We start from the raw sequence: 61,254 nt of genomic DNA, 5'->3' as shown, positions 1-61,254 counted from the left end.
TATGACACAAAAAGGAAATTATCCTAATTTTTATGAATATTTGAAGCAGGAAAAGCAAAAACATCAAAGCTTACAGGAGGACGGGAAAAGGCAAAACTTCGCTACAGAAATATCCTGTCCTTCCAAACATGTCCTTTGCAAAAATATTTTCACTCTCTGTTTCCGGAGGTGCCGCCCTTTGCAAAAGCACCCAGTTTCTGTCTCACAAAGACAGAAGCACATGAAACACCCACAATTCACAAAAGGTCAGAGCACGCACACTCTCGCAGACATGCCCTCACTCTGCATTTCAATCATCCCACTGTAATAAACTGTCCACACACACAGACACACAACACACCTTTTCCGTTGTCCTCCACTATGAAGAGCAGGTTGTGCTGTCACACGGTGAAGGTGAAGCGTATTTGAGCGAGTTGGAGCCGTCGTGGTTGTAGCTGATGCGGTTCTGGTCGATGTGTCCATGGTGAAGCTGCTTATCTGTCGGTAGTGTTGGCCGCTGATGGTGCGCTTGATGGTGCTGTGTCGAGGAGCCTGGATGACGCTGAAGACGATGGACTCCGCCTGGAGGAAGGTGTGTAATAGGAGGGAAAATGCAGGGAAAGAAGGACGGCTCAATGATATCGCTGCAATGTCTCCCTAGGATGAAGCTACATAAAGAAGCAGTGTTGGTTCTGCACAACCAACAAAATAGTGAGAACTCAAATTCAGGAATCAGCTTCAAAATATCTATAGTGGCGAACCTTAACATCACTTTTGGGTGTTACTCTCTAAAATTCTACAATAAGGCAGTAGAAAATAAATCTTCAAGTTTTACTGAGAATTACAGATTTATGGGATTAACAGTGTTGGATTATCCCTTAAACCGGCTGCTTAGTTTAGCCAGCTTAGGTAATCATCTCAAAATAAACATTCAGAGGTCCAGCTCTTTTCTAAACTGGTATCTGTACTGCTTGGGATGATTCCAAACATGATGCCAATTAGTTCACAAATCATACCAAGCTTCAAAGATATGATCTGTTTATATGTGCAGTCATAAAGAGAATTTGATGCCTAAAGAAGGAAAAAGGCAATAAGCTCATTTAAATTACTTCATACATATTATTAACTCTACAATATATGCAGCAGAGGATGGATAACATCCAACATTTGCTTTAGTTTCGCCTTAATTAAAGAAGTATGAGTGTGCATGATGAAGAAATCAGTCCTTCAATGCTGTATTTTGACCTCAGTTACACATTTGAAAAGTTTTTGTTTCGTTTTACTTTAAGACCTTCTGAAGTGCTCAAAGCGTCTCTGTTGTAGTTCCCGCCACAGAAGGTGACACCTGATTCTTGTCATGATGTCACGCATATACTGTAATTAAAGCTGTGAAAGATTTGCAGAAAACGTATGTAGCCAGTGTGTTACCTCTGTGTCTGCATCGGTGGCTTTCAGCTCAAACTCAGTGATGGTCTTCCTCACACCCTCCTGCACCCTCATGCCAGGGACCTGAAGAAGAGGCAGGGAGTCCTCCACAGGCTTGATAGTGATGTAGAAAGTCTGAGCAACCTGAAGACAAAGAACATAATAAGATGATGAAACAACTATGAGCGATACACATATGTGTAACCAAAACTACATCCTGCCATCAATTCCTACTTTTCACTGAGAACTTTCTCAACAATTCAGCAAATAGAAAAGTCTCATTGTGATGAAAAAGTTTAACCCCAAAGGGACACAGCTTCACCAAGCACCACAGTGGCCACAAAGCTTCCACACATTGCAGTCAGCCAGGCGTGAAGGTCAAATGACCTTTTTCACATGTTTACTCGAGTCCTTGTGATCCTCATTAGTTTGAATTAGCAAGGCAGATTTATGCATGAGGAGACCGGGACAGGAAGCTGCTACTTTCCCGCTGTTATAAAAGCTGTAGAGTTTGTTAGTTTTCACATTTCTTTCATATCTTTCATTTTAATGACATAGTTAAGGGTTTTTTTAATTTTATTTAAGCTAAGCGTTTAAGTGATCAGAAAACTTTTCTTTCTTAATTCCTGTTAACAGCTTGTTTTCTGCACCATTTAAGGTTGTTCCTGCACTTGGGATTAAGGTCCTCTTTGGACACACAAGGACTGTTGACTTATTTCTTGGCCAAATGGAAAAAGTTATTTTTAAAACCCAATTAGTCTTTAGGAAGAACAAATAATATTTCAGAGCTTCTGTTGTAGTCAGTAGATATCTGCATCTAGACCTCTTCATGATGAATTTTAAAACATGTTAACTACCAGGTATCGTAAAATCTTCTGCCATTCACCTCATTTGTCCCGTCGGACACGGTGAAGGAGAATGGTCGGCATGTTTCTTCTTCACTGGTGTGGACGTACTGGATGCTGCGTGATGCCAGTCAGCCTGCGTGAAGGTGCTGATCCTAGTGCCTAAAGAGATGAATTCTTCTGCGTTCTTTCCATTATATGTGTTGTCTTATCTTCATATTTTGTTGTGACATGTGTTTGTAAGACACCATGGATTTTCTGGCCACACTGAGTTTGTTTCCTCAATTTGGCTCTTATCAAATTTACAAGGGGATAAAACTAAACTGAGACTAAGTTAAACTGAAATACATGCTTCTCTTTACTCTGTGTTGCTCTGAAGATTAAACCCAGTGGGAAACATAATCAGGTTTGTCTGCACAATCCAGCATCACTCAGCGTGAAACTAAAGGTGACTGTCTTAAAAACAAGAACGATTTTTTTGCTTTCCAGGAGTTCTGTTATCCTCGCTTATTGTGGATCCAAAGACCTGATACAGCCGTTTGTAAGACAACACATTTATGGTTATTCTGACATACAAAGTGTGCAACAGACACATTACTGTTATCTATGATGTGCATTAATGAGGAAAAGACTTAGACTTAGAGCTTTTATTGTGATTGTGATGTTTCTTGCACAGCATTGGGGTAGCTTGACCACAAAGGTGCAAAGTAGAAGAGAAACCAATATACACAAGGGGAATAAAATAATAATACAATAAAAAAATAAAAAGCAATGTATATGTATACATTATGTGAGTGAACTATATACATGGTGTATGTGTAAGAATATTGAGAGAAACATTGTGGGTCTGTATACAGGGCAGTTATATAATGTAATAACAAATAAGGGTGGAGGGCTATGGTCATTTAGGGTGGAGATGGTAGTTCTTCTGAATTCCCACTTTCATTGATTTCCAGCTGTGATATTCATTTTCCAACATTTGCACATTGAAAAGTTTAACAACCATAATACTATCATATAAATTGCATATTAACAAAACAAGGAGTCAACAGAAAACAAACAAACTGATAGGTTCATAGCATAACCTATTTGCTGACGTTGAGACAATGTAATTAACAGCAAGCAAGACACAAGTAGGCAACGTTCTTTGTTTCCGTGCACGGGAGAGAACGGACAAGCGCCGTTCCTTCGCTTGACCCCAGTTGCTCTCGTCCACTCACCCGTAACTGCTCTTTAATTGAGGTTACATGAATATGCATAGGGTCATTAACATATGACGTATACATACACACAAAGAGTACCTTGCCTGTGCGTTGTGTAAGTGTGTGTGTGTGTGTGTGTGTACCTGTGAAGACTCCCCAACGCTGGTGCCAGGAGTCTACGGTCCATCTAACAAAAGGCTCTATACTTAACCGATACAGAGTAGGTGTCCTCCTATACCATAAATCAGTAAGAGTAGATATAACCTTTCTCCTGACTTAAGTTGTGTGTGCATGCAGAACACTTGGAATGCACACAAAGTTGCAGACTATTAAGGATCAAACCTCTATCAATCTACAACTAAGCATATATAAGTAGATTTCTAAGCATAAATGACAATCAACAATATAAATCTACACAACCAAAAATGGTTTTAATCCTGATTTGTATCAGCTACCAGTTAACCTATATTAGTTCCTTTGAATTAATCAAGTTTCCTTTAGTTGTTGTTCTAACTGTCTGATCATACAATCGATAGAACTCCACTCAGTTCTATCGATTTAATTTAGCCTCATTCAGTCCACCCAATGCTTTCACTCACTGTATGCACAAACTGGTTATGATACCAGTAACACTTCAACGAGTTACCAATACAACTCAAACAAAATGAATTTGTCTTGAAAGATGCTATATAAATAAAACTGTACTTTTCTTACTTTCTTTACTCACTTTTTTTTCTTTCTTTTTTTTTTTTTTACAAAGTAACAGGGATTGAAACTTTATTGGTAATTCCAAGCAAAAAATGTATCCTCATTCAAAAGTCATGTAAGAACCTCACTGGCTTACGGAATGTTGATGTTATTTAAAAAATTCATACAAAATATGACCTCATTCAAAAATGTCATGTGACAACCTCATGGCTTATGGATTCTGATGTCACGGGCTTCTAAGCTTTGATCCTTTGAAGCTTGATCCTCAAAATCCTTAAATAGGGGTGAGGATGTACAACTTTTAGTCCGTTACTTGCAGCACTTATGTCAGCAGCGTTCAAACATTCACCATAAGATTTCGAACCTTTGGATCCTTTTCGTAGTCACGGTAAACAACTCCAAATGTCTCCGAAAAAGCAAGAAAGACAAGAAGCTGACCCCAGCTCTATTCCATGGTATGAGTCCCTAGACCCTTATATGAGCTCTCTACCTTGGGATGAACAGGTAGAATTAGAGGACAGCGATTGGAAGAAATGCAGAATGAAATCTCATGACAGAGAGAAGATTAAGATCCTGACGGAAGAAATGAGAGAAAGAGCGCTGAATTAGAAAATTATCCTACCAGCTTCAAGAAAAAGAAGGTATTGAGGAGAAACAATGGGCTCTCAAGATAAGAAGAATCAGGTGCTCCAAGAAAAGATGGATGAAGCTCTGGAAAAATTAAAGATCTGCTCCAAAGGAGAAAAAGAGAGCATAAACAGGAAACCATGGTCAGGAAGAATCAGGAGCTCCAAGAAGAGCTTGATGAAGCTCTGGAGAACTTAGAGAAATCCACCAAGAAGAGAACAACAGGCCGAGCAGAGACATGCAGCGCAAACTCCAAGCCATGGAGGAAAAATACAAAGCGCTGCAGGTAAAGCATGACAAAACTCTGCACAAAATCAACAGTTGCTTCAAGACAGAAGCAAATGGAAATGAAACAGAAGGAAATGGACTCCAAGCATGACGAGATGGAGGAAAAACACAGACTGCTCCAATCAAGCTTGAGAAAACAGTGCACAGAAATAAAGAGTTCATTGAAGAGAGAGAGCAACAAGAATCCTCGAGAAAGAAACGGACTCCAAGTTTGAAGTCTTGGAAGAAAAACTGAAATGCTGCAAATAACTCTTGAGGAAACACTGCTCAAAATACAGAGATGCTTCACGAGAATGACCAACAAAAATACAAAAGGAAGAAATGGATTGCAAGCTGAGGAACATCGAGAAACAAAATGAAGGCTTGCAAGTTATGCTTGATGAAGCTCTGGAGAGAAATAAAGAGATTCTCCAAGACAAGAAACAAGAGCCCGAAGAGCAGAGAGACCTGCAGAGCAAACTCCAAGCCATGGAGGAAAAATGCAAAGCTCTGCAGGTGAAACATGATAAAACTCTGCACAAAAATCAACAGTTGCTTCAAGACAAGAAGCAAATGGAAATGAAGCAGAAGGAAATGGACTCCAAGCTTGACGAGATGGAGGAAAAACACAGACTGCTCCAAATCAAGCTTGAGAAACAGTGCACAGAAATAAGAGTTCATTGAAGAGAGAGAGCAACAAGAAATCCTCGAGAAAGAAACGGACTCCAAGTTTGAAGTCTTGGAAGAAAAACTGAAAATGCTGCAAGTAACTCTTGAGGAAACACTGCTCAAAATACAGAGATGCTTCACGAGAATGACCAACAAAAAATACAAAAGGAAGAAATGGATTGCAGGCTGAGGAACATCGAGAAACAAAATAGAGGCTTGCAAGTAATGCTTTATGAAGCTCTGGAAGGAATAAAAGTTCCTTTACGAGAAAGACCAATGGAAAATACATCAGCAAGAAATGGATTGCAAGCTGAGGCACATCGAGAAACAAATAGAGGCTTGCAAGTAATGCTTGATGAAGCTCTGGAAAGAAATAAGAGTTGCTTCACGACAAAGACCAACAGAAAATACATCAGCAAGAAATGGAGTGCAAGCTGAGGAACATCGAGAACAAAATGAAGGCTTGCAAGTTATGCTTGATGAAGCTCTGGAGAGAATAAAGATTCTCCAAGACAAGAACAAGAGCCCGAAGAGCAGAGAGACCTGCAGAGCAAACTCCAGCCATGGAGGAAAATGCAAAGCTCTGCAGGTGAAACATGATAAAACTCTGCACAAAATCGACAGTTGCTTCAAGACAAGAAGCAAATGGAAATGAAGCAGAAGGAAATGGACTCCAAGCTTGACGAGATGGAGGAAAAACACAGACTGCTCCAAATCAAGCTCGATAAAAAAGTGCACAGAAATAAGGAGTTCATTGAAGAGAGAGAGCAACAGAAATGCTCGAGAAAGAAACGGACCGCAAGTTAGAAGTCTTGGAGGAAAATGCAAAATGCTCCAAATAACTCTTGAGGAAACACTCCTGAAAAATAAAGAGCTGCTTCAAGAAAAGACCAACAGAAAATACAACAGGAAGAAGAAAATTTTATTCTCCTGAAGAAAATCTAACACTCCAAGAATTGTATAACGAAACGAGGTACAAAACATCTGTACTGGAAGGAGAAAAGAAAAAAATGGAAAAACAATGCTCAGCGATGCAGAGTAGCATCAATGAATGCTGAGAAAAAATACCGAACTTGAAGAACTTTCTAAGACCTTGAAGTCCAAAAACACTGAAATCCAGGCGCAAAAGCAAGAACAACAGAAAACACATAAGACCTGCAGTGTAGACTTCAAGAAATCCAGAGAGAAACCAGCAGCTGGAAGACATGCACACAGATGTGCACAAGGCAAAGCGAATAGAGGAGGCAACAGTTAAAGAACTGCAAGACAAGCTTAAAGAAAACAAGAACAATTAGAAGACATGGTGAAAAGATGCAGCAAACTTGAGAAAGAAAACACAGAAACAATGGATGAGCTGAAACCCTCATCCTTGAGAAAAAAGTGCTCGTGGAACATTGTCTGAAAAGAAGAGAAAACGTTTCCACTGGTTCTGGAGAAGGGACACTGCTGCTTCTCACCTGATGTAACCATGTCTTCCTCCGCCTCTATTCCAGCTTAATTTTCCCCCTTCCCTTCCCTCCCTCCTTTTTCTTTTTTCACCCTCACCCCCGACCAGTCCGGCAGTTGACTGCCCCTCCTGAGCCTGGTTCTGCCATAGGTTTCTCCTTTAAGTGTCTTTCACTTTAAAAGGAGTTTTTCCTATCCACTGTCGCCTGGTGCTTGCTCAGAGGGATTGTTGGGTTTTCTCTTCTCTCTCTTTCCTTCTTTCTATCCCCCCTTTCCCCCTTCCCCTTCCCTCCCTCCTTTTCTTTTTTCACCCTCACCCCCCGACCAGTCCCGGCAGTTGACTGCCCCCTCCTGAGCCTGGTTCTGCCATAGGTTTCTCCTTTAAGTGTCTTTCACTTTAAAAGGAGTTTTCCTATCCACTGTCGCCTGGTGCTTGCTCAGAGGGGATTGTTGGGGTTTTCTCTCTTCTCTCTCTTTCCTTCTTTTTATTCCTCTTTTTACCTCTTTTCCCCCCTTCTACCTTTTTTTTTTACCCAATAAACACAATTGGCAATTACATGTGTTTGAAAAATGTCTTCATTCAACAATAATTCATCTTAGGTATAAAAACAAGAAGTGGGTAATAGCTGCATGTGTGTTTGTGTGTGTGCATAATATACATACTTGTATCCCAGAAGGAATTAATACTAGATGGGTAGAGAGGTTTTAAAGACTAGAAATGTAAACATGTGAGTCCTGTCTTGAAATAAAAATCTATAATTCCATATATTCCTATCTATTCCAAACAACTGTAGTAAGTAACAAAGTTTCATATTTGTCTTTCACTTTGACTCTTAATTTATTAACCATGAACAAGAGGTCAGAGGTCAAATGTGGCATGATACCTTTAATCTTTATATGACACTTTCTGTATGTAGACCAGAGATGGGTGATAATGCATAATTTGATTACTTTTTTCAAGTAACGAGTAAAGTAAGGGATTACTATTGCAAAAAAGGTAATTAGATTACTGTTACTTTCCTGTAAGCATGCTGCGGTACTGCGTTACTAATTTGATGTGATTTCGTTTGCGCGAGTGTCTCATGACAATGACGTAAGCGAGTGCGGCATTCGTGGCAACAGCTGTGTGCAGATCAAAATAGATAATATAACGAGTGCGGGAGAGAGTATGACCGTGCAGCGTTTAAAGCTTGGAAGTACTGACCTTACTTTGAGTTTGATTCCGTAAAAGTGACAAACATTAGCGTCTGATGTTCACTGCGTGGGAAGAAAACGTCTTTTTACAGCGATAAAACCCCTTAACTTCAAAGCAAGCACCGAGCACGCTGCCATGGGAATGCGAAATTCACAGAGAAACTCCAAGATTCTTCCACTGACATGCGGCACACCTGCATCAGGGCAAACCTCCGCCTGCCCCACTCCTGCTAAGCAGGGGGAAATAGAGCAACAGGACCGCTGAGTCTTTGATTTGATTTATTTTCTGCTGTGTTTTACATGCATTTATTTGAAAGAGTGAGTGTAAACACAAAAAACTATTTTATTTTATGTGCTGGAATGTGCAGAAAATAGGTTCAAATGTTAAACAAATTTCAGTAAAGCAACAGGATTACTTTGGGGGGGGTAATCAGTAATTAGTTACTGATTACTTTTTTCAAGTAACTTGACCAACAGTGATTGTGATTGCTTTGGTTGCAATCAGATTGCCATGGTCACCTGCAGTTTGCATGTAGGATGCCAACTACTCACCAAGTGGTGGAAAAAGTTTGGTTTGGTTTGTCTTTCATCTTTACTTTTGCGCTCTCCTGTGTCTCATTGTCTAATCAGCCCCTTGTGCATTTGTAATCCCGCCCTTCCCTCTGCTTTGCCTCACAAACAGCATGCACGCCTGACTTGACTGCAGGATAAAATACATAAGGTCAGTGTAAAAAGAAAAGGAGCAGAGAGAAGAATACATTTAAAGTCCCCCATCAAACAAAGATTTATCAGTAAAACCTGGCTTTTGGCAGCGTTTGGGAGAACAATTCATCCCAAATTAAATCAAAGTATTAAAAATCAGATTCTTATCCTGGTAAAAGGGAGAAAGGATGGACTATAGCAGAGGAGCTGAAAAAAGCTGAGATTTATGTAGAATAAGAACAACACTGGAGTTTTATATCAGGAGGTGTGAAAAAGTGATATAGGTTTGAAAGATGTGAAGAAAGGATAGAAAAGATTGAGAGAACGCAAAGAAGTCATCAGAGGGCAGTACGGCAGGAAGAGATATGGACAGAGAGCTTCCCTGTAGTCACATCTGAGAGGGTGCAATAACCAGAAAAGTGAAAAAGGTGAGAAAATAAAAGGCTAAAAAAAGAGAGCTGCAAAAGATATGAGAGAGAAATGCTGTGAGCATGTCTCCAGGCTCTGAATTGAAGGATTTTAGCACACAATGTTATGTGTTTTCAAACTCACTAAATCATATCTTACAATCTTGTAGCAATAACCATGTGAGACTGAAGTTTAAATACTTTTCTTCCCCACATCCTGTGTGTAAGAGTCAATTATGGCATCATTTGGAGAGTTATATTTCATTTAGCATGTTATCCTTTTTGAACGCATATCTGAAGGGGACCTAAAATAAAGCACAGTTCAGTCAGATGGTCTCTTATTGATTGAAATCAACTTTTCCAGCTTTTAGGAGATAACTGAAAGTACACATGAAAGGTGGTCAGTAGGTTGTCAGCATTATTTTATTAGCAAATTTGACCATTAATCAGTGTTTCTTTTATCTTGTTACTGACGCTTGTCTTTGTTAATTACATCAATGTGAATTTTGTGGTTTGTTTTGTTCGACAAAGTATCGAGTCAGGTGTTGTACTTGGTTTTTCATAGGACAGCACAGAGTTCTGTGAAAAGTTTCTTTCTCACATGAGCTAGAGCTAAAGCAAAAAACTTCAGGCCCATAAATGTTTTAAAAAGTGAATAAATAATATTATACAATAGTCAAGATGAACTGTAGCACATAAACATTTGATGATAGACTTTAAATATTTGACTTTTATTTGACGTGCATTATGTTTATCCTATAGACCAGAAACACTTCATCATTTGAATGACAAACTAAGGAAAGATAAGAAAGAAGTACTGTGTCAGACTAAAAGAGTTGACTTTAGACTTAACTTGCTGTCTGATCTTCAAGCTTACTGTATACCCATAAGGGTGGTATTTATGTTTTTAATTACATTTTTGAAAAAACAAAAACAAAAATAAATAAATTTCCCTTAATGATATAAGCAGTAAATGACACTATAAATTTAACTGATCTTACTTACTGGATATTGTATGTTTCTGTCATGAGTCATGCTCTGAGTGGGTGCACCGTGACGGCTCCACTCCGTCAGTCATTAAGAGTGCAAGCCTGGGAATGCTGGGCACCCCGTGGCTGGAATAAGAGAGCTGCACACTGAAGTGGGAAATGGCAGATATAGGCTGGTGGTGAGGAAAGTCCAGGACTGCCAGTGTGTGTTCAGATACCTGTAAGTATATTGATTACTGCAGTGTGTGTTATTGATGGTAAGAGTTCTGGTGATGTTGATTATGAACACAACTGCATCTTGGATTTATTTAATCAGTGTTTTGCAGTTATCTTATAAATGTGAAAGCATTGTGACATGTACAGCATTTTGGATAAAGTCGCTGCTCTTTGGACGGCCTCAATGCTGCGTGTGTATAATGTAATTAGCACCATAGTGCTGTGTGCACCAGAATAGTTGCAGCTGTCAACCTTACGGTAAGTTGGTGGCAGAGCAGTGGAGAAGGCTAAAGTAACTGTGTGTGTGTGTAGATTATATAAATGAACATATAAATTATAGAAACTATATAATCTATTAACTTTTTTAAATTCCCCTGTCGCCCCTGCGGGCGGTCTATCCTTCAAGCTTGGGTCCTCCACCAGAGGCCTGGGATCTTGAGGGTCCTGCGCAGTATCTTAGCTGTTCCCAGGACTGTGCTCATCAGGACAGAGAACTCGGATGTTGTTCCAGGGATCTGCTGGAGCCACTCGCCTAGCTTGGGAGTCACTGCACCTAGTGCTCCGATTACCACTGCAACCAATGTTACCTTCACCCTCCACATCTTCTCGAGCTCTTCTCTGAGCACTTGGTACTTCTCAAGCTTCTGGTGTTCCTTCTTCCTGATGTTGCTGTCGTTTGGTATCGCTACGTGTATCACTACGGCCTTCTTCTTCTGCTTCTCTACCCCCACCATGTCCGGTTGGTTAGCTACCACCATTTTGTCCGTCTGTATCTGGAAGTCTCACAGGACCTTAGCTCGTCATTCTCGACCACCGTACAACTTCCAGGCCATACTCAGCGCAGATGTTCTTGTATATTATGCCGACCACTTGGTTATGGTGTTTCCTGCCTGCTAGCATCTTGCACCCAACCGTTCCTGGAGTTTCTCAGGGGCATCTTTACACAGCCTGCACCTGGGGTCTTGCCTGGTGTGGTAGACCCCAGCCTCGATGGATCTTGTGCTCACAGCGTTCCCCTGTGCTGCCATGATTAGTGCCTCTGTGCTGTCTTTCAGTCCAGCTTTGTCCAGATCCTGGTGGGATTTCTGGATGTCATCTGCCAGATTTGCAAGTTCTGCTGGTGATACAGACCGTGCAGGGCCCTGTCCTTAAATGATGGTTCTTCTCCTTGATCCTCCTCTTTCTCTGTTTCTCTGGTTTCTGCTGCCAGAGTTATTCACTAAGCATGCAGTCATTAGTGGCCACCTTCCTGATGTACTCATAGATGTCTGTTGTCTCATCCTCCACAGTGGTTCTGACACTCACTAGTCCTTGGCCTCCTTCCTTTTGCTTTGCGTACACTCTCAGGGTGTATCCCAGCAGGGTATCTAATCCCTGGCATCTGATCACAGGTACTGATCATAGGGACAAGCTCTGCAAAAGCTGTCCTATCGATACATCAATCAGCACAGCGTCTATGTCTTTTCCAGACTTTGATCCTACAATCCAGCTGCTAAAGGCAGAGTCTGCATTCATTGCTAAACATAACATTTCTCCTCACGTTCATGCTTACTGGACATGTCGCTGATGTCAGTGCTAATGGGCCTGATGCATCGTCTGGGCAGAGCACCACTGGTAAAATCATCCTGCAAACTTTGACTGCAAATCTTTAGCAGACTGTGTACGGTTTCTAAATGCAGACAGTGTGTGGAAACGGTCTTCTTGTGGTGTCATGTTCCTCTGGTGTCAAGTTTGAAGTTGCCCTATGGCACAGGCCCTATCCACATCAGTTAAATGTAGCATGCTTGGAGAATATGATCGCTGCACCAGGGTCCATGCTCACAGGAGATACTAAGTAGGCACCAATCAGGCACTGGATTGTCAGTACCTGGGGTACCTGAAGCTCAAAACCAGAGTCAATAGCAGAATAAGCTATTTGGCTTTGGCAGAGAAGATCTGGCAAGTTTTTTATGGGCATAATCCACATACTCACCTCTGCTGCTCAACACAGGAATACATTTTCCTTACAAACATGGCACCATTTAAAGGAAAATGAACAGACTTTCCCATAGCATAAGATTTATTGCCAAGAAGAAGTGTGACAGCAAAGAAATGATTGCTCAAATATAAGTTTCTTTACTTTTTCTATGAAGTTTATATGTTTGTAAAAATAAAGTAAATCATCTGCTCTAAACACGTTTATATAGACTCAAGATTCCTTTTATCATTTTCTTGAAAACGTGTTTTTGGGGTGTTTTGCAAAACTGTAAGGTTCCTCAGTCACACACTTTTTTTCCCTTCAGTTGAAAAAACTTGCAGATCTGGCATATTGATCTATCTAAGGTTTGACAGCTTATCTCTGGACAGTCAGCTTAAAGAAGAATTTGCAAAGTTCATGGTATTTATTTAAGATAATTTTTGACAGCCACAGCTGTGGCACATAAATTATTTTTATAAGACATTCATCACGACTACAGACTGACAGAACTACGAGAAACACCTTTTAGTTATCGTCCTTTTTAGTGGTCTGAAAAGTTCATATGAAAGCATAGGTTTATCTGTTTTAAAGACACAGATAATTTAAGACAATTACACAAGTAGATATTTCAAGAAGACAGTGTAAGCAAACATTTAGGGGCTGTGGTTTCACATGTTACTCCTCCTATCACGCGTTAGAGTCACCTTCCAGTAAGTTTCCGGGTCACTTACCCAGTATATGTACTGGGACTTGCACCAGTATGTTTGATACACATAAAACCAGAAAACTGTCTCCTCTGTTTATTTCAGCAGACTTTCACAATGGATGCCATAAAATGTGGAGGATTCTCGAAGGTGAAAGACGCTGATGAGGAAATTCAGACAATCTGTGATGAGGTGAGCTTCTTCATAACATTCAGACAGACAGACACATCAACTCTGTGCTCTGCATTTTACGTTGTGTTTTACTTTTATTTTGTCCATACACAGGTTAAGTGTCAAGTAGAGGAAAAAAGAAATGAAGCATATGCCGTGTTCAAAGCTGTTCAGTACAAGAGTCAAGTGGTGCAAGGAATCAACTATGACATCAAGGTAATTAAAAGTGTGACATCATACATGACTGTGATTATTAATGGAAGAAAATAAAGAAAGTGTTTATGGACTGAGTTACTTGTGGGATCCAGATGAGCTGTTGAACAGATTGAAGATCTTCAGTGTTCAACAAGTACAAGTTTCCTCTGGTTTGACTGCAGGTTCATGTGGGAGGATCCAGCTACCTTCATCTGCGGGTCTGGAAGAAGCTTCCATGTTATGGAGGAGAAGCCGTAGTTACTGGTGTGGAAGACCATCATGACAAAGATCCCATCCAGCCTTTTTAATGAATCACACTTTGTATTTCAGCTGCTCTCTGCCTCCAAGCTGCTGCCTCATGTGCTGTTTTATTATCCTGAAAGAAAAAACTGCAATAAAGCTCCTTCAAAAGTTATAATCAATACATTTAAATGTTTATTTCTACACGTATATCACTGACTGGACTTCGGCATTTAAAGCATTAAAGTTGAATTCTGTAACAAAAAAACAAATGATTGTGATTGCTGACTTCTTGCTAGTTATTCACTTATGTTTTTACCATTATTGCAGCTACTGATGATTTTTATGATCTTCATATTTGTCTGTTTATCTATAATAGTGCAATTTATTCTAAAAATTAAAAAGTAACTAATTGTGTACAAAAAACATAATGAAGTAAAAAATACAATATTTGCATTCAAAATATCGTAACACAGAAACAGAAAGTGGCAAAGCATACAAATGTGAGATCATGTGCACGTAGAATAAACCTGTACTTTTAGTAAAGTACTTGAGTAAATGTATTAATTTACAACCCTTCCCTCCTCTCCATGCTATCATCTAATAGTGTTGGAACTGTAAGGCTAACTCTCGTCCAGTGGCACTGTTTTTTTTAATGTGTGTGTGTGTGTGTGTGTGTGTGTGTGTGTGTGTGTGGGAAGACTCTCTAACAGAGTCCCGAAAGTTCAACACATGTTATTCTGTATTTGATGAGACTCTAATGAGATTTGCTCATTACTTTCATATATTGTTTTAGTAAGTATCCAAAACATACAAGTTCCATTTATATAATTTTTCAAGTGATCTTATATCTGTTTTCACTCCTGTATGCTTTTCACACAAGACAAATACAAACTTTATAAGATTTATATATATCTTTTCCATATGGGAGGATATCCGTTAAGGAAGAGCTGAAAGCAGTTTTTTAGGCCTTGACAACTCTCCAAAATTACAATCACAGCTCACATCTTGTGGCAAACGGATTAAATATTTAAGAAATTTATCGTATAAACACAAAATTAACGTCTAAAAATGGGAATAAAAGTCATTATTTTCTTGTCTATGTGTGTATGTGTGCTTATTATTTTTATTTGTTTTACATGACGTTTGGCAAATACAGTCCACCCTTGTCCTTGAGCTGATGGTACGGTCCAAAATGCGGAGTCCTGTAACTCGCTGTTTTTATGTTTTTTTTGTTGTTTTTTTTTTGTTTTTTTGTTTTTACGTGATCGTTTAGAAATAGCGTTCATCTCACTTCCCCTGCGCAGATCCAAAAGGCGTTGTCTTGTGAATTGGCGTGTGTTTATTAGCTTTTTGGTCGTTTTTTTTGTTTTTACCAACAAAATGTTGTCGAAGTGGAAATGTGCGGAGGGCTGACCGAGGAGAAGCAGGCTGATGAAGCAGTTCAGAACATCTGTGATGCAGTGAGTAGAAAATAGAGATTTTACACTCACACACAGGGCCTGTCATTCATTGTTGTTGCTGTCATTGTTATTCAGATGAAACCTCTGGCAGAGCAGAAAACCGGGAGAAACTTCGAGGTTTTCACTGCAAAGAGCTACAAAACACAGCTCGTAGCTGGGACCAACTACTTCATTAAGGTAATAAGATAATAATAACAATAATAATAATAATAATAATAATAATAATAACAATAATAATGATAATAATAATAATGATGATAATAACATAACCTTTATTAGTCCAACACGTGGGAAATTCGTTGTGTCACAGCAGAAAGTGGACAGTACAAAGTTATAGTAGCAAAAATGAAGAAAAACACTGGAATATGAAAAGATCATAAGAATAAGATACTATATACAACAGAATAAAATACAACGTTGTCAGAAAAACTAAAGCCACGAGCAGTGTTGTTTTCCCCCCCAGTTACTACTTCTATACTCTCTGCGTTTATGTGGTCATTTATATGGAGGTTCATAGAAAACCTAAACTGTTTTAGACTTTCTAGCATCACTGCTGATGCTTTCAATCTTTGTTTCCATACGATTTTTTCTTAAATGTATTTAAATTTTGGGAAAAATCCAGAAATGAAAATGCATGTGCGCGTCACACTCCTGGTGTTAACAGACAAAACAAGCAGTTCCTGTACTTGTAGATGTTGACTTGTAATACACAACACCCCTAATGGGTTAAATAAAGAAGCATAAGCAGATATTTACTTGATAAACTGTCTCAGCCATGAACAGAGCTCAACAAATGTTGTGTTTGTGAACACTAGAACCATCGTGCACTCTATATATGAAGATGTGGATTCTCCATTTCCACATGTTAGCATGTTGTTTGGCCACAGCTGTGGCTTACATTACCACAGCTGTGATAAAATGATCAGCAGTACTTCTAAGTGCACATTAAGCATCTCCTTTAACTTTCCTTGTACTTCCTTGCAGGTCTATGTGGGAGGAGGCGAATATGTTCACCTCCGTGTTTACGAGAAACTCCCGGCTTATGGAGGAACGCTCGAGCTGATCGATCTGCAGCACCCCAAGAGTCAGCATGACAGTATTGAGTACTTCTAATGGGAAAATGAACCAGCCAAAGCATCAGTGCCTACAGCCTGTACTCTCATTGTAATCCATTAATAACCTGCCTCTTCATGAGGGGAAAGCTTTCCTTGTTCACATATAATAACATACTGCAGATAATAGAAGTCAGACAAAGTGGATCATGTTTTATACAAAGTGCTTAAATAAATGATGCTGATTTTTTTTCGGTTGTGGTTTCTGAGTTGTGAAATGTCTGCAGCCCCGGGAGTGGACTGTATTTGATTTGTCACATTGAAAGAGGGCCAGAAAATTACATAATCAGTGAAGCCAAACACACGTGCCTTTCGTAATATGGGCAATGTCTTTAGTAAAACTCAGCTGTAAGCATGTCTCCAGGCTCTGAATTGAAGGATTTTAGCACACAATGTTATGTGTTTTCAAACTCACAAAATCATATTTTACATTCTTGTAGCAATAACCATGTGAGACTGAAGTTTAAATACTTTTCTTCCCCACATCCCGTGTGCAGGAGTCAATCATTTGGAGAGTTATATTTCATTTAGCATGTTATCCTTTTTGAACGCATATCTGAAGGTGACCTAAAATAAAGCACAGTTCAGTCAGAGGGTCTCTTATTGATTGAAATCAACTTTTCCTACTTTTAGGAGATAACTGAAAGTACACATGAAAGGTGGTCAGTAGATGAAAGGCTAAATTCTATTATACAAACCCCGTTTATTAATGCAAAAGAAGGATTTGTGTATCTTAGAGTTAAAATCACCCCAGACATTGATACCATTGTAGCAACAAACTATGACCCTCTGATTAGTGAAGTGGAGGAATCTCTAAACAAATGGATGAAAATACCCATATCAGTGATTGGCCGTATAAACATTACTAAAATGAACATATTACCCAAATTTTTATATCTCTTCCAGTCACTTCCTCTGCCTCTTCCAGAAGAATTCTTTAATAAGCTAAACAGTATCTTTAATAGAATTATTTGTAATGACAAAAAACCTAGACTAAGACTTCGCTTGTTGTACCTGCCATATGAAAGAGGGGGGTTACAACTCCCTAATCTTAGACTGTATTACTGGTCTGCACAACTGCGCTCAGCCATGTTCTACTTTTCCACTGAGACACCCCCGGCCTGGATAGAAATTGAACAAACATCAGTAACAAATCTTCAGTTAAATCTGTATTTATACTCTGCTTTTGTGGATTTACTTACCTGGATGATTGAGCATGCATCAACACATAATCCACATACTCACCTCTGCTTCTCAACCCAGGAATACATTTTCCTTACAAACATTTAAGGGAAAATAAACAGACTTTCCAATAGCATAAGATTTATTGCCAAGAAGAAGTGTGACAGCAAAGAAATGATTGTCCAAATATAAGTTTCCTTACTTTTTGTGTTAAGTTCATATGTTTGTAAAAAGTAAATATTGTACAATGGTGTGGAGGAGCTGGATGAGATTTTAAATACTTTAGTTTGAAAAACATCTGCTCTAAACAGGTTTAGATGGACTCAAGATTCCTTTTATCAATTTCTAGAAGACTTATTTGTGGAGTTTTTTGCAAAAATTGCAGTTTATCTGGTCACACACCTTTTTCCTTTAGTTAAAAAACTTGCAGAGCTGGCATATTGGTGTGACTCAGGTCCGATAGCTTATCTGTGGTGCAGTCAGCTTAAAGAAGAATTTGCAAAAAGAAAAATTAAACATTAAAAAAAATATAAACAATGGAAGAAAGCTATAAGCAAATTATAACCTCACACAGTTCTGTCACTTTACTATAGCATGAGTTTATGAGCTTTACTAAAGGTCATAAACTCATGTCATTTAATTTATTTAGGAACATTTTTGACAGCCACAACTGTGGCACACTATTTATTTTTATAAGACATTTATTACAGACCACAAACTTTAGTTAGATTTTGAGAAGACAGTGTAAGCAAACATTTAGGGGCTGTGAGGGCTGTGGTTATACATGTTGCTCCACCCATCATGTGTTACAGCCACTTTCCAGTATGTTTCTAAGTTTGTTTCCCAGTATGTGCACTAGTGCTGGTACCAGTATGCTTCAGACACACAAAATCAGAAAACTGACACCTCTCTTTATTTCAGAAGACTTTCAGAATGGCTGACATAAAATGTGGAAGATCCTCGGGGGTGAAAGACGCTGATGAGAAAATTCAGAAAATCTGTGATGAGGTGAGCTTCAGGCTACCTTCATTCTTCATAACATTCACAGTTACATAATGCTCACGCATATAAACACACACATAAGCTCATTTGACTTAATGTTTTAAATCCACTTTTGTTTTGTTCATACACAGGTTAAGTGTCAAGTAGAGGAAAAAACAAATGAAACATATGAAGTGTTCAAAGCTGTTCAGTACAAGAGTCAACCAGTGCAAGGAGTCAACTATGCCATCAGGGTAATTTACACTGTGATGTTATACATGTTACGTATTATTAATGAAAGAAAATAAAGAAAGTGTTTGTGGACTGAGTTACTTGTGAGATCCAGATGAGCTGTTGAACAGATTACTGAAGATCCTTAGTCTTCAACAAGTACAATTTTCCTCTGATTTGACTGCAGGTTCATGTAGGAGGAGACAGCTACCTTCTTCTGCGGGTCTGGAAGAAGCTTCCATGTTATGGAGGGGACGCCGTTCTTTCTTCTGTGCAATAAAACCACATAAGAAGATCCAATCATACCTTCCTAATCTGAAGCCAGTACACACCCGATTTCAGCTGGTTACTCCAAACTTGTGTGGAAGAAAACAAAATGTTTTATTACCATCAAATAATTAAAATGAAGTAATATTCCTTTAAAGGTTTGAGCCAAAAGCAGTGCATTTTAAAACTGCAGTTACTGTGAAATATGGTACAATGTCAAAAAAAAAGTTTTCAAAAAGAATATCAAAAGAAAGATTCAAAGAATTTCTTGGTTTTTGAGTTCTTGACAGTTGTGAGGTTGAATTTCTTGCAAGAAGTCACGGGCCAATTTGCAAAAATGTGTCGAGGGTGTTTAATTACAAAGTTCAAGGTGGAGATGGATTTTACATCAAAAACACTCATTATTCACACTTTATATATTTGGAATAAGTTATGAACAATCACCAACAAGATTTCTCATCAAAGACGCTGTTACGACCCAGCTCAAAAGCCGCGACATAAATATGGAGACAAACACCACAATTTCAACGAGAAGAGGTTTTATTTAGAATTATATTACAAGTTAGTTAAAATAGCTGGTACCACACCTGACTCGCTGTGGTCAATTAGCAACAGCTGAACACTCTTGCACTGCCACTGCAAAGAGATTAGGGGCTGCAGAGGGGCGTAACAGATGCACAAATATGACAGAAAAGAAGCTGTACTGCCATAAAATAATCACAGCAGCATGTCTCTGTACTGGATCTCACTGAAAAGTTGGACATATCAGAGCGTATTTAGCTTTGGGCAGACTCACTGCCGTGTCAAGAATACAGTTAATTCAGTTCACTTTCTGTTGCTCTAGTTCACATCAACATTTTTAGTTTGAACTATTTGCAAAGAGTCAAGGTGCTTGAAAACACTGCAGTGAAGACACGAATCACAGCAAATGGATGTTCCCCCAAAGGCTAGGTAAAAGGTACACACTGCCTTATACCAAAATAAAATAGTCACAAGCTAAAGAGACAAAGAAACAGCAAAGTGCAAAGAGAGCCTCCACTGATCCTGAGTCCCTATATGAAACATGTGAGCACCACTGTTGATTCTCGCAGCCAGAAGTTACATTCCTGAGTGTTGAAATGTGACAAGTGCAAATTGTTGCTCTTTGACCCACGACTCAGCTGCTTAGAGGCAGAATCTGTATTCATTGCTAAACATAACATCTCTCCACATGTCCATGTTCAGTGCACGTGTTACTGACATCAGTGCATATGGGAGGAATTGATTGTCTGGGCAGAGCACCATTGGCCAAATCGTCCTGCAAACTTTGACTGCAAATCTGTAGCAGACTGCTTACAGATTTCTAAATGCTGACAGGGTGCGGAAACTGCCTTCTTGTGGTGTCGTGTTCTTAGGACGCTCACTTCGCGGCTTGTCTCTGACATCCGCAGTTAAATAGAACTTGTTCTTCAGTCTGGAGATGGCATTAGGGCTCACTCCAAATAACGTTGCATGATTTTTTTGTGGAACACCAGTTTGAAGTTGCCCTATGGCGTGGGAACTATCCACATCTGTTAAATGTAGCATGCTTGGAGCAGACCTCTGCTGCACCAGGTTCCATGCTCACAGGAGATGCTAATTAGGCACCAATCAGGCACTGGATTGTCAGCACCTGGGGTACCTGAAGTTCAAATATCGATCCAAATATCGATGGTATTGATACCAACTCTGGCATTGGCGAAAAACTGATTGCGGCCTACACCTTGTTACATGAATGTTGTTTGTGGCGCAAGATGACTTGATGTCATTCATGAGGGATCCATTTCACATATGTTTCACATATTATAGACCAACAAGTTATTTATAGCAGTTTAAATTTGAGCAAACAGTTTTTGGCAAATGCCGGTGTTGTGCCCAAAAGTGATTGTCTGCCAGAAACTGATTGCCGTCCGCGGGAGCGCGCGCAGCTGCTTAAAGCTGCAGCGCTCGGATTACTTGCGTTGCCAGCTACTTCCGTGCAAATGATATAACGTGGGGGGGGAACCCAAACACATTTATGCCTTTGTTATTCGGCAAAGGTATGCATTTATGGAACTTTAACGTTTCTTGTAACCGAATTATGACGCTTATCAGAAGGTTGCTTTCAGTGTGTAGCGCAGTCACGAATGACTACACGCATGACGATGGAATAATTAATGCCTACAGGTTTAGTATGTCTACTCTCGTTGTTCATATTTGATATAAGACTGTTGAATAGTAGTTAAAACAATAAAGACCTATTGTGCCAGTATCACCATGACTCTTTCTTGTTTGTTCATAATAACGACTGAGAACATGGCATTTTAGCGCTACCAAAAAGTGATTGTGGCCTATAACTTGTCACTGAAACAATATTTCAGTTTCAAACTTGGTGGATGTCACTCAGAAGGGTCCTGTGTGACATATTATATCTCAAACAGTCCATTAGAACTGCTGAAAAACTTTTAAAATAACATTAATACCCATAATATGTCATTTTCAACCTGCCAAAAAGTGATTGTGGCCTATATCTTGTCACTGAAACAATATTTCTGCATCAAACTTTTTGGGTATCATCCAAAAGGGTTATATGTGACACATTGTATCTCAAACAGTCTCTAAGGACTGTTGAATAACTTTTAAAGGATCAGTAATACCCATAATATGCCATTTTCGACCTGCCAAAAAGTGATTGTGGACCATAACTTGTCACTGAAATACTATTTCTGCTTCAAACTTGGTGAATGTCATTCAGAAGGGTCCTATGTGACATATTATATCTCAAACAGTCCATTAGAACTGCTGAAAAACTTTTAAAATAACATTAATATCGATAATATGTCATTTTCAGCCTGCCAAAAAGTGATTGTGGCCTATATCTTGTCACTGAAACAATATTTCTGCTTCAAACTTGCTGGGTATCATCCAAAAGGGTTATATGTGACACATCATATCTCAAACAGTCTCTAAGAAATGCTGAATAACTTTTAAAGGAACATTAACATTGATAATATGCCATTTTCAGCCTGCCAAAAAGTGATTGCCGCCTATATCTTGTCACTGAAATACTATTTCTGCTTCAAACTTGACTGATATCATTCAGAAGGATCATATGTGACATATTATATCTCCATCAGTCCCTTAGAACTGTTGAATAACTTTTAAAGGAACATTAATACCCATAATATGCCATTTTCAACCTGCCAAAAAATGATTGTGGACTATATCTTGTCACTGAAACAATATTTCTGCTTCAAACTTGCTGGAAGTCATTCAAAAGGGTCATATGTGACATGTTATAACTCAAACAGTCCCATAGAATTGCTGAATAACCGTTAAGGGAACAATAAAACTGATAAAATGCCATTTTCAACCTGCCAAAAAGTGATTGCCGCCTATATCTTGTCACTGAAACAATATTTCTGCTTCAAACTAGACTGATATCATTCAGAAGGATCATATGTGACACATTATATCCCAATCAGTCTCTAAGAAATGCTGAATAACTGTTAAAGGAACATTACTACCCATAATATGCCATTTTCGACCTGCCAAAAAGTGATTGTGGACTATAACTTGTCACTGAAACAATATTTATGCTTCAAACTTGTTGGGTATCATCCAAAAGGATCATATGTGGCACATCATATCCCAAACAGTCTCTAGGAAATCCTGAATAACTTTTAAGGGAACAATAAAACTAATAATATGCAATTTTCAACCTGCCAAAAAGTGATTGTGGCCTATATCTTGTCACTGAAATAATATTTCTCCTTCAAACTTGTTTGATATCATCCAGAAGGGCTATATGTGACATATTACATCCCAAACAGTCCATTAGAACTGCTGAATAACTTTTAAAAGAACATCAATACCGATAATAGTCATGTTCAAGCTGCCAAAAAGTGATTGCCGCCTATATCTTGTCACTGAAACAATATTTCTGCTTCAAATTTTATGGACATCATTCCCAAAAGTTTTATGTGACACATTTTGCTGCAAATTTAAATCAAGCCTTTATTGGACAGTGCATAAAACGTCAAATTTCAAAAATGTTGTAATTCAAAAATAATACAAAACAAGGATAATGGCCAAATGGAAACAGGTGGGAGGAGATCTGCTTAAACACATTAGGAACACTAAGTCATAGGAAAGAGAAAACAAAAGGTAATAAAAATTCCATTCCATTACAGCACTTATTAATTGAAACGAAAACCAAAAACGAATAACAATTACATCCAATTAAAGAAGAAACCACCAGTTAAAATAAACTAACAAATAGACCAGAAACAGGGGGTACAGCGGAAGCTGAACACGAGTAAACCATGGAACAACATATATATTAATTCTTTGCCTACAGTAACTATAATGCTAACATGTTAGGAAACACAAAATAATTGAATAATCCTACAAACAAATTGCAATCACACCTGAACTCTAATGTATTGAACAATACAGAAACACACACAGTTTGTAGTTTACCATTTAATTTATATTTGTAATGATACCTATATTCTCAAGAAGACATATTGCAATCTGTTGTCTCAGACTTGCAATACTTGAAGCAGAGTCCTCAAACTCTATTGGAACATCTTTTAAGATGCACTCTGCAAACTGTGAATAAAATATATAACAATGCAGTCATTATTTGAAGTAACATTTGCTATTCAAAAAATTTGAATCATATTTATTTTTAGAAAAATCATAGTAATTGCTTGTGTTGAACAAGAACGAGGACACAAATGGAGACACTGGAGGAGACAGAGCAGAGACTAGAACCAAAAGCAAGTGATTTTATTAAGGCAGGTAAACATGAACAAAACGCCAGCAAAGATGGAACAGGAGTAACAACTAAAGTGGGAAAATAATTAGGAAAACTGTTATGAAACTATGATAAATATGAACCAATTTAGACAACTATCACAGCTCCTTCCTGAAACATCCTTGCTGCAGGAAAGAGTGCTTTCCCAGATCATTCATTCCAACAGCAGTTAGACTCTACAACTCCTCAATCACGATGTCATAATTCACTGGACTTTGTGGACATCCATGGTCACCATTCATGCACAATGCACCTTCTATGTTTATGGACGTGCAGGTATACAGTATATGTATGTATATGTATAAATATGTATATTTAGTGTGTACATATGTGTGTTCGTGTACATATCTATACGTATAGATATCTATTGCTTCATAGGAACAGTAGTGGTAGAATGGTTATGTTAAGATATGTTTTTGAAATGTTGTTTTGTATCGTTGTCTCCTATAATATTTATTGTTTGTGTATTTATTTATTAATTCATTCATTTATGTTCATGTTGCTGTGTGTGTTTCTGTATTGTTCAATACATTAGAGTTCAGGTGTGATTGCAATTTGTTTGTAGGATTATTCAATTATTTTGTGTTTCCTAACATGTTAGCATTATAGTTACTGTAGGCAAAGAATTAATATATATGTTGTTCCACGGTTTACTCGTGTTCAGCTTCCGCTGTACCCCCTGTTTCTGGTCTATTTGTTAGTTTATTTTAACTGGTGGTTTCTTCTTTAATTGGATGTAATTGTTATTCGTTTTTGGTTTTCGTTTCAATTAATAAGTGCTGTAATGGAATGGAATTTTTATTACCTTTTGTTTTCTCTTTCCTATGACTTAGTGTTCCTAATGTGTTTAAGCAGATCTCCTCCCACCTGTTTCCATTTGGCCATTATCCTTGTTTTGTATTATTTTTGAATTACAACATTTTTGAAATTTGACGTTTTATGCACTGTCCAATAAAGGCTTGATTTAAATTTGCAGCAAAATGTGTCACATAAAACTTTTGGGAATGATGTCCATAAAATTTGAAGCAGAAATATTGTTTCAGTGACAAGATATAGGCGGCAATCACTTTTTGGCAGCTTGAACATGACTATTATCGGTATTGATGTTCTTTTAAAAGTTATTCAGCAGTTCTAATGGACTGTTTGGGATGTAATATGTCACATATAGCCCTTCTGGATGATATCAAACAAGTTTGAAGGAGAAATATTATTTCAGTGACAAGATATAGGCCACAATCACTTTTTGGCAGGTTGAAAATTGCATATTATTAGTTTTATTGTTCCCTTAAAGGTTATTCAGGATTTCCTAGAGACTGTTTGGGATATGATGTGCCACATATGATCCTTTTGGATGATACCCAACAAGTTTGAAGCATAAATATTGTTTCAGTGACAAGTTATAGTCCACAATCACTTTTTGGCAGGTCGAAAATGGCATATTATGGGTAGTAATGTTCCTTTAACAGTTATTCAGCATTTCTTAGAGACTGATTGGGATATAATGTGTCACATATGATCCTTCTGAATGATATCAGTCTAGTTTGAAGCAGAAATATTGTTTCAGTGACAAGATATAGGCGGCAATCACTTTTTGGCAGGCTGAAAATGGCATTTTATCAGTTTTATTGTTCCCTTAACGGTTATTCAGCAATTCTATGGGACTGTTTGAGTTATAACATGTCACATATAACCCTTTTGAATGACTTCCAGCAAGTTTGAAGCAGAAATATTGTTTCAGTGACAAGATATAGTCCACAATCACTTTTTGGCAGGTTGAAAATGGCATATTATGGGTATTAATGTTCCTTTAAAAGTTATTCAACAGTTCTAAGGGACTGATGGAGATATAATATGTCACATATGATCCTTCTGAATGATATCAGTCAAGTTTGAAGCAGAAATAGTATTTCAGTGACAAGATATAGGCGGCAATCACTTTTTGGCAGGCTGAAAATGGCATATTATCAATGTTAATGTTCCTTTAAAAGTTATTCAGCATTTCTTAGAGACTGTTTGGGATATGATGTGTCACATATAACCCTTTTGGATGATACCCAGCAAGTTTGAAGCAGAAATATTGTTTCAGTGACAAGATATAGGCCACAATCACTTTTTGGCAGGTCGAAAATGGCATATTATGGGTATTAATGTTCCTTTAAAAGTTATTCAACAGTTCTAAGGGACTGATGGAGATATAATATGTCACATATGATCCTTCTGAATGATATCAGTCAAGTTTGAAGCAGAAATAGTATTTCAGTGACAAGATATAGGCGGCAATCACTTTTTGGCAGGCCGAAAATGGCATATTATCAATGTTAATGTTCCTTTAAAAGTTATTCAGCATTTCTTAGAGACTGTTTGGGATATGATGTGTCACATATAACCCTTTTGGATGATACCCACCAAGTTTGAAGCAGAAATATTGTTTCAGTGACAAGATATAGGCCACAATCACTTTTTGGCAGGTCGAAAATGGCATATTATGGGTATTAATGTTCCTTTAAAAGTTATTCAGCATTTCTTAGAGACTGATTGGGATATAATGTGTCACATATGATCCTTCTGAATGATATCAGTCTAGTTTGAAGCAGAAATATTGTTTCAGTGACAAGATATAGTCCACAATCACTTTTTGGCAGGTTGAAAATGGCATATTATGGGTATTAATGTTCCTTTAAAAGTTATTCAACAGTTCTAAGGGACTGATGGAGATATAATATGTCACATATGATCCTTCTGAATGATATCAGTCAAGTTTGAAGCAGAAATAGTATTTCAGTGACAAGATATAGGCGGCAATCACTTTTTGGCAGGCCGAAAATGGCATATTATCAATGTTAATGTTCCTTTAAAAGTTATTCAGCATTTCTTAGAGACTGTTTGGGATATGATGTGTCACATATAACCCTTTTGGATGATACCCACCAAGTTTGAAGCAGAAATATTGTTTCAGTGACAAGATATAGGCCACAATCACTTTTTGGCAGGTCGAAAATGGCATATTATGGGTATTAATGTTCCTTTAAAAGTTATTCAGCATTTCTTAGAGACTGATTGGGATATAATGTGTCACATATGATCCTTCTGAATGATATCAGTCTAGTTTGAAGCAGAAATATTGTTTCAGTGACAAGATATAGTCCACAATCACTTTTTGGCAGGTTGAAAATGGCATATTATGGGTATTAATGTTCCTTTAAAAGTTATTCAACAGTTCTAAGGGACTGATGGAGATATAATATGTCACATATGATCCTTCTGAATGATATCAGTCAAGTTTGAAGCAGAAATAGTATTTCAGTGACAAGATATAGGCGGCAATCACTTTTTGGCAGGCTGAAAATGGCATATTATCAATGTTAATGTTCCTTTAAAAGTTATTCAGCATTTCTTAGAGACTGTTTGGGATATGATGTGTCACATATAACCCTTTTGGATGATACCCAGCAAGTTTGAAGCAGAAATATTGTTTCAGTGACAAGATATAGGCCACAATCACTTTTTGGCAGGTCGAAAATGGCATATTATGGGTATTAATGTTCCTTTAAAAGTTATTCAACAGTTCTAAGGGACTGATGGAGATATAATATGTCACATATGATCCTTCTGAATGATATCAGTCAAGTTTGAAGCAGAAATAGTATTTCAGTGACAAGATATAGGCGGCAATCACTTTTTGGCAGGCCGAAAATGGCATATTATCAATGTTAATGTTCCTTTAAAAGTTATTCAGCATTTCTTAGAGACTGTTTGGGATATGATGTGTCACATATAACCCTTTTGGATGATACCCACCAAGTTTGAAGCAGAAATATTGTTTCAGTGACAAGATATAGGCCACAATCACTTTTTGGCAGGTCGAAAATGGCATATTATGGGTATTAATGTTCCTTTAAAAGTTATTCAGCATTTCTTAGAGACTGATTGGGATATAATGTGTCACATATGATCCTTCTGAATGATATCAGTCTAGTTTGAAGCAGAAATATTGTTTCAGTGACAAGATATAGTCCACAATCACTTTTTGGCAGGTTGAAAATGGCATATTATGGGTATTAATGTTCCTTTAAAAGTTATTCAACAGTTCTAAGGGACTGATGGAGATATAATATGTCACATATGATCCTTCTGAATGATATCAGTCAAGTTTGAAGCAGAAATAGTATTTCAGTGACAAGATATAGGCGGCAATCACTTTTTGGCAGGCCGAAAATGGCATATTATCAATGTTAATGTTCCTTTAAAAGTTATTCAGCATTTCTTAGAGACTGTTTGGGATATGATGTGTCACATATAACCCTTTTGGATGATACCCACCAAGTTTGAAGCAGAAATATTGTTTCAGTGACAAGATATAGGCCACAATCACTTTTTGGCAGGTCGAAAATGGCATATTATGGGTATTAATGTTCCTTTAAAAGTTATTCAGCATTTCTTAGAGACTGATTGGGATATAATGTGTCACATATGATCCTTCTGAATGATATCAGTCTAGTTTGAAGCAGAAATATTGTTTCAGTGACAAGATATAGTCCACAATCACTTTTTGGCAGGTTGAAAATGGCATATTATGGGTATTAATGTTCCTTTAAAAGTTATTCAACAGTTCTAAGGGACTGATGGAGATATAATATGTCACATATGATCCTTCTGAATGATATCAGTCAAGTTTGAAGCAGAAATAGTATTTCAGTGACAAGATATAGGCGGCAATCACTTTTTGGCAGGCTGAAAATGGCATATTATCAATGTTAATGTTCCTTTAAAAGTTATTCAGCATTTCTTAGAGACTGTTTGGGATATGATGTGTCACATATAACCCTTTTGGATGATACCCAGCAAGTTTGAAGCAGAAATATTGTTTCAGTGACAAGATATAGGCCACAATCACTTTTTGGCAGGTCGAAAATGGCATATTATGGGTATTAATGTTCCTTTAAAAGTTATTCAACAGTTCTAAGGGACTGATGGAGATATAATATGTCACATATGATCCTTCTGAATGATATCAGTCAAGTTTGAAGCAGAAATAGTATTTCAGTGACAAGATATAGGCGGCAATCACTTTTTGGCAGGCCGAAAATGGCATATTATCAATGTTAATGTTCCTTTAAAAGTTATTCAGCATTTCTTAGAGACTGTTTGGGATATGATGTGTCACATATAACCCTTTTGGATGATACCCACCAAGTTTGAAGCAGAAATATTGTTTCAGTGACAAGATATAGGCCACAATCACTTTTTGGCAGGTCGAAAATGGCATATTATGGGTATTAATGTTCCTTTAAAAGTTATTCAGCATTTCTTAGAGACTGATTGGGATATAATGTGTCACATATGATCCTTCTGAATGATATCAGTCTAGTTTGAAGCAGAAATATTGTTTCAGTGACAAGATATAGTCCACAATCACTTTTGGCAGGTTGAAAATGGCATATTATGGGTATTAATGTTCCTTTAAAAGTTATTCAACAGTTCTAAGGGACTGATGGAGATATAATATGTCACATATGATCCTTCTGAATGATATCAGTCAAGTTTGAAGCAGAAATAGTATTTCAGTGACAAGATATAGGCGGCAATCACTTTTTGGCAGGCCGAAAATGGCATATTATCAATGTTAATGTTCCTTTAAAAGTTATTCAGCATTTCTTAGAGACTGTTTGGGATATGATGTGTCACATATAACCCTTTTGGATGATACCCACCAAGTTTGAAGCAGAAATATTGTTTCAGTGACAAGATATAGGCCACAATCACTTTTTGGCAGGTCGAAATGGCATATTATGGGTATTAATGTTCCTTTAAAAGTTATTCAGCATTTCTTAGAGACTGATTGGGATATAATGTGTCACATATGATCCTTCTGAATGATATCAGTCTAGTTTGAAGCAGAAATATTGTTTCAGTGACAAGATATAGTCCACAATCACTTTTTGGCAGGTTGAAAATGGCATATTATGGGTATTAATGTTCCTTTAAAAGTTATTCAACAGTTCTAAGGGACTGATGGAGATATAATATGTCACATATGATCCTTCTGAATGATATCAGTCAAGTTTGAAGCAGAAATAGTATTTCAGTGACAAGATATAGGCGGCAATCACTTTTTGGCAGGCTGAAAATGGCATATTATCAATGTTAATGTTCCTTTAAAGGTTATCCAGCGGTCCTAAGGGGCTGTTTGACATATAATATGTCATAGAGGACCCTTTTGAATGACATTCACCAAGTTTGAAGCAGAAATAGTATTTCAGTGACAAGTTATGGTCCACAATCACTTTTTGGCAGGTCGAAAATGGCATATTATGGGTATTACTGATCCTTTAAAAGTTATTCAACAGTCCTTTGAGACTGTTTGAGATATAATGTGTCACATATGACCCTTTTGGATGATACCCAACAAGTTTGATGCAGAAATATTGTTTGAGTGACAAGATATAGGCCACAATCACTTTTTGGCAGGTCGAAAATGACATATTATCGGTATTAATGTTATTTTAAAAGTTATTCTGCATTTCTTAGAGACTGATTGGGATATAATGTGTCACAGATGATCCTTTTGGATGATATCCAACAGGTTTGAAGCAGAAATATTGTTTCAGTGACAAGATATAGGCCACAATCACTTTTTGGCAGGTCGAAAATGGCACATTATGAGTATTATTGTTCCTTTAAAAGTTATTCTGCATTTCATAGAGACTGACTGGGATATAATGTGTCACATATGATCCTTTTGGATTATATCCAACAGGTTTGAAGCAGAAATATTGTTTCAATGACAACATATAGGCCACAATCACTTTTTGGCAGGTTGGAAATTGCATATTATCGGTATTAATGTTATTTTAAAAGTTATTGTGCATTTCTTAGAGACTGTGTGGGATATAATATGTCACATTTAACACTTCTGAATGAAATCCTGCAAGTTTGAAATAGATATATTGTTTCAGTGACAAGATATAGGCAGCAATCACTTTTTGGCAAGTCAAAAATGGCATATTATCGGTATTATTGTTCCTTTAAAAGTTATTCTGCATTTCTTAGAGACTGTTTGGGATATGATGTGCCACATATGATCCTTTCGGATGATACCCAACAATTGTGAAGCAGAAATATTGTTTCAGTGACAAGATATAGGCCACAATCACTTTTTGGCAGGTCGAAAATGGCACATTATGAGTATTATTGTTCCTTTAAAAGTTATTCTGCATTTCTTAGAGACTGATTGGGATATAATGTGTCACATATGATCCTTTTGGATTATATCCAACAGGTTTGAAGCAGAAATATTGTTTCAGTGACAAGTTATAGGCCACAATCACTTTTTGGCAGGTTGAAAATTACATATTATTGGTATTAATGTTCTTTTAAAAGGTATTCAGCAGTTCTTGGAGAGTTTTTGGGATACAATATATCACATGTAACCATTCGGGAATATATCCAACAAGTTTGAAGCTGAAATATTGTTTCAGTGACAAGTTATAGGCCACAATGACTTTTCGGTAGCGCTAAAATGCCATGTTCTCAGTCGTTATTCTGAACAAACAAGACAGAGTCATGGTGATACTGGCACAATAGGTCTTTATTCTTTTAACTACTATTCGACAGTCTTATATCAAATATGAACAACGAGAGTAGAGATACTGAACCTGTAGGCATTAATTATTCCATCGTGATGCGTGTAGTCATTCGTGACTGCGCTACACACTGAAAACAACCTTCTGATAAACGTCATAATTCGGTTATATAAACGTTAAAGTTCCATAAATGCAGACCTTTGCCTAATAAGAAAGGCATTAATGTCTTTGGGTTGTTTCCCCCACGTTATGTCAGTTGCACGGAAGTAGCTGGCAACGCACTTAATCCGGGCGCTGCAGCTTTAAGCAGCTGTGCGCGCTCCCGCGGACGGCAATCAGTTTCTGGCAGACGATCACTTTTGGGCACAACACCGGAAATCAGCTTTTGACGGACGATCATTTTTTGGCACAACACCGGCAGACTCCACAGTTAGCTGTCATACGCTTAAATATTTAAGAGATTTATCGTATAAACACAAATCGTCTAAAAATGTGAATAAAAGTCATTATTTTCTTGTCTTAGTCTGTCTATGTGTGCTTCTTTTTTCTTCTTCTTCTTTTTTTTTTTACATGACGTTTGGCAAATACCTCCCCCCTAGTCCCTGAGCTGATGGTACGGTCCAAAATGCGGAGTCATATAACTTGTTTTGATTTTTTTATTTATTTATTTTTTTACATAATCGTTTACAAACAGCATCCATCTCGCTCCCCCTGCGCTGGTCCAAAATGCGGAGTCTTGTGAATTGGCGTGTATTTATTAGCTTTTTGGTCGTTTTTTACCAACAAAATGTTGTCGAAGTGGAAATGTGCGGAGGGCTGACCAAGGTGAAGCGGGCTGATGAAGTTGTTCAGAAGATCTGCGATGCAGTGAGTAGAAAAAAGAGATTTTACACTCAAAACTTTGTGCACACACAGGGACTGTGTTTCATAGTGATGGGTCCTGCAACACTGACGCACCGACGCATGTATCAAGCTCACAGAGCGAAGCCTGTATCGTTGCGTGCGTCGCTTTAAGAAAAAGTCACGTGATCGATACAGCTGCTGTATCGCTCATTGCCAACGCGCCAAACTGTGTTTAAAAGGTACCGCATCCGCATCTGCCAACGGAATGAGTCGCCACAAAAAAAACAAAAAAAACAAAACACGAAATTACTCTCGCAAAGATAAAAAAAACAAAACAAAAAAAATACACATCTCTCCATAACAAAATGGAGCCCGAAAGAAAAAGAAATGTTTCTGCTGTGTGGGATCATTTCGATCTTTTAACTGCAAATAAGGTCACTGTTTGTCTGTCTTTGTTTTAGTGTAATCTATCAGAATAGGAAAAACAGCAATGTGAGTTGAAGTGTAAATTATTTATTTCATTTTATGCAGGTTAAATGTCGCATCTGTTCTGCGGCGCTTTCTTACACAAACAAAAGCACCTCCTCAGTGTTTAGGCATTACAGAGCCAAACATGAAAATCAGGAGACAAACACACTGAGAATGAACACAGGTCAGCCTATATAGACACTGAACAGCTTTATCATTTTTTTTATTTATTTATTTATTTTTTTTATTAATATGTGTTTTATTATTTTGAAATCAAGCATCTAGGAAGACTGTTCTGGACCAGGCAGTCCTGAATTTTGTTATAAAGGGCTGCCAACCCCTTAGTATTGTGGAGAGTGTCGGAGAGAAACATTCCAAGATCAGAGGATCCTTTAACGTACTGGGGGAATAGGAAGACATCTTATCTGAACCTTTTCCACCTGGCTTTACAGCTTTTGTGTACCCCAGCTTCATCTGTGCCTGTGAGTTTTCCAAAGCTGGGAAAATGGTGTAAAAAAAAAAAAAAAAAAAAAAAGCAATAGACTGAATGCAAAAACATTGGATAAACTTATTTTTCTGAATAGAATTTTATAATAAACTCTGAGTCACATGGGTAATATTACATTCACAATACTTTCATTTTAATTTTGACTTAATGTCATTCACAATATATTTTAAAGATGTCTAAAATATTTGAAACGTAAAAGATAAAATGATTTCATGGAAAGTACAATACCTTACAGTGTACAAGTATGACTAGGTCATTGAATCAGTGTCTGTTGTGAGTCTCAAGTAAGTTGCCTGCAATGATATTTAAGGTCCAGCAGGTGTCAGTATGGAGCAAAACAGCAACACTGTGTCGACATAGTATCGATACAGTTTGGGGAATGTGCTGAAACGCTTCACGAGGCCTCATCTACCCATCACTAGTGTTTCATATAGATGTTGCTGTCTTTGTTATTCAGATGAAATCTCTCGCAGAGCAGAAAACTGGGAGAAACTTCGAGGTTTTCACTGCAAAGAGCTACAAAACACAGCTCGTAGCTGGGACCAACTACTTCATTAAGGTAATGTTTGTAATGCATGCAGTGAGCACAGTGGCAACACTATAAAGCTATGAGGTCTTGCATATAACAAAATATCATCAATAAGAGCATTGACTGTAGATAATCTGATCTCTCAAGTGAAAACTCAAGCCACGATCAGTGTTGTTTTCCCCCCCCAGTAACTACCTCTACACTCTGCGTTTATGTGGTCATTTATATGGAGGTTCATACAAAACCTAAACTGTTTTAAGTTTTCTAGCATCACTGCTGATGCTTTCAATCATTGAAAACACCCAAATTTTGGTTAAGTGCATTTAAATTTTTTGGAAGAATCCACAAATGAAAATGCATGTGCGCGTCACACTCCTGGTGTTAACGGACAAAACGAGCAGTTCCTGTACTTGTAGATGTTGACTTGTAATACACAACACCCCTAATGGGTTAAATAAAGAAGCATAAGCAGATATTTACTTGATAAACTGTCTCAGCCATGAACAGAGCTCAACAAATGTTGTGTTTGTGAACACTAGAACCATCGTGCACTCTATAAAGATGTGGATTCCCCATTTCCACATGTTAGCATGTTGTTTGGCCCACAGCTGTGGCTTACATTACCAGCTGTGATAAAATGAGCAGGAGTACTTCTATGTGCACATTAAGCATCTCCTTTAACTTTCCTTGTACTTCCTTGCAGGTCTATGTGGGAGGAGGCGAATATGTTCACCTCCGTGTTTACAAGAAACTCCCGGCTTATGGAGGAACGCTCGAGCTGACCGATCTGCAGCACCCCAAGAGTCAACATGACAGTATTGAGTACTTCTAATGGGAAAATGAACCAGCCAAAGCATCAGTGCCTACAGCCTGTGCTCTCATTGTAATCCATTAATAACCTGCCTCTTCATGAGGGGAAAGCTTTCCTTGTTTACATATAATAACATACTGCAGAAAATAGAAGACAAAGTGGATCATGTTTTATACAAAGTACTTAATTAAATGAATGAAGCAGATTTTTTTTCGGTTGTGGTTTCTGAGTTGTGAAATGTCTGCAGCCCCGGGAGTGGACTGTATTTGATTTGTCACATTGAAAGAGGGACAGAAAATTACATAATCAGTGAAGCCAAACACACGTCTCTTTCCTAATATGGGCAATGTCTTTAGTAAAACTCAGCTGTAAGCATGTCTCCATGCTCTGAATTGAAGGATTTTAGCACACAATGTTATGTGTTTTCAAACTCACAAAATCATATTTTACGTTCTTGTAGCAATAACCATGTGAGACTGAAGTTTAAATACTTTTCTTCCCCACATCCTGTGTGTAAGAGTCAATTATAGCATCATTTGGAGAGTTATATTTCATTTAGCATGTTATCCTTTTTGAACGCATATCTGAAGGGGACCTAAAATAAAGCACAGTTCAGTCAGAGGGTCTCTTATTGATTGAAATCAACTTTTCCTACTTTTAGGAGATAACTGAAAGTACACATGAAAGGTGGTCAGTAGGTTGTCAGCATTATTTTATTAGCAAATTTGACCATTAATCAGTGTTTCTTTTATCTTGTTACTGACGCTTGTCTTTGTTAATTACATCAATGTGAATTTTGTGGTTTGTTTTGTTCGACAAAGTATCGAGTCAGGTGTTGTACTTGGTTTTTCATAGGACAGCACAGAGTTCTGTGAAAAGTTTCTTTCTCACATGAGCTAGAGCTAAAGCAAAAAACTTCAGGCCCATAAATGTTTTAAAAAGTGAATGAATAATATTATACAATAGTCAGGATGAACTGTAGCACATAAACATTTGATGATAGACTTTAAATATTTGACTTTTATTTGACATGTATTATGTTTATCCTATAGACCAGAAACACTTCATCATTTGAATGACAAACTAAGCAAAAGATAAGAAAGAAGTACTGTGTCAGACTAAAAGAGTTGACTTTAGACTTAACTTGCTGTCGTCTGATCTTCAAGCTTACTGTATACCCATAAGGGTGGTATTTATGTTTTTAATTACATTTTTGAGAAAACAAAAACAAAAATAAATACATTTCCCTTAATGATATAAGCAGTAAATGACACTATAAATTTAACTGATCTTACTTACTGGATATTGTATGTTTCTGTCATGAGTCATGCTCTGAGTGGGTGCACCGTGACGGCTCCACTCCGTCAGTCATTAAGAGTGCAAGCCTGGGAATGCTGGGCACCCCGTGGCTGGAATAAGAGAGCTGCACACTGAAGTGGGAAATGGCAGATATAGGCTGGTGGTGAGGAAAGTCCAGGACTGCCAGTGTGTGTTCAGATACCTGTAAGTATATTGATTACTGCAGTGTGTGTTATTGATGGTAAGAGTTCTGGTGATGTTGATTATGAACGCAACTGCATCTTGTATTTCTTTAATCAGTGCTTTGCGGTTATCTTATAAATGTGAAAGCATTGTGACATGTACAGCATTTTGGATAAAGTCGCTGCTCTTTGGACGGCCTCAATGCTGCGTGTGTATAATGTAATTAGCACCATAGTGCTGTGTGCACCAGAATAGTTGCAGCTGTCAACCTTACAGTAAGTTGGTGGCAGAGCAGTGGGGAAGGCTAAAGTAACTGTGTGTGTGTGTAGATTATATAAATGAAAATATAAATCATATAAACTGTATAATTAATTAATTAATTAATGTATTATTTTAAAATTCCCCTCTCGCCCCTGTGGACTGTCTGTCCTTCCAGCTCAGGTCCTCCACCAGAGGCCTGGGATCTTGAGGGTCCTGTGCAGTATCCTGCTGTTCAGGACAGAGATCTCAGATGTTGTTCCAGGATTTCCTGGAGCCACTCGCCTAGCTTGGGAGTCACTGCACCTAGTGCTCCGATTACCACTGGGACCACTGTTACCTTCACCGTCCACATCTTCTCGAGCTCTTCTCTAAGCCCTTGGTACTTCTCAAGCTTCTTGTGTTCCCACTCGTTACAGGATCTAATCTCGATATCTTCCTGCATAGGGACAAACTCTGCAAAAGCTGTCCTATCGATACATCAATCCGCATAGCGTCTGTGTCTTTTCCAGACTTTGATCCTACAATCCAGCTGCTAAAGGCAGAGTCTGCATTCGTTGCTAAACATAAAATTTCTCCTCAGGCTCATGCTTAGTGCACATATCGCTGACGTCAGTGCTAATGGGCCTGATGCATCATCTGGGCAGAGCACCACTGGTAAAATCATCCTGCAAACTTTGACTGCAAATCTTTAGCAGACTGCTTACGGTTTCTAAATGCAGACAGTGAGCGGAAACGGTCTTCTTGTGGTGTCGTGTTCCTCTGGTGTCAAGTTTGAAGTTGCCGTATGGCACAGGCCCTATCCACATCAGTTAAATCTAGCATGCTTGGAGCATATGATCGCTGCACCAGGGTCCATGCTCACAGGAGATACTAAGTGGGCACCAATCAGGCACTGGATTGTCAGTACCTGGGGTACCTGAAGCTGAAAACCAGAGTCAATAGCAGAATAAGCTATTTGGCTTTGGCAGAGAAGATCTGGCAAGTTTTTAATCCACATACTCACCTCTGCTGCTCAAGGCATGAATACATTTTCCTTACAAACATGGCACCATTTAAGGGAAAATGAACAGACTTTCCCATAGCACAAGATTTATTGCCAAGAAGTGTGACAGCAAAGAAATGATTGCTCAAATATAAGTTTCTTTACTTTGTCTATGAAGTTTATATGTTTATAAAAATAAAGTAAATCATCTGCTCTAAATACGTTTATATAGACTCAAGATTCCTTTTATCATTTTCTTGAAAACGTGTTTTTGGGGTGTTTTGCAAAACTGTAAGTTTCCTCAGTCACACACTTTTTTCACTTCAGTTAAAAAAACTTGCAGATCTGGCATATTGATCTATCTAAGGTTTGATAGCTTATCTCTGGACAGTCAGCTTAAAGTAGAATTTGCAAAGTTCATGGTATTTATTTAAGATAATTTTTGACAGCCACAGCTGTGGCACATAAATTATTTTTATAAGACATTTATCACGACTACAGACTGACAGAACAAAAAAAAACACCTTTTAGTTATCGTCCTTTTTAGTGGTCTGAAAAGTTCATATGAAAGCATAGGTTTATCTGTTTTAAAGACTCAGATAATTTAAGACAATTACACAAGTAGATACTTCAAGAAGACAGTGTAAGCAAACATTTAGGGGGTGTGGTTTCACATGTTGCTCCTCCTATCACGCGTTAGAGTCACCTTCCAGTAAGTTTCCAGGTCACTTACCCAGTATATGTACTGGGACTGGCACCAGTATGTTTGAGACACATACACCCAGAAAACTGTCTCCTCTGTTTATTTCAGCAGACTTTCACAATGGATGCCATAAAATGTGGAGGATTCTCGAAGGTGAAAGACGCTGATGAGGAAATTCAGACAATCTGTGATGAGGTGAGCTTCTTCATAACATTCAGACTCACCTATTAAACAGACACATCAACTCTGTGCTCTGCATTTTACGTTGTTTTACTTTTATTTTGTCCATACACAGGTTAAGTGTCAAGTAGAGGAAAAAAGAAATGAAGCATATGCCGTGTTCAAAGCTGTTCAGTACAAGAGTCAAGTGGTGCAAGGAATCAACTATGACATCAAGGTAATTAAAACTGTGACATCATACATGACAGTGATTATTAATGGAAGAAAATAAAGAAAGTGTTTATGGACTGAGTTACTTGTGAGATCCAGATGAGCTGTTGAACAGATTGAAGATCTTCAGTGTTCAACAAGTACAAGTTTCCTCTGGTTTGACTGCAGGTTCATGTGGGAGGATCCAGCTACCTTCATCTGCGGGTCTGGAAGAAGCTTCCATGTTATGGAGGAGAAGCTGTAGTTACTGGTGTGGAAGACCATCATGACAAAGATCCTATCCAACCTTTTTAATGAATCACACTTTGTATTTCAGCTGCTCTCTGCCTCCAAGCTGCTGCCTCATGTGCTGTTTTATTATCCTGAAAGAAAAAACTGCAATAATGCTCCTTCAAAAGTTAAAGTTATAATCAATATATTAAAAATCTTTATTTCTACACATATATAACTGACTGGAGTTCATCATTTGAAACATTAAAAGTTGAATTCTGTAAAAAACTAAATGATTGTGATCATTGATTTCTTGCTAGTTATTAACTTTTACCATTGCATTTACCATCATTGCAGCTACTGATGATTTTTTTGATTTTCATATTTGCTTCATCTATAATAACTCCAGGCCTCGAGGGCCGGTGTCCCGCAACTTTTAAATATCAGCCTGGGTCAACACACCTGAATCAAATGATTAGTTCATTATCAGGCTTCTGGAGAACTTCAAGACATGTTGAGGAGGTAATTTAGCCATTTAAACCAGCTCTGATGGATCAAGGACACATCTAAAACCTGCAGGACACCGGCCCTCGAGGCCTGGAGTTCGACACCTGTGCACTAGAGGTAGGTGGATCGATACCAAGCTTTCGGCCCTCCTTCTCACTGTGAAAGCAAAATGTAAAGGAGTCTTTTGTTTTTCCCTCCTCTACCTTCCAACAGTAACAGAGTTTTATCTGCAGCGGTACGATTGCAGGATGAACAGAAGAGGGCACCGATGCAACACTGAACTGGATGCAGTGAAGGAAAGAGGTGGCTCTCTATACACTGATAGAGAAGTCTTTGTGGTTTATGTCATCCACTGAGGGAGTTTAGAAGGAAAGCCCAGGAGGAGCGGTTTCCAATTTGTGAGTCCCAACAGCTTTGAGGCATAGCTAATCCTCAGGCATTAAAAAGTCCTTCAAATGAAACTATCTCAGAAGAGAAAAAAGATTGAACTTGAAGGGAGTCAGAAAGCCATGGCTTCATTTTAAGGATTCATGAGGGTTTGATTTGGAAACATAAATTGGCACTAACTGCAACTGTACACAGTATATCACAACCATGACTGTGGTGATCCCACACTAACCTGATAAGATAAGCATTTGCTGCACACCTTATCAAAAAGAAGCCTTCATTTCCTTTTAATATCATACACCATCAGCCAATTGATGTGAGTTTTTAAAATGCACATGTAGTATATGGTTTATTAGTATTCACTATGACACAAAAAAGGAAAATTATCCTAATTTTTTATGAATATTTGAAGCAGGAAAAGCAAAAACATCAAAGCTTACAGGAGGACGGGAAAAGGCAAAACTTCGCTACAGAAATATCCTGTCCTTCCAAACATGTCCTTTGCAAAAATATTTTCACTCTCTGTTTCCGGAGGTGCCCGCCCTTTGCAAAAGCACCCAGTTTCTGTCCTCACAAAGACAGAAGCACATGAATACACCCACAAATTCACAAAAGGTCAGAGCACGCACACTCTCGCAGACATGCCCTCACTCTGCCATTTCAATCATCCCACTGTAATAAAACTGTCCACACACACAGACACACACACACACCTCTTTTCCGTTGTCCTGCACCATGAAGAGCAGGTTGGTGCTGTCAGTCACGGTGAAGGTGAAGCGGTATTTGAGCGAGTTGGAGCCGTCGTGGTTGTAGCTGATGCGGTTCTGGTCGATGTCGTCCATGGTGAAGCTGCTTATCTGTCGGTAGTGTTGGCCGCTGATGGTGCGTTTGATGGTGCCGTGTCGAGGAGCCTGGATGACGCTGAAGACGATGGACTCCGCCTGGAGGAAGGTGGTGTAATAGGAGGGAAAATGCAGGGAAAGGAAGGACGGCTCAATGATATCGCCTGCAATGTCTCCCTAGGATGAAGCTACATAAAGAAGCAGTGTTGGTTCTGCACAACCAACAAACCAGCAAAATAGTGAGAACTCAAATTCAGGAATCAGCTTCAAAATATCTATAGTGGCGAACCTTAACATCACTTTTGGGTGTTACTCTCTAAAATTCTACAATAAGGCAGTAGAAAATAAATCTTCAAGTTTTTACTGAGAATTACAGATTTATGGGATTAACAGTGTTGGATTATCCCTTAAACCGGCTGCTTAGTTTAGCCAGCTTAGGTAATGATCTCAAAATAAACATTCAGAGGTCCAGCTCTTTTCTAAACTGGTATCTGTACTGCTTTGGGATGATTCCAAACATGATGCCAATTAGTTCACAAATCATACCAAGCTTCAAAGATATGATCTGTTTATACTGTGCAGCTCATAAAGAGAATTTGATGCCTAAAGAAGGAAAAAGGCAAATAAGCTCATTTAAATTACTTCATACATATACAGGCTGCTGAAGAACATCATCTCCTCCTCCATCCCAGACTCCACAGATCCGCTCCAGTTCGCCTACCGACCCAACAGATCCACTGAAGACGCCATCGCCCATGTCCTGCACACCACCCTCAGCCACGTGGACAAGAAACAGGGTAACTATGTGAGAATGCTGTTTTTTGATTACAGTTCAGCGTTTAACACAATAGTGCCCAGCAGACTGTTCACAAAGCTGAGGGACCTGGGACTCAACAGCCGTCTGTGTGCATGGGTGTTGGACTTCCTCACCGGCAGAACTCAGGTGGTGAGGGTGGGTGGGTGTGTCTCCGACAGCATCACCATCAACACAGGAGCACCACAGGGGTGTGTCCTCTCGCCACTGCTCTACTCCCTCTACACTTCGGACTGTGTGGCCACCCACGGCTCCAACACCATTGTGAAGTTTGCTGACGACACAGTGGTGTTGGGTGCCATCTCCAACAGCGATGAGGCGGCCTACATGGACGAAGTGAAGAATTTGGCATCATGGTGCCAGGACAACCACCTCCAGCTGAACGTCAGCAAGACCAAGGAGCTGGTGGTGGACTTCAGAAGGAGTCAGCACAGAGACTACAAACCCATTTTCATCAATGGAGCTCCAGTGGAGAGGGTGCAGTCCTTCAAATATCTTGGTGTCCACATCTCCTCAGACCTGACATGGGCTGCCCACATTCAGGTCCAGACCAAGAAGGCTAGGCAGCGCCTGTATCACCTCCGACAACTAAGGAAGTTCAGGGTCTCTCCAAAGATCCTCAGGATCTTCTATACAGGCGCTGTGGAGAGTATCCTCACACAGAACATGACAACGTGGTTCGGGAACAGCTGTGTGAAGGACCAAAAAGCTCTCCAGAGAGTGATCCGTACAGCAGAACGCTGCTGCAGGATTGCTCTCCCCCCACTTCAGGACACCTACACCAGGAGATGCCGGACTAGAGCAACGCAGATACTGAAGGACCCGTCCCATCCTGGCAACAAACTGTTCCAACTTCTACAATCTGGTAGAAGGTTCCGCATCATCCGGGCAAGGACAGAGAGACTCAAGAAGAGCTTTTATCCTCAAGCCATCCGGGCCCTAAACCAACACCACCCCCCCCCCCCACACACACACACACACACACACACACACTCACACACACACGCCATCTCACATCATCTATAATTGACTGAGACTCTCCTCCAGACACTCAATTCCTTCAACTTCCTTTAACTTTAAATATGTTTATATTGTCCATTCTGTAAAATAGTCAGATGTCTATTCATATTAATGTACAGAATTCACCTGCTGCTGCTTCTACTGCACATTCACCCAATGTATATACTATATATATATTTATAATGTTATCCCTCTACCCCCCCCCATGTTTTTGCACATGTCGAGGATCGTGTCAGGATACATTTCACTGTGTGTTATACTTGTATAACTATGCATGTGACAAATAAAGAACCTTGAACCTTGAACCTTGAACATATTATTAACTCTACAATATATGCAGCAGAGGATGGATAACATCCAACATTTGCTTTAGTTTCGCCTTAATTAAAGAAGTATGAGTGTGCATGCTGAAGAAATCAGTCCTTCAATGCTGTATTTTGACCTCAGTTACACATTTGAAAAGTTTTTTGTTTCGTTTTATTTTAAGACTTTCTGAAGTGCTCAAAGCGTCTCTGTTGTAGTTCCCGCCACAGAAGGTGACACCTGATTCTTGTCATGATGTCACGCATATACTGTAATTAAAGCTGTGAAAGATTTGCAGAAAACGTATGTAGCCAGTGTGTTACCTCTGTGTCTGCATCGGTGGCTTTCAGCTCAAACTCAGTGATGGTCTTCCTCACACCCTCCTGCACCCTCATGCCAGGGACCTGAAGAAGAGGCAGGGAGTCCTCCACAGGCTTGATAGTGATGTAGAAAGTCTGAGCAACCTGAAGACAAAGAACAATAATAAGATGATGAAACAACCTATGAGCGATACACATATGTGTAACCAAAACTACATCCTGCCATCAACTTCCTGCTTTTCACTGAGAACTTTCTCAACAATTCAGCAAATAGAAAAGTCTCATTGTGATGAAAAAGTTTAACCCCAAAGGGCTACACAACTTCACCAAGCACCACAGTGGCCACAAAGCTTCCACACATTGCAGTCAGCCAGGCGTGAAGGTCAAATGACCTTTTTCACATGTTTACTCGAGTCCTTGTGATCCTCATTAGTTTGAATTAGCAAGGCAGATTTATGCATGAGGAGACCGGGACAGGAAGCTGCTACTTTCCCGCTGTTATAAAAGCTGTAGAGTTTGTTAGTTTTCACATTTCTTTAATATCTTTCAATTTAATGATGTACTTAAGGTTTTTTTTTTTTAATTTAAGCTAAGCGTTTAAGTGATCAGAAAACTTTTCTTTCTTAATTCCTGTTAACAGCTTGTTTTCTGCACCATTTAAGGTTGTTCCCTGCACTTGGGATTAAAGGTCCCTCTTTGGACACACAAGGACTGTTGACTTATTTCTTGGCCAAAATGGGAACAAAGTTATTTTTAAAACCCAATTAGTCTTTAGGAAGAACAAATAATATTTCAGAGCTTCTGTTGTAGTCAGTAGATATCTGCATCTAGACCTCCTTCATGAATGAATTTTAAAACATGTTAAGCTACCAGGTATCGTAAAAATCTTCTGCCATTCACCTCATTTGTCCCGTCGGACACGGTGAAGGAGAACTGGTCGGCATGTTTCTCTTCTTCACTGGTGTGGACGTACTGGATGCTGCGTGATGCCAGGTCAGCCTGCGTGAAGGTGCTGATCCTAGTGCCTAAAGAGATGAATTCTTCTGCGTCTCTTTCCATTATACATGTGTTGTCTTATCCTTCATATTTTGTTGTGACATGTGTTTGTAAGACACCATGGCATTTTCTGGCCACACACTGAGTTTGTTTCCTCAATTTGGCTCTTATCAAATTTACAAGGGGATAAAACTAAACTGAGACTAAAGTTAAACTGAAATAACAATGCTTCTCTTTACTCTGTGTTGCCTCTGAAGATTAAAACCCAGTGGGAAACATAATCAGGTTTGTCTGCAACAATCCAGCATCACTCAGCGTGAAACTAAAGGTGACTGTCTTAAAAACAAGAACCAGATTTTTTTTTTTTATTTTGCTTTCCAGGAGTTCTGTTATCCACGCTTATTGTGGATCCAAAGACCTGATACAGCCGTTTGTAAGACAACACATTTATGGTTATTCCTGACATACAAAGTGTGCAACAGACACATTACATAGTTATCTATGATGTGCATTAATGAGGAAAAGACTTAGACTTAGAGCTTTTTATTGTGATTGTGATGTTTCTTGCACGGCGAAATTGGGTAGCTTGACCACAAAGGTGCAAAAGTAAGAAGAAGAGAAACCAATATACAACAAAGGGGGGAAATAAATAAATAAAATAAAATAAAAAGCAATGTATATGTATACATATATGTGAGTGAAACTATATACATGGTGTACGTGTAAGAAATATTGAAAGAGAAACATTGTGGGTCTGTATACAAGGGCAGTTATATAATGTAATAAACAAATAAGGGTGGAGGGGCTATGGTCATTTAGGGTGGAGATGGTACTTCTTCTGAATTTCCACTTTCATTGATTTCCAGCTGTGATATTTCATTTTCCAACATTTGCACATTGAAAAGTTTAACAAACCCATAATACTATCATATAAATTGCAATATTAAACAAAACAAGGAGTCAAACAGAAAAACAAACAAACTGATAGGTTCATAGCATAAACCTATTCGCTGGAACGTTGAAGACAATGTAATTACACAGCAAGCAAGACACAAGTAGGCAACGTTCTTTGTTTCCGTGCACGGGAGAGAACCGGACAAGCGCCGTTCCTTCGCTTGACCCCAGTTGCTCTCGTCCACTCCCCCATACACTGCTCTTTAATTGAGGTTACATGAATATGCATAGGGTCATTAACATATGACGTATACATACACACAAAGAGTACCTTGCCTGTGCGTTGTGTAAGTGTGTGTGTGTGTGTGTGTGTACCTGTGAAGACTCCCCAACGCTGGTGCCAGGAGTCTAACGGTCCATCTAAACAAAAGGCTCTTATACTTAACCAGATACAGAGTAGGTGTCCTCCTATACCATAAATCAGTAAGAGTAGATATAACCTTTCTCCTGACCTTAAGTTGTGTGTGCATGCCAGAACACTCTGGAATGCACACAAAGTTTGCAGACTATTAAGGATCAAACCTCTATCAATCTACAACTAAGCATATATAAGTAGATATTTCTAAGCATAAATGACAATCAACAATATAAATCTAACACAAACCAAAAATGGTTTTAAATCCTGATTTGTATCAGCTACCAGTTAACCTATATTAGTTCCTTTGAGATTAATCAAAGTTTCCTTTAGTTGTTGTTCTAACTGTCTGATCAATACAATCGATAGAACTCCACTCAGTTCTATCGATTTAATTTAGCCTCATTCAGTCCACCCAATGCTTTCACTCACTGTATGCACAAACTGGTTATGATACCCAGTAACACTTCAACGAGTTACCAATACAACTCAAACAAAATGAATTTGTCTTGAAAGATGCTATATAAATAAAACTGTACTTTTACTTACTTTCTTTACTCACTTTTTTCTTTCTTTTTTTTTTTTTTTACAAAAGTAACAGGGATTGAAACTTTATTGGTAATTTTCCAAGCAAAAAATGTATCCTCATTCAAAAGTCATGTAAGAACCTCACTGGCTTACGGAATGTTGATGTTATTTAAAAAATTCATACAAAATATGACCTCATTCAAAAATGTCATGTGACAACCTCATGGCTTATGGAATTCTGATGTCACGGGCTTCTAAAGCTTTGATCCTTTGAAGCTTTGATCCTCAAAATCCTTAAATAGGGGTGAGGATGTACAACTTTTAGTCCGTTACTTGCAGCACTTATGTCAGCAGCGTTCAAACATTCACCAGTAAAGCATTTCGAAACCTTTGGATCCTTTTCGTAGTCACGGTAAACAACTCCAACATGTCTCCGAAAAAGCAAGAAAGACAAGAAGCTGACCCCAGCTCTATTCCATGGTATGAGTCCCTAGACCCTTATATGAGCTCTCTACCTTGGGATGAACAGGTAGAATTAGAGGAACAGCGATTGGAAGAAATGCAGAATGAAATCTCATGAACAGAGAGAAGATTAAGATCCTGACGGAAGAAAATGAGAGAAAGAGCGCTGAATTAGAAAAATTATCCTACCAGCTTCAAGAAAAAGAAGGTATTGAGGAGAAACAATGGGCTCTCCAAGATAAGAAGAATCAGGTGCTCCAAGAAAAGATGGATGAAGCTCTGGAAAAAATTAAAGATCTGCTCCAAAAGGAGAAAAAGAGAGCATAAAACAGGAAACCATGGTCAGGAAGAATCAGGAGCTCCAAGAAGAGCTTGATGAAGCTCTGGAGAAACTTAGAGAAATCCACCAAGAAGAGAAACAACAGGCCGAGCAGAGAGACATGCAGCGCAAACTCCAAGCCATGGAGGAAAAATACAAAGCGCTGCAGGTAAAGCATGACAAAACTCTGCACAAAAATCAACAGTTGCTTCAAAACAAGAAGCAAATGGAAATGAAACAGAAGGAAATGGACTCCAAGCATGACGAGATGGAGGAAAAACACAGACTGCTCCAAATCAAGCTTGAGAAAACAGTGCACAGAAATAAAGAGTTCATTGAAGAGAGAGAGCAACAAGAAATCCTCGAGAAAGAAACGGACTCTAAGTTTGAAGTCTTGGAAGAAAAACTGAAAATGCTGCAAATAACTCTTGAGGAAACACTGCTCAAAAATACAGAGATGCTTCACGAGAATGACCAACAAAAAATACAAAAGGAAGAAATGGATTGCAGGCTGAGGAACATCGAGAAACAAAATAGAGGCTTGCAAGTAATGCTTTATGAAGCTCTGGAAAGGAATAAAAAGTTCCTTTACGAGAAAGACCAATGGAAAATACATCAGCAAGAAATGGATTGCAAGCTGAGGCACATCGAGAAACAAAATAGAGGCTTGCAAGTAATGCTTGATGAAGCTCTGGAAAGAAATAAAGAGTTGCTTCACGAGAAAGACCAACAGAAAATACATCAGCAAGAAATGGAGTGCAAGCTGAGGAACATCGAGAAACACAATGAAGGCTTGCAAGTTATGCTTGATGAAGCTCTGGAGAGAAATAAAGAGATTCTCCAAGACAAGAAACAAGAGCCCGAAGAGCAGAGAGACCTGCAGAGCAAACTCCAAGCCATGGAGGAAAAATGCAAAGCTCTGCAGGTGAAACATGATAAAACTCTGCACAAAAATCGACAGTTGCTTCAAGACAAGAAGCAAATGGAAATGAAGCAGAAGGAAATGGACTCCAAGCTTGACGAGATGGAGGAAAAACACAGACTGCTCCAAATCAAGCTCGATAAAAAAGTGCACAGAAATAAGGAGTTCATTGAAGAGAGAGAGCAACAAGAAATGCTCGAGAAAGAAACGGACCGCAAGTTAGAAGTCTTGGAGGAAAAATGCAAAATGCTCCAAATAACTCTTGAGGAAACACTCCTCAAAAATAAAGAGCTGCTTCAAGAAAAAGACCAACAGAAAATACATAAGCAAGAAATGGAGTGCAAGCTGAGGAACATCGAGAAACAAAATGAAGGCTTGCAAGTTATGCTTGATGAAGCTCTGGAGAGAAATAAAGAGATTCTCCAAGACAAGAAACAAGAGCCCGAAGAGCAGAGAGACCTGCAGAGCAAACTCCAAGCCATGGAGGAAAAATGCAAAGCTCTGCAGGTGAAACATGATAAAACTCTGCACAAAAATCGACAGTTGCTTCAAGACAAGAAGCAAATGGAAATGAAGCAGAAGGAAATGGACTCCAAGCTTGATGAGATGGAGGAAAAACACAGACTGCTCCAAATCAAGCTCGATAAAAAAGTGCACAGAAATAAGGAGTTCATTGAAGAGAGAGAGCAACAAGAAATGCTCGAGAAAGAAACGGACCGCAAGTTAGAAGTCTTGGAGGAAAAATGCAAAATGCTCCAAATAACTCTTGAGGAAACACTCCTCAAAAATAAAGAGCTGCTTCAAGAAAAAGACCAACAGAAAATACAACAGGAAGAAGAAAATTTTATTCTCCAGAAGAAATATCTAACACTCCAAGAATTGTATAACGAAACGAGGTACAAAACATCTGTACTGGAAGGAGAAAAGAAAAAAATGGAAAAACAATGCTCAGCGATGCAGAGTAGCATCAATGAAATGCTGAGAAAAAATACCGAACTTGAAGAAGTTTCCAAGACCTTGAAGTCCAAAAACACTGAAATCCAGGCGCAAAAGCAAGAACAACAGAAAACACATAAAGACCTGCAGTGTAGACTTCAAGAAATCCAGAAGAGAAACCAGCAGCTGGAAGACATGCACACAGATGTGCACAAGGCAAAGCGAATAGAGGAGGCAACAGTTAAAGAACTGCAAGACAAGCTTAAAGAAAAACAAGAACAATTAGAAGACATGGTGAAAAGATGCAGCAAACTTGAGAAAGAAAACACAGAAACAATGGATGAGCTGAAAACCCTCATCCTTGAGAAAAAAGTGCTCGTGGAACATTGTCTGAAAAAGAAGAAAAAACGTTTCCACTGGTTCTGGAGAAGGGACACTGCTGCTTCTCACCTGATGTAACCATGTCTTCCTCCGCCTCTATTCCAGCTTAATTTTCCCCCTTCCCCTTCCCCTCCCTCCTTTTTCTTTTTTCACCCTCACCCCCCGACCAGTCCCGGCAGTTGACTGCCCCCTCCTGAGCCTGGTTCTGCCATAGGTTTCTCCTTTAAGTGTCTTTCACTTTAAAAGGAGTTTTTCCTATCCACTGTCGCCTGGTGCTTGCTCAGAGGGGATTGTTGGGGTTTTCTCTTCTCTCTCTTTCCTTCTTTCTATCCCCCCCTTTCCCCCTTCCCCTTCCCCTCCCTCCTTTTTCTTTTTTCACCCTCACCCCCGACCAGTCCCGGCAGTTGACTGCCCCCTCCTGAGCCTGGTTCTGCCATAGGTTTCTCCTTTAAGTGTCTTTCACTTTAAAAGGAGTTTTTCCTATCCACTGTCGCCTGGTGCTTGCTCAGAGGGGGTTGTTGGGGTTTTCTCTCTTCTCTCTCTTTCCTTCTTTTTATTCCTCTTTTTACCTCTTTTCCCCCCTTCTACCTTTTTTTTTACCCAATAAACACAATTGGCAATTACATGTGTTTGAAAAATGTCTTCATTCAACAATAATTCATCTTAGGTATAAAAACAAGAAATGGGTAATAGCTGCATGTGTGTTTGTGTGTGTGCATAATATACATATTTGTATCCCAGAAGGAATTAATACTAGATGGGTAGAGAGGTTTTAAAGACTAGAAATGAAAACATGTGAGTCCTATAATCTAAGCTGGTTTCACCAATAGGTGATGTTACATTTTAAATTAGGCACTTCATTACAGGACTGTCATTGTACCGAGGAACATTAAATAACATGAAAATGGATTTCTCGTGCCGCAGGTGACCTCGCTGCGAAGGTATTAACTTGTTGAATAATTTAGCTCTGCAACAGCAAAGTTATTTCTCACCTCAGAAGGGAGGGAATTTCACAAAGTCAAACTAACTAAACATTACACAAGGAAGGCAATAACTCATTCAACATATCAACAAGGCATCAAGGAAATAAAGACATCTCAGTATCAGCTCTCTTCATGTCATCTACTGACAGTGTTGGGAAGGTTACTTTTAAAATATATTCCACTACAGATTACAGAATACATGCCCTAAAATGTACTTTGGATTACTTAATATATTATCATGCTTTTTACAACTAAAACTATTCCACGCGTACATGAAACAGGTCCGCGGCTCCGAACCGTAGTAAAGGGACCTCTGGCTAATACGTCGGGTTCCGTGTTGGGCTCGTAGCCAAAAACTTGCTTTACTTTGTTGTCTGGGTCAGCTTTGCTAGCGAGAGACAGAGAGAGGCGTTGAAAGTATGCTCCAACGGAACTTATTGTTTCAGAGGAAAACACGAACACGAGTTCGAAAGTCGAGTCTTAATAGCTTACTTACAACTGGGCTCGTCAGGCACTCTTTTTGGCTGCATTCTCCCTGCAGCATGGACTACACTGCCCATGAGGGTATATTCTTTAGGGCTATGCATGTAACACTCTGCCTATTGCCTTCATATTAAATCAATTTATTGAATAATAATTTAAAGAAATATTTCTTCACATCATTAGAGGTGACATGGGCCGTGAGACTGAGACACAGGCATTAGAGCCTCTTAATGCGTGTTTTGTTTGGGTTTCCACCGTCGTGGAATTACCAAAAATAGAGAGGGCATAGCCTAACATATAAATCAGGAAAAGACCGCCGTGTAATCCATTTATTTCAACAAAGTAACTGTATTCTGAATACCATCTTTTTAAACGGTAACTGTAACGGAATACAGTTACTCATATTTTGTATTTTATATACGTAACAGTGGTACATGTATTCCGTTACTCCCCAACACTGTCTACTGACAGCAAAATGAGCACAATTCTATGGTCTTCTTGGCTTTTGGCATCTATTCCTCAGCTAAAGGTTTATACATCATCATAATCAGGACAGCCAGGCTGGGAGACAGATCCAATATTCTCAGTCAGTGATGAAAATCAAGCTTTTTTAGTTTCATCATATTAAAGCAAATTACATTTTCATTTCCATTTGTCCTGACAGGAAATAGCAGAAAATGCCACATTTTGTTTAAACATGGGCTGAATGCAGGTTAATATCTGAGCTGATGTCGTGGTACAAAACACAACAAAAATCGTTCCTATTTTCACACGTGAAGTCAAAACTTTCTGGGAAGTTGAGTATATTGGATCTTTAATGATAGAAACAGACTTTTTAGACTTCTAGAGACTGACTGATGTTAGTTTAAATCAAATCTGAATCCGATGTGCTTATCTGTCTAGTTGTGGTCTGCACAGATGTCAGGTTTTTAAAAATAATTAAAGGGCAATAGTGTGATGTTTTGTATTTATTTATTTCCTTTGTTTTTCCTTTAAGAAATTTGTATTGAAATAAAAACAAGAGGAAGGGCTTTTATTTTGTCCTGATGAAATCCACTTTACTATACTTGACATTATTCTTTCTTATTTATACAGATATGCAGATATACTACATGTGTAACATTCATTTCATTGTTTAAATGTTTAATAATAAAGTACATGAATAACTTGAGCTTATTATATATTATAGTAAAGTATATTTCCTATTAACTAGGCAGGTCATTCTCTTTCTCTTGACAACGCTGTCTTGAAATAAAAATATATAATTCCCTATATTCCTATTTATTCCAAACAACGGTAGTAAGTAACAAAGTTTCAAATTTGTCTTTCACTTTGACTCTTAATTTATTAACCATGAACAAGAGGTCAGAGGTCAAATGTGGCATGATACCTTAAATCTTTCTATGACACTTTCTGTATGTGGACCAGAGATGGGCAATAACGCATAATCCGATTACTTTTTTCAAGTAATGAGTAAAGTAAGAGATTACTATTGCAAAAAAGGTAATTAGATTACTGTTGCTTTCCCGTAAGCATGCTGCGTTACTGCCTTACTAAACCGTGATTTCGTTTGCGCGAGTGTCTCATGACAATGACATAAACGAGTGCAGCGTTCGTGGCAACAGCTGTGTGCAGATCAAAAATGGATAATATAACGAGTGCGGGAGAGAGTATGACCGTGCAGCGTTTAAAGCATGGAAGTACTGACCTTACTTTGAGTTTGATTCCTTAAAAAGTGACAAAACCATTAGCGTCCGCTGTACACTGTGTGGGAAGAAAACGAAACCCCTAAACTTCCAAGCAAGCACCAAGTACGCTGCCATGGGAATGCGAAATTCACAGAGAAACTCCAAGATTCTTCCACTGACATGCGGCACACCTGCACCAGGGCAAACCTCCGCCTGCCCCACTCCTGTTAAGCAGGGGAAAATAGAGCAACAGGACCGCTGAGTCTTTGATTTGATTTATTTTCTGCTGTGTTTTACTTGCATCTATTTGAAAGACTGAGTGTAAACACAAAAAACTATTTTATTTTATGTGCTGGAATGTGCAGAAAATAGGTTCAAATGTTAAACAAATTTCTTCCAGTCAGAGAATGTTGCATATAATTTAATTTTTGCTTGATGCATAAAGTTAAAAGATTAAAACTAGTTTTAAAAAGAGACTTTTTCATTTGATTACATTTTATATGATGGATTATGCAGAAAAAGTAGAATTGGGCTGAAAGATCTATCGCTTTATCACCTATTCAGGTTGTAAATCATATTTTTTAAAAGTAACTAAGTAACTAATTACTTTTGAAAATAAGTAATCAGTAAAGTAATGGGATTACTTTTGGGGGAAATAATCAGTAATTAGTTACTGATTACTTTTGTCAAGTTACTTGACCAACTGATTGTGATTGCTTTGGTTGCAATCAGATTGGTTGCCATGGTCACCTGCAGTCTGCATGTAGGATGCCAACTACTCACCAAGCGGTGGAAAAAGTTTGGTTTAGTTTGGTTTTTTTTAGTTTGGCTTTCATCTTTACTTTTGCGCTCTCCTGTGTCTCATTGTCTAATCAGCCGCTTGTGCATTTGTAATCCCGCCCTTCCCTCTGCTTTGCCTCACAAACAGCATGCACGCCTGACTTGACTGCAGGATAAAATAAATAAGGTCAGTGTAAAAAGAAAAGGAGCAGAGAGAAGAAAAAATTTAAAGTCCCCCCATCAAACAAAGATTTATCAGTAAAACCTGGCTTTTGGCAGCGTTTGGGAAAACAATTCATCCCAAATTAAATCAAAGTATTAAGAATCAGTTTCTTATCCTGGTAAAAGGGAGAAAGGATGGACTATAGCAGAGGAGCTGAAAAAAGCTGAGATTTGTGTAGAACGAGAACAACACTGGAGTTTTATATCAGGAGGTGTGAAAAAGTGATATAGGTTTGAAAGATGTGAAGAAAGGATAGAAAAGATTGAGAGAACGCAAAGAAGTCATCAGAGGGCAGTACGGCAGGAAGAGATATGGACAGAGAGCTTCCCTGTAGTCACATCTGAGAGGGTGCAATAACCAGAAAAGTGAAAAGGGTGAGAAAATAAAAGGCTAAAAAAGAGCTGCAAAAGATATGAGAGAGAAATGCTGTAAGCATGTCTCCAGGCTCTGAATTGAAGGATTTTAGCACACAATGTTATGTGTTTTCAAACTCACAAAATCATATTTTACGTTCTTGTAGCAATAACCATGTGAGACTGAAGTTTAAATACTTTTCTTCCCCACATCCTGTGTGTAAGAGTCAATTATAGCATCATTTGGAGAGTTATATTTCATTTAGCATGTTATCCTTTTTGAACGCATATCTGAAGGGGACCTAAAATAAAGCACAGTTCAGTCAGATGGTCTCTTATTGATTGAAATCAACTTTTCCAGCTTTTAGGAGATAACTGAAAGTACACATGAAAGGTGGTCAGTAGGTTGTCAGCATTATTTTATTAGCAAATTTGACCATTAATCAGTGTTTCTTTTATCTTGTTACTGACGCTTGTCTTTGTTAATTACATCAATGTGAATTTTGTGGTTTGTTTTGTTCGACAAAGTATCGAGTCAGGTGTTGTACTTGGTTTTTCATAGGACAGCACAGAGTTCTGTGAAAAGTTTCTTTCTCACATGAGCTAGAGCTAAAGCAAAAAACTTCAGGCCCATAAATGTTTTAAAAAGTGAATAAATAATATTATACAATAGTCAAGATGAACTGTAGCACATAAACATTTGATGATAGACTTTAAATATTTGACTTTTATTTGACGTGTATTATGTTTATCCTATAGACCAGAAACACTTCATCATTTGAATGACAAACTAAGGAAAGATAAGAAAGAAGTACTGTGTCAGACTAAAAGAGTTGACTTTAGACTTAACTTGCTGTCGTCTGATCTTCAAGCTTACTGTATACCCATAAGGGTGGTATTTATGTTTTTAATTACATTTTTGAAAAAACAAAAACAAAAATAAATACATTTCCCTTAATGATATAAGCAGTAAATGACACTATAAATTTAACTGATCTTACTTACTGGATATTGTATGTTTCTGTCATGAGTCATGCTCTGAGTGGGTGCACCGTGACGGCTCCACTCCGTCAGTCATTAAGAGTGCAAGCCTGGGAATGCTGGGCACCCCGTGGCTGGAATAAGAGAGCTGCACACTGAAGTGGGAAATGGCAGATATAGGCTGGTGGTGAGGAAAGTCCAGGACTGCCAGTGTGTGTTCAGATACCTGTAAGTATATTGATTACTGCAGTGTGTGTTATTGATGGTAAGAGTTCTGGTGATGTTGATTATGAACACAACTGCATCTTGGATTTATTTAATCAGTGTTTTGCAGTTATCTTATAAATGTGAAAGCATTGTGACATGTACAGCATTTTAGATAAAGTCGCTGCTCTTTGGACGGCCTCAATGCTGCGTGTGTATAATGTAATTAGCACCATAGTGCTGTGTGCATCAGAATAGTTGCAGCTGTCAACCTTACGGTAAGTTGGTGGCAGAGCAGTGGGGAAGGCTAAAGTAACTGTGTGTGTGTGTAGATTATATAAATGAAAATATAAATTATATAAACTGTATAATTAATTAATTAATTAATGTATTATTTTAAAATTCCCCTGTCGCCCCTGCGGACTGTCTATCCTTCAAGCTCAGGTCCTCCACCAGAGGCCTGGGATCTTGAGGGTCCTGTGCAGTATCCTGCTTTTCAGGACAGAGATCTCAGATGTTGTCCCAGGATTTCCTGGAGCCACTCGCCTAGCTTGGGAGTCACTGCACCTAGTGCTCCGATTACCACTGGGACCACTGTTACCTTCACCCGCTACATCTTCTTGAGCTCTTCTCCTAGAGCTGGTGGTACTCCTCAAGCTTCTCGTGTTGTTTCTTCCTGATGTTGCTGTCACTTGAGGAGAAGCTGTAGTTACTGGTGTGGAAGACCATCATGACAAAGATCCTATCCAACCTTTTTAATGAATCACACTTTGTATTTCAGCTGCTCTCTGCCTCCAAGCTGCTGCCTCATGACATGTGCTGTTTTATTATCCTGAAAGAAAAAACTGCAATAATGCTCCTTCAAAAGTTAAAGTTATAATTAATACATTTAAATGTTTATTTCTAGAAATATATCTTTGACTGGACTTTGGCATTTAAAGCATTAAAAGTTGGATTCTGTAACAAAAAACTAAATGATTGTGATTGTTGATTTCTTGCTAGTTATAAACTTATGTTTTTACCATCATTGCAGCTACTGATGATTCTTTTGATTTTCATATTTGCTTCATCTATAATAATTGTAAAGTTAATAGTACTCTTGTCTGAATTATCTCTGTGTGTATGTGTGTGTGAGGGAAGACTCTAACAGAGTCCCAAAAGTCCAACACATGTTATCCTGTTTTTAGAGACATCATTTGTGCAGCATATACAGAATCTAACCAGTAATTAAAGGATTATTCAGGCTACTAATCTCTCTAATTTATTGTGTTCTACAATGATGGACATGGTCGTCCATACAGAAGATAATCAGTATTAAGATGTCAGTCACAGCTGAATTTCTTTTTAATCTTGCATTAGTCCCACTTGTCCAGCAGATGTCCTCGTTATGTCTCCTGCACATCTTGATTGTTTGTAGGTCTCAACCATGCTTTGACCAGATCATTCAGCCTTCCTTCATTTATTTAAATGTATTAACTATTTAATCTGGTAGACCATCTTGTAGTGGCCTTCAACACGTCTTTTTCAGATGTTTGTCTGTACTGCTTTTTTTTCTTTAGCTTGTGTCACTTTGTGGCTGTATTTTTATCTCCCTGTTTTAATTTTGATGCTGTTTGCAGTCATTAAAATCTCCTTTTTGTTTTTTTATTTTTGCATCTAACATTTCCAGCTCTAAATGTTAACTAGAAAAGAGTAATAATTAGGCAGAGCCCCCTGAAACTCTCTCAAAAGTATATGAAGAGAAGATTCACCCTGGTAGAAAAAACAAAAACAACTAGGGAACAGTAAAATCTACTAGAAAGCGAAAATTTCAGAAGAAATTTTATGTGTGCCTATGCCGCTGCTAATCACTGTAGTTTGCCATTCATACGGCTACAGAGAGCAAAACTCAGAAGAGCAGCCATTCTCCACCATGAACTATGGTAAAAACAAACACCGCTCACGCTTCACAGATGACAGCTTACAGTTTTGTGTAAAGATGAAGTTACTTTGTACAGCGCCGATTTGCAGACGCTGTGCACACAGGTTCATGAGCAGAAGTCCCATTGTACCACGGCAGACCCGACAATGTTTGCATGAACACGCTTTGAAGCATTACATTATGGACCACTTTTCACACATGCATTCACTTTTTGTTTTTTGTTATTTTTACACAGTGTTCTGAATGATGAACAATGGTCTACAGCCAACCTTGTGTATTATTATACAAACTTTGGTTGTAAGATTCGGATAAGCATTTAATAAAAGCTAAATATTTTATATGAGAGTAAGAAAGAAAAGTATATCTTTGTGTCCACCTTTCTCTGTTAATGCCCTACCTGGCCCCCTGGCAAAAGCTTTGCTAGATCCGCCCCTGCACAGTTACCAGCTGTCAGCTACACAAAAAAAGGAGCTTGGTGTTTACAGGGAGTGCAGAATTATTAGGCAAATGAGTATTTTGTCCACATCATCCTCTTCATGCATGTTGTCTTACTCCAAGCTGTATAGGCTCGAAAGCCTACTACCAATTAAGCATATTAGGTGATGTGCATCTCTGTAATGAGAAGGGGTGTGGTCTAATGACATCAACACCCTATATCAGGTGTGCATAATTATTAGGCAACTTCCTTTCCTTTGGCAAAATGGGTCAAAAGAAGGACTTGACAGGCTCAGAAAAGTCAAAAATAGTGAGATATCTTGCAGAGGGATGCAGCAGTCTTAAAATTGCAAAGCTTCTGAAGCGTGATCATCGAACAATCAAGCGTTTCATTCAAAATAGTCAACAGGGTCGCAAGAAGCGTGTGGAAAAACCAAGGCGCAAAATAACTGCCCATGAACTGAGAAAAGTCAAGCGTGCAGCTGCCAAGATGCCACTTGCCACCAGTTTGGCCATATTTCAGAGCTGCAACATCACTGGAGTGCCCAAAAGCACAAGGTGTGCAATACTCAGAGACATGGCCAAGGTAAGAAAGGCTGAAAGACGACCACCACTGAACAAGACACACAAGCTGAAACGTCAAGACTGGGCCAAGAAATATCTCAAGACTGATTTTTCTAAGGTTTTATGGACTGATGAAATGAGAGTGAGTCTTGATGGGCCAGATGGATGGGCCCGTGGCTGGATTGGTAAAGGGCAGAGAGCTCCAGTCCCACTCAGACGCCAGCAAGGTGGAGGTGGAGTACTGGTTTGGGCTGGTATCATCAAAGATGAGCTTGTGGGGCCTTTTCGGGTTGAGGATGGAGTCAAGCTCAACTCCCAGTCCGACTGCCAGTTTCTGGAAGACACCTTCTTCAAGCAGTGGTACAGGAAGAAGTCTGCATCCTTCAAGAAAAACATGATTTTCATGCAGGACAATGCTCCATCACACGCGTCCAAGTACTCCACAGCGTGGCTGGCAAGAAAGGGTATAAAAGAAGAAAAACTAATGACATGGCCTCCTTGTTCACCTGATCTGAACCCCATTGAGAACCTGTGGTCCATCATCAAATGTGAGATTTACAAGGAGGGAAAACAGTACACCTCTCTGAACAGTGTCTGGGAGGCTGTGGTTGCTGCTGCACGCAATGTTGATGGTGAACAGATCAAAACACTGACAGAATCCATGGATGGCAGGCTTTTGAGTGTCCTTGCAAAGAAAGGTGGCTATATTGGTCGCTGATTTGTTTTTGTTTTGTTTTTGAATGTCAGAAATGTATATTTGTGAATGTGGAGATGTTATATTGGTTTCACTGGTAAAAATAAATAATTGAAATGGGTATATATTTGTTTTTTGTTAAGTTGCCTAATAATTATGCACAGTAATAGTCACCTGCACACACAGATATCCCCCTAAAATAGCTAAAACTAAAAACAAACTAAAAACTACTTCCAAAAACATTCAGCTTTGATATTAATGAGTTTTTTGGGTTCATTGAGAACATGGTTGTTGTTCAATAATAAAATTATTCCTCAAAAATACAACTTGCCTAATAATTCTGCACTCCCTGTATGAGAGTAAGAAAGAAAAGTATATCTTTGTGTCCACCTTTCTCTGTTAATGCCCTACCTGGCCCCCTGGCAAAAGCTTTGCTAGATCCGCCCCTGCACAGTTACCAGCTGTCAGCTACACAAAAAAATGAGCTTGGTGTTTGTCTCTCAGAAACAGTTCATAACTTCCCTTCAACTCATTCATGTCACCTAAGGGTAAACCTGTTTCTCCATCACCTGTTCAGCTCTGATGATTCAGTAAGGATATCTGGTTTGGAACAGCCGTTTTTACAGCTGTGGCTGCAGCAAACATCAGCTGATACTAGAAATTAAAAGCAAATGAATTCTAACAACAGCTGATCAAGCTTAAACGTGCTGCTGTTGTTTAGCGCGATAAACAAACAAGAGAGAAAAGCCGATCATTGATCAGTTTCATGACTGAAGTTTCAACAGGCGAGAGAATGACAGGGGAGGCTGTCATAAAGTTCAACATCAGTAACTTAGCGCGCACACAGCTGTATAGAAACTCCATCGTGCTAGCTACCACGCAGTACGAGTTATTATAACTGATTGTAAAAAGTCAGCACAACGAAAATAAACTACACCTAAACTCGGTTTATATCTGACCCAAATAGAGTGCAGGTCATAACTTCTTACCTGAAATTCAGTTCACCTCACGCTCCGACCGGCAGCCGCCTGCTTCTCCTGCCTTCGGTTTCCCTGATCCACGATCTACCACCGGTCGATCGGCGGTCGCCTCGCCGCCTCGTTCCCCGCATGTTCTTTCTGACACACACCGGTGGATAGCTGCCCTCGGTTGTAGCTCCGCGTCAGCGACTACCAAACAACTCAGTTATTTTTTCCACATCGACCAGCATCTGGACAATCCACCGCCTTTCACTGTTTGTACCGTTACTAAAAAAAACCCCTCATCGGCTCATAAAAACGAAAAATAAGTCCAGCTATGACCCTGAGTCAAAAAGACAGCCAGCTCGGGTTAGCTAGCTACCTGTCTAGCTCTTTGCAGGCACCGAAAACATCAGAGCTATTATGGGATGTCTTGGTAACACGAGCAGATATTTGAAGTTTACATCTGGCCAATCCACCACCTTTCACTGTTTATACCGTTACTAAAATGAATAAATGAATAAATCATCGGTCCATATAAACGAAAAATAAGTCCAGCTAAAACACATACTGTCGGCGAGCGACCGGGTGCTGACACGAGTTTCACCCGCCTCAATATAAGCCAAGCCTGGGTGCTTTTTCACGAAGGGTCGCTAGCGGTGCTAGCTAACTATGCTAGCGGCGCTAGCTAGCTAGCCGGCTATCATCAACACATAAGAGAACTGCTGCTAAATAAACTACACCTAAACTCGGTTTATATCTGACCCAAATAGAGTGCAGGTCATAACTTCTTACCTGAAATTCAGTTCACCTCACGCTCCTGCCTTCGCTTTCCCTGATCCACGATTGACCTCTGCGTTAGCAAACACCGGTCGATCGGCGGTCGCGGCATGTCCTTTCTGTCATACACCGGTGGATAGCTGCCCACTGTTGTAGCTCCGCGTTATAGCACCACCAAACAACTCAGTTATTTTTTCCACATCCAGCTGTAACTCCGATTCTGTGCGAGCATTTGCGAGAGACCGGGGAGGTGAAACGACAGAGAGAGTCCCCTCGCTATCCATTTGCAGCCAAGTGCGGCAGCTAGCTAGGTAGCCGGCTAGCTGTCAGGCAGGACCAACGTCGTCAGAGCACTGTCGCTAAATATGGGATGTCTTGATAAAACAAGCAGATATTTGAAGTTTACACACCTACATTCTCGCCTGAAAATATCTTAAAAGTTTATTTTGTGACCTAGAAAGACGAATAAAAGACATATAAAACGAAGTGGTGGCCGCCATTGTTCACTCTGTAGAGGCGTGCTATGAATTGTGGGATATGGAGTTTTCAACACAAGGATAAATCTTTTCGGCTGTACTACTCCCGGTATACCACTAGAGAGAGCCAAGACACCACAAATGAAGTCTGTTTATTTGGCGCCAAAAGATGAATTGGCCTAAATTTGTACTAAAATATTAATATTAAAAAAACTATAAAAGTTATAAACACCAAAAGTCACAACATAATAGTCCAGCTCCAGCCGCACAAAATGATCTAACATATGTAATCCTAATGTCAAAACTGTTTGGCAGAGGAGCGCGGGAAAATTTTCACTAAAATATTAATATTTAAAAAACTATAAAATTCATAAACACCAAAAGTCATAGCACACCATTCCAGATCCGGCCGCACAAAATGAGGTAACATATATGAAGCTTGTCTCAAAACTGCGGGGCGTGATACGTGCCGAAATTTAGGCGGAAGATGGAGAATAATAATAATAATAAGAACTAGAAAGGGAAAATTTCAGAAGAAATTTTATGTGTGCCTATGCCGCTGGTAATCAGTGTAGTTTGCCATTCATACAGCTACAGAGAGCAAAACTCAGCAGAGCACCCATTCTCCACCATGAATTATGATAAAAACAAACACCGCTCGCGCCTCACAGATGACAGCTTACAGTTTTGGGTAAAGATGAAGTGACTTTGTACAGCCCCGATTTGCAGACGCTGTGCACACAGGTTCATGAGCAGAAGTCCCATTGTACCACGGCAGACCCAACAATGTTTGCATGAACACGCTTTGAAGCATTATGTTATGGACCACTTTTCACACATGGTTGGTGTACCCACACAGGCAGCTGTAGCTTTTCAACTCATAGCCCAACACACACCCAAAAAACAGCCAAGAGAG

General features: G+C 38.8%; 6 protein-coding genes and 1 long non-coding RNA gene across 14 annotated transcripts; 5 read left to right on the top strand and 2 right to left on the bottom strand.

The window, feature by feature from the left end:
• Positions 1–521: 521 nt before the first annotated feature.
• LOC109200868 (uncharacterized) lies at positions 522–2,379 on the bottom strand. The gene is made up of 3 exons (XR_002060920.2): positions 2,361–2,379; positions 1,408–1,548; positions 522–561 (listed from the first exon to the last, which is right to left on the bottom strand). It is a non-coding gene; the product is annotated as an uncharacterized LOC109200868 (long non-coding RNA).
• An 8,064-nt stretch (positions 2,380–10,443) lies between these two features.
• Positions 10,444–14,206, top strand: LOC109200872 (cystatin-B). Of its 2 annotated transcripts, none has more exons than XM_019356438.2 (4): positions 10,444–10,680; positions 13,446–13,529; positions 13,623–13,724; positions 13,886–14,206. In XM_019356438.2, the coding sequence occupies exons 2-4, from the start codon at positions 13,455–13,457 to the stop codon at positions 14,009–14,011; spliced, it is 303 nt and encodes a 100-aa protein (XP_019211983.1). In that variant the 5' UTR covers positions 10,444–10,680; positions 13,446–13,454; the 3' UTR covers positions 14,012–14,206. The 2 variants fall into 2 exon arrangements, with proteins under 2 accessions (XP_019211983.1, XP_019211981.1); XM_019356436.2 differs by having other exon boundaries at positions 13,443–13,529.
• Positions 14,207–15,128: 922 nt separating this feature from the next.
• On the top strand, positions 15,129–35,995 carry LOC109200870 (cystatin-B). Of its 2 annotated transcripts, XM_019356433.2 has the most exons (5): positions 15,129–15,406; positions 15,482–15,583; positions 18,622–18,708; positions 18,834–18,935; positions 19,100–19,415. In XM_019356433.2, the coding sequence occupies exons 1-5, from the start codon at positions 15,344–15,346 to the stop codon at positions 19,190–19,192; spliced, it is 447 nt and encodes a 148-aa protein (XP_019211978.1). In that variant the 5' UTR covers positions 15,129–15,343; the 3' UTR covers positions 19,193–19,415. The 2 variants fall into 2 exon arrangements, with proteins under 2 accessions (XP_019211978.1, XP_019211979.1); XM_019356434.2 differs by lacking the exons at positions 18,622–18,708; positions 18,834–18,935; positions 19,100–19,415 and adding exons at positions 16,391–17,177; positions 35,428–35,995 and having other exon boundaries at positions 15,160–15,406.
• On the top strand, positions 32,220–35,359 carry LOC109200871 (cystatin-B). Its single transcript, XM_019356435.2, has 3 exons — positions 32,220–32,448; positions 33,858–33,959; positions 34,633–35,359. The coding sequence occupies exons 1-3, from the start codon at positions 32,308–32,310 to the stop codon at positions 34,759–34,761; spliced, it is 372 nt and encodes a 123-aa protein (XP_019211980.1). The 5' UTR covers positions 32,220–32,307; the 3' UTR covers positions 34,762–35,359.
• A 72-nt stretch (positions 35,996–36,067) lies between the features above and the next one.
• On the top strand, positions 36,068–55,314 carry LOC109200873 (cystatin-B). 4 transcript variants are annotated; one of them, XM_025904278.1, is made up of 5 exons: positions 36,068–36,243; positions 38,277–38,363; positions 38,464–38,565; positions 38,727–38,808; positions 55,225–55,314. In XM_025904278.1, exons 2-5 carry the CDS (start codon positions 38,289–38,291, stop codon positions 55,266–55,268), a joined length of 303 nt encoding a protein of 100 aa, XP_025760063.1. In that variant the 5' UTR covers positions 36,068–36,243; positions 38,277–38,288; the 3' UTR covers positions 55,269–55,314. The 4 variants fall into 4 exon arrangements, with proteins under 4 accessions (XP_025760063.1, XP_025760062.1, XP_019211984.1 ...); XM_025904277.1 differs by lacking the exon at positions 55,225–55,314 and having other exon boundaries at positions 36,076–36,243; positions 38,280–38,363; positions 38,727–39,074; XM_019356439.2 differs by lacking the exon at positions 55,225–55,314 and having other exon boundaries at positions 36,078–36,243; positions 38,727–39,073.
• On the bottom strand, positions 38,564–44,955 carry LOC109200869 (extracellular matrix protein FRAS1). 3 transcript variants are annotated; one of them, XM_019356429.2, is made up of 4 exons: positions 43,862–44,955; positions 42,965–43,105; positions 40,376–40,681; positions 38,564–38,774 (listed from the first exon to the last, which is right to left on the bottom strand). In XM_019356429.2, the coding sequence occupies exons 1-4, from the start codon at positions 44,018–44,020 to the stop codon at positions 38,685–38,687; spliced, it is 696 nt and encodes a 231-aa protein (XP_019211974.1). In that variant the 5' UTR covers positions 44,021–44,955; the 3' UTR covers positions 38,564–38,684. The 3 variants fall into 3 exon arrangements, with proteins under 3 accessions (XP_019211974.1, XP_019211977.1, XP_019211975.1); XM_019356432.2 differs by having other exon boundaries at positions 40,376–40,603; XM_019356430.1 differs by lacking the exon at positions 38,564–38,774 and adding an exon at positions 38,827–38,920.
• On the top strand, positions 46,370–49,177 carry LOC102080290 (trichohyalin-like). The gene has a single exon (XM_019356428.2). The coding sequence runs from the start codon at positions 46,595–46,597 to the stop codon at positions 48,890–48,892; it is 2,298 nt and encodes a 765-aa protein (XP_019211973.1). The 5' UTR covers positions 46,370–46,594; the 3' UTR covers positions 48,893–49,177.
• Positions 55,315–61,254: the final 5,940 nt, after the last annotated feature.

This window comes from Oreochromis niloticus, unplaced genomic scaffold, assembly GCF_001858045.2.
Source record: "Oreochromis niloticus isolate F11D_XX unplaced genomic scaffold, O_niloticus_UMD_NMBU tig00000714_pilon, whole genome shotgun sequence".
NCBI lineage: Eukaryota > Metazoa > Chordata > Actinopteri > Cichliformes > Cichlidae > Oreochromis > Oreochromis niloticus.
Note: the sequence above shows the minus strand (reverse complement) of the source record. Positions and strands in the feature narration are given on the sequence as shown.

Bases quoted from the DNA above. Each gene is read 5' to 3' on its own strand.
- LOC109200869 (XM_019356429.2), bottom strand. From the start codon at position 44,020: ATGGAAAGAGACGCAGAAGAATTCATCTCTTTAGGCACTAGGATCAGC. The intron at 43,106-43,861 runs GTGAATGGCAGA...CTTTGTCTTCAG, and splicing joins TGTCCGACGGGACAAATGAG to GTTGCTCAGACTTTCTACAT. The intron at 38,775-40,375 runs GTGTGTGTGTGT...ATAACATGGAAG, and splicing joins TGCAGGACAACGGAAAAGAG to CTTCTTCCAGACCCGCAGAT.
- LOC102080290 (XM_019356428.2), top strand. From the start codon at position 46,595: ATGGTCAGGAAGAATCAGGAGCTCCAAGAAGAGCTTGATGAAGCTCTG.
- LOC109200871 (XM_019356435.2), top strand. From the start codon at position 32,308: ATGCGGAGTCTTGTGAATTGGCGTGTATTTATTAGCTTTTTGGTCGTT. The intron at 32,449-33,857 runs GTGAGTAGAAAA...TTTGTTATTCAG, and splicing joins TTCAGAAGATCTGCGATGCA to ATGAAATCTCTCGCAGAGCA. The intron at 33,960-34,632 runs GTAATGTTTGTA...ACTTCCTTGCAG, and splicing joins GGACCAACTACTTCATTAAG to GTCTATGTGGGAGGAGGCGA.
- LOC109200873 (XM_025904278.1), top strand. From the start codon at position 38,289: ATGGATGCCATAAAATGTGGAGGATTCTCGAAGGTGAAAGACGCTGAT. The intron at 38,566-38,726 runs GTAATTAAAACT...GTTTGACTGCAG, and splicing joins GAATCAACTATGACATCAAG to GTTCATGTGGGAGGATCCAG. The intron at 38,809-55,224 runs GTGTGGAAGACC...CTGTAGTTACTG, and splicing joins AGGAGAAGCTGTAGTTACTG to GTGTGGAAGACCATCATGAC.
- LOC109200872 (XM_019356438.2), top strand. From the start codon at position 13,455: ATGGATGCCATAAAATGTGGAGGATTCTCGAAGGTGAAAGACGCTGAT. The intron at 13,530-13,622 runs GTGAGCTTCTTC...GTCCATACACAG, and splicing joins TTCAGACAATCTGTGATGAG to GTTAAGTGTCAAGTAGAGGA. The intron at 13,725-13,885 runs GTAATTAAAAGT...GTTTGACTGCAG, and splicing joins GAATCAACTATGACATCAAG to GTTCATGTGGGAGGATCCAG.
- LOC109200870 (XM_019356433.2), top strand. From the start codon at position 15,344: ATGTGCGGAGGGCTGACCGAGGAGAAGCAGGCTGATGAAGCAGTTCAG. The intron at 18,709-18,833 runs GTGAGCTTCAGG...GTTCATACACAG, and splicing joins TTCAGAAAATCTGTGATGAG to GTTAAGTGTCAAGTAGAGGA. The intron at 18,936-19,099 runs GTAATTTACACT...ATTTGACTGCAG, and splicing joins GAGTCAACTATGCCATCAGG to GTTCATGTAGGAGGAGACAG.